Raw genomic sequence first — 72,089 nt, 5'->3', positions numbered from 1 at the left:
GTACTAATCAATTGGTACCTAGTACCTGATATTATTTTAAATAAGAATGATGCGATATTAAAAATAATAAGTGAGGTCCTGATATGGCTCAGAAGGTGAGGGCATGTGCTTTGAGACTACTGATCTGGATGTGATCACTAGAGGCACAAATGAAAGGTGGAAATGACTCTTGCAAATTATCCTTTGATCTCCACAACCTAAAGAAATAAGTGTTTAAAAAAGTCACATTGACTATGAAAATTCAAGAGTTAGAAAAAGTGATAGTTTTAGGATAATGAAGATAACTTCTATTTTATTCATCCTATTGAAATTAATGGTAGTATTGGTCAAATTTATGCTCTAACTCAAAAAGAGAGAGACAGGCAGAGTAATAGAGAGTCAGACAGATAGACACAGAGGAGTACCACACAGCAGAAAAAAATAACATCTTGTATCTTGCAGAAAAATGGATGGAGCTAGAAAGCATCATTTTGAGTGAGGTAATCCAGACCCAGAAAGACAATCATCACATGCACTCACTCATAAGTGGTTTTTAACATAACACAAAGAAAACCAGCCTACAATTCACAATCGCAGAGAACTTAAACAACAATGACGACCCTAAGAGAGACATACATAGATCTAATCTACATGGGAAGTAGAAAAAAACAAGGTCTCCTGAGTAAATTGGGAGTATAGGGACCTTGGAGGAGGGTTGAAAGCCAGGAGAGATGTTGGGAGGGGAGTAGAGAAAAATGTAGAGCTCAATAAAAATCAATAAAAAAGAAGAAAAAAGTAATAAACATTAAAATCGTTGCTATTGAAACAGCATTCTTCATTAGAAATCTCTATTTAACTTAAAATAATCCGGAGAGATGGACCTAGCTGAGGACACTCAGAAGCCAGTACTTCCAGAATCTAAAATTTTATTTTATTTTTTCCATTTTACTCAGGTCCGCTTTCTTCTTATAGTGAGCTCCTCTCAACTGGAACTAATGCGACCAGAATTCTGGTTGTTCCCTTTTCCTGTGAAATTTTCTATAACAGCCAGGAATAGGAAATACAGCTCTCCATAATGCAGTGGCTTTCAGGTTCTCATGACATCCTCATCCTTCTCAGAACTAAGTGGCTTCCTTAGTGAGAAGACCCAGATTTAAGAAATACTGAGTACCCAATAACCACACACCAGTGAGACCAAGATTGTGCACCTGTTCCCATTTTCTTAAAGTATTGATGTTATTGACTACTACAAAAATGTTATGCTTACTTTATACCCATGTGGGAAATCACTGTACCCTCTTGTTGTCTGAATCCAGACTGCATAATCTTATTCTGTACCTCACTTCTCCTCTGGCAGCATTAAGAGCCCAAGTAATGACTGTCAGCCAGAGAGAAGAAATTCAGATCTTCCTGTGTCCTTAGTAGAAACAGTCTTCTGCTGAGAAACAGGATCTCCAAATAAACAGAGTCAAAAAGTTCTGTAAAAAATGTCTATAGAAGGTTTGAACTGACTACTAAATGCTCTGGTAAGTGAAGTCATAGCATTTACCTTATGGTTCTCAGGCCCATGAATTCACTATACTTTCACAAAACAATAATACATTTATACCTGGTTATATACATATATATATATATATATATGTATATATAATTTGGAATATATATATTGTATATTCTATATATTATAGTCTCATAGTTGATATTTATATATGTAGTCTGTTCTTGATACTTTGATTAGGTCTATTTTGATATATGTACAGTCATACAGTTTATAATTTAGTATATATGATTAGAACTGCTAATCCCACTACTCTGGTTTAATACAAATATCAAATACCAGGTGTTGTGTTTATGTACCATATGGTTATAAATACCTTAATAGGATATGTTTAGTATTTTGTATGTATATGTGTGTGTATATACACACACACAAATATATATATTTATTTTCATATATATATGTATATATATACATATATATATATATATATGAAACATAAGCTGGAGAGATGGCTCAGTGGTTAAGAGCACTGCCTGTTCTTCTAGAGGTCCCAGGTTCAATTCCCAGCGCTCACATGGCAGCTCATGCCTGTCTTAATCCACTTCCAGGCTTCTGACACACTCACACAGACTTACATGCAGTCAAATCACCAATGGACATACATTAAAAATAAGTTATAAGAATAGGAAACATCCCCTTAATAGGTATTACTTTTTAAGTTAAGTTGTTTTTCCCACTAAAAAAAGCAAAGATGTCTTTCACCAATTGTCAAATTCTTTAGTCTGATTAGCCCTTTGGAGTTTGGAAATGTGATCTCCACACCACAGCCAGCTAAAGAACTCACAATGACCTGGGTTCTGTCCAGCCCTTCACTCATCACCTTCTTATGCCCACCTATAAGATGTTCCTGATTTCCAAGTAACAGTGATTTTTCTTGTAATACACAAAAAGTTTAGGTATTTTCAAAGTGCATATAAAAACTGAGATATTTATTAGAATTCTGATACTTATTAGAATAAACTATTTTGCAAGGCAGAAGAATCTTTATTATCTCTAAGCAAAGTTCTCATCCCTGCTTTAATAAAGAAGAGTTTTCAATCTTGGCAATACATTTTGAAGATATTGATTACATTTTAGTTTTTTTTTTTTTTTTGCTGTGATCAGGTAATTGACAAACAACAACTTAGAGGACTAAGGACTGCCAGCTTCCTGGCAGAGGTCCGAATGTTGGGAGTGACTCTGACTTTGGTATGGTCTTTTGCAGATGGTTGAATTTCCAAAGTACTCAAAGTCAAGAGACCCTGGCTAGGGAGCCAAGCCTAAGCTAAAACCTATAAATCTGGCCATATTCGACATACTACTAATAGCAGGGTCTCATCCCTTACAGGTTTCACAACCTCCCCAAAAGTAGTAACAGTTGGTTCAAATACATAGCTTGAGAGGGACATTTCATCTTCAAAACATAACAAAACCATAACAGCAAAAAATAAAAAGTAGAAAGAAAAGATGGAGAATTGGAGAGGAGGAAAAGGAAATGAATGAAGAGGATGAGGCGGCACAGAAAGTAGTATGTATTGGGTTGGTGGTGGCTGCTTCATTGTCCAGTCATTGGTTATGAGCTGTGTTTGGTATGACATGCATTTGCATAGACAGCCATACTACCTAAAGGCAATTTCAACTATGAGACTCAGATTTAATTAGTCAGCACTCAAACTTTTGTCAACTTGGGAAATTAATCTTCAATCGGGAAGTAGGGATGGAGGCATTGGTGATGAAATCATATCATCTTCTAAATATGCCACAAAAAAACTGTAAATTTCATTAAATTTTAAGGAATTGTTTGACCAATCATTTTTATCTCATGAAATGTTGCCCTTGAGATTGATGAATCATAGGTATGGATTACGCTGTTGTTCTATTAGAACAACATGTAATAATCTGTCTTTAACTCTTTTTGAGTCACATTATGTGTGCTTTTCCAACCATGCAACAACAAAAGTAAACCATGCATGCAGCTGAGCCAAACAAATAGATAAAGGCTTGAAGACGTAGCTCAACAGGAAAAGGTACCTGATGGCACACTTGACTCTTGAGTTTGACCCCTAGGCCTCACATGATGGGAGGAGATAAGTGATTCTTTCAAGTGGTTCTCTCCCTTTCACTGTGTTCAGAGATAATGCACACCTCCCTCCAACAGCAACACATATTCACTCACGCACACATATACAAAAATAAATGTAATTTAAATGACAAATAGTAAAAAATGTAAGCTTCCATCGTCTTGTAGTATGTTCTACCATACAAAAGTTAGTCAGAGATGGTTAATGTTAGAGTTGTAGGTAATGAGGAATTTTGTTATAACTATGTAGCATTTTATATGGCCCTGAAAAGGTGAGAGAGTAATTTATGTGAATATCAATCAAGAAAACAATAATAAAATAATTACAGACAATAAATAGCAAAGACAAAGACCTTAAGCTGCAGCAAGTCTGTATTTTCAAAAAGTAAAGCAGAGTAGAGAGGAGAGATGGCCCAGGAATAAGGAAGGGAAATAGGCTTTCCTTCATTTATGTTAAGACATTGGTATGAATTCAGCCTTTATTTTTAGTGAGTCAACTCGTTTTTAGTAGAGGGATAATAAGATCTGTCTTTATTTTAAAATCTGTCTTACCTTTGTGCTGAGGATAGACCTAAAAAATCGGAGGGTAGAAGGGAGCAGGTCTGTTTGCAGGCTAGTATAGTTACTTAGAAGAGACACACAGGTAAGATTTCGTCAGTAGCTGCAGAATTGGTAATGGGACATGAGATTCTTTATGTATTCTAAGTGGAAAGATGCCAGAATATTGTGACTGAAAGAATATGCCAGGCTTAATCCCAACTGTAAGGTGGAGGTTGAGCAGTTCAGTGGTGGAGAGACCACTTCCAGATACTGGGCGGATATTAGAGAGAGCAAGTTCGCAGTTAGGAGAAGATCGTAAGAGCAGTTTCTTGAGGTCATTCTTAGCTGGCTTTTAGAGAGCAGCTGAATACATGAACTTGGATTTCAAGGGAGCAATCACTTTCTGTGAAGGCATAGGTAGAGTTCAGGCTATACAAACGGACCAGAAGTGTAGCCGAGAAACAACGAGGATAAAACTTGAAAAGACACAAGATTAATTTTTTAAAAAAAGACTGAAATGTGTTTTACATGAGAGAATGTCAACTAGTTTTGATAAAACACAGAGAAAAAAATTTAATAATATAAGAATCCCAAATGTGAGGAAGAATTTACCTAAAAATCAATTCTCCAATTAACTATTAAATATTCTCTTGATACATAATATATAGTTAACCGTTAACTGTAGGGTAACTACTATAACTGGTAAATTAGTGAATTGGTTGTATGTGTTCAGGTTTATCAAGCAGTTGAACTCTTAGAAGATAGTAAGTAGATCATTTTATCAGTCCTGCCCATTTGGAAGCTAGAACATCCTTTCCTCATTTTTTCTTTAAAAAAAATCACACTGATTTATACACACAAAATTATGTGAGAAAATATATGGATCAGAGCATCTCCATTACATGCAAATGTAGAAATGCAAGATTTTTTGACATGTAGTATTCAAAATGGATGATGCCTTGCAAAATTCCAATTGTCTAATGCAACTAACTAGAATAAATGTTCATTTTGTATCAAGTAATTAAACACTATTCATGGTGGTGTGGGTGCTGCTGTCTTACAGAACTTGTGCTTCTGAATTTTTGCTTTCATCTCCCTCAGGTAGTCTGTCTCCCCTGGAGACTGATGGTCGATGCTACAATTAGGAGGGCAATGCTGGGAGTAATTTGTCCCAGATGTTAAATTGCAGGTTAGATGAGGAAAGCCTTTCTTTCTTCCGGCCACCCACTCTTCATTTTCTTGAAATAGGGACATGGCGCTGTGTGCCCTCTGCTGTAGGTATGCCAAATCTCTAGCCTGCTGCTCATCTGTTTTCAATGACTTCCATTTGTTGTTTTCAAGGATGACAGAATGGTACGTGCAGAGGGCTTTGCAGGTACCAAGAATGCAGTAATTCACTCTTGAAGTTTAACTGGCAAGAGGAAGCCCCCTGGGTCTGGCACAGGCATCTGGCTTCTCCCTTATAATAAATAACATTTGCTATTGATAGTCTAAGAGTAAAAGGATCTGATAACTGATTTGTTTCATAATAATGTAGAAAATGTAGAAGGACATTTACTTAATAATTATGACTGGACAATGGGGATATTTGGTCCTGTATTTCTGTCTAACTAATCTCCTATTTAAAAAAAAACTGTAAAAATAAAAATAGGGATCTGTTATTTTAACCCTTCACTAACCTATATGGTCTCAGAGGTAGGAAGTACAGAGGTTCCACACACATTTTTTCTCTTGATTATTTAAAACAATGAAGTCATCTTTACTTGGTCATTCACTTGGACCAATGGGTTGTGGTAGGGCATTCCTTCGGTTTATTTTTCTAAGTGAGTTCACTTCAGTGTTCAACAGGGACATGGGAAAGGATTTGGAGTGATAGCAAAGGAAAGCAAAGGAAACTCGGATTGCCAAGTAAACAGAGAAGGATAGACAGACTCGAAAATAAAGTTGGAGATTTAAGTTTTAGCTTTCACCCAATAGCTGAGATTCTATAAGCTAAGAAAATTTCATTTGAGTTATTAGCTGAAATTCTTCCACCTGGATAAACTACAGGTGATTATTTTAACTATTCTTATAGAAGTGCCTGGAGCTCTTATTAAACATAGGTCCAGGAATTACAATTAAAGGTATTTTTGTGTTTCCCATGGCATCAGAATGGAGGGCAAGTGCTTTTCATTCTGCATACAGATCTTTGAACAGTATTTGAACCCATGCAGAAATATTAGAAGTGGTAAATTTGTTTCCTCACCTTAGACAAGCTGTCAGCAAATATGTGTGTGTGTGTGTGTGTGCGTGTGTGTGTGTGTATAACATGTGAGTGTGTATCCTTAGTAAACAGTTTCCTTTAGGTCATTGATAATATGCCACATTATAATACTGAAGATGCAATTTAATATCATTAACCTTGAACTAACAAGATGTTTATCTTAGTCCTGTATCATCATTCTTATTATTTTTGTAATAACTTGAATATAATTTTGCTTGCAATAACTTGAATGAGTTTATCTATAATGGTTTCCACACAAAAGGTCAAGGAGAAAAACTAGGAAGAGGAATTAGAAGATGTTCTAGTTCCAGCACTTCCATGATGACTCACTACTCTCAGATGGAGCACAAACAACACAGAGTTCACTATTCCAAAAGTGATGACATTTCAAGATTGGTTTACACTGATATGCAATGCTAAACAATGAGGGATGCAGTGAGTTGTTGAACTGAAGTCACCAAGCAGCTGTGAAACTGAAATGATTAGGTTAAATGTGGATTAGCGTTGGGTACACATAAATCAAATTTCTATGCAGCTAGGGGGTTCAGAGGATCTATTCATAATACTAGAAAATCAAATTTATTTATTTGTTAAAGATATCTGCCTCCTCCCTGCCACTGCCTCCCATTTCCCTCCCCCTCCCCCAACCAAGTCCCCCTCCCTCATCAGCCCGAAGAGCAATCAGGGTACAACCACTTTGGAAAGCAGTGTGGCGGTTCAGGAAATGCGGGATCAACCTACCCCTGGACCCAGCAATACCACCCTTGGGAATATACCCAAGAGATGCCCTATCATACAACAAAAGTATATGCTCAACTATGTTCATAGCAGCATTGTTTGTAATAGCCAGAACCTGGAAACAACCTAGATGCCCTTCAGTGGAATAATGGATGAAGAAAGTATGGAATATATATATTAGAGTACTACTCAGCAGTAAAAAAAAATGACTTCTTGAATTTTGCATGCATATGGATGGAAATAGAAAACACTATCCTGAGTGAGGTAAGCCAGACCCAAAAAGAGGAACCTGAGATGTTCTCACTCATATTTTGTTTCTAGCCATAAATAAAGGACATTGAGCCTATAATTCGTGATCCTAGAGAAGCTAAATAAGAAGGTGAACCCAAAGAAAAACATATAGGCATCCTCCTGAATATTAACCTTCTTCAGGAGATGAAAGGAGACAGAGACAGAGACCCACATTGGAGCACCAGACTGAAATCTCAGGGTCCAAATCAGGAGCAGATGGAGAGAGAGCACGAGAAAGGAACTCAAGACCGCGAGGGGTGCACTCACACACTGAGACAATGGGGATGTTCTATCGGGAACTCACCAAGGCCTGCTGGCCTGGGTCTGAAAAACCATGGGATAAAACCGGACTCACTGAACATAGTGGACAATGAGGACTACTGAGAACTCAAGAACAATGGCACTGGGGTTTGATCCTACTTCACGTACTGGCTTTGTGGGAGCCTAGGCAGTTTGGATGCTCACCTTACTAGACCTGGATGGAGGTGGGTGGTCCTTGGACTTCCCACAGGGCAGGGAACCCTGGAAAATAAATTTTAAATAAATTCGCTTTCCTCAAGTTGTTCCTATGTTTGACTGTGGATTAACACTTGACTTGTTTGCATTAGTAGTATATTCTCTGCATTGTTGTTAGGGCTTCCATCTGTGTGGAAGGCCCAAGTTAAAGCTTGCTCTGCAACAATAAAATGCAAAGTGAAGAAAAGTAGTGCCCAAGCAGTTGTGAAAACACCTTAGAGACAGAGCTAGTTGTTGAACATACCTGAGGGAGCCAACAGAGAACAGACCATCTAGATACTTAACCTGAATTAGAGAGACATGGATTTTATATTAAGGGAGTTGTTTGTTATCAAATTTGTAATGTTTGAAACACAGCAGTAGATACGAAATTTTGTACCAAACATTATTGAATTCAAGCTGAAGACTGGATCCTTTACTGTAGTTCTGGAAATTTCACACAAACTGTACAACAATGTATAAGAGAGAATGGATGTTTACAACTTCTCGAGCAGGGCATAACTAGGGTTGATTTCCACTTTTGAAGATGGTAAGCACCATGCTTAAGGTGGACTTAAGCACCATTGACATATAAAAAAAAGTTCTTTCAATGCCTCTCAAAGCAAAGTGAATGCTATTTGCACATTGTTCTTATAAAATCTTTACTGTTGAAGGTGAATATCTGAATGATTAGCATCTCATAACTGTAAGATTAAGTATTTCTAGTACAATAGTACTACAGAGATATTTCCCAACATTGTGTTAGCCCAGTCAGTTCCCAGATACTTTCAAATGTTGTCAAGATAATGAAATGTCTGAGTGAAGAAAATTATTTGACTCTCTCTCTCTCTCTCTCTCTCTCTCTCTCTATATATATATATATATATATATGTGTGTGTGTGTGTGTGTGTGTGTGTGTGTGTGTGTGTGTGTGTGTGTTTGTACATACATATATACAAGGTATGATTACAGAGCACAAAGTAGTCTTGAGTTAGTATACAGCTAAGGCTGTCCTAAGTATCTGAAGCCTTATACCTGCATATCTCAAATAATATTGCAAGTTGTGCTACCATGTGCATATAGTTGTATTTTGATTTTTGAAGTTAAATTATTACATCCTTAATGCATTTCAAATAAGAAACTTGATGTTCTGTTGTGTTGAAACTTCACTCCAACCATAGTAACTGGCATATGGGAGGCACTGAACAAGCAGGGACTAATTTACTGAATTACTGAATAAGGTTAGCTGCCCATACAGTCATCTAAATCTGATTCAAGTACTACTTTCAGACTTGACTCAGGACAAAGACATTTCCTAAGTAACCAATATTAACTGTTTAAAGTGAATGCCTTCCCCTGTTTAAATGAGATTTTAAAATATTGATAATATACTGTTGTCTCTTGCTATACACATAGTTATTTTATCCAGTCTTCTCAATAGCAAAGTTGAGGCAGTGGTGTATTTATTAATCCCTACAGTTTAATGAAAACAGAATAGAAGCTATGTCAGATGACTCATCATATAACATCTTAACTAAATTTTAAAAATCCATATATTTTTTCTTGTCAAGTCCATTTAGGTAATTCTGTTTGCTGTTGCTAAGTCAAAAACACCGGCACAGGAAACCTTATAAAAAGCATGTGTTTAGATCATCATGATTTTAGACAGATGAAAAAGTCCTGTATAGAAGTAGTTTATCTCTGGCCAAAATTTCAGGTGATAATTAATAAAGAAGCAATATAAAGTGAAAATCAAGGTAGGAGGAGTGTTGGAATACAGTGTAAACTGATGGAGATGGAAGCTCTCTTTAGCTTGCATCTGTAAAAATTGTTGTGAAGTCAGTTGCAAGATAAGGTGTATGAGGGTATCAGTAGCAGGGAGGAGGCACATGTGGCAAAATCTGAATGCTGCATACCCTTCAAGTTTTCATCTAATATTCAGGCTCACCTAACAGACTCATTGTGTTTCTATTTTCCTAGCAAATATAGAAACACAAAACCAGAAATAGTATTCATCTGAATGTTTTTCACAACTATAACGAGTGTTCAAAGTATTAAGTAGGTAGATATACTACTAATTGAGAATTTTAGATCTATCATCAACTTTCTTCAAGTTGAAAGTCTGTTGTATAACATTTCATTTAGCCTATAAAATCAAACATAAAATTTAGGGAGACTAAGAAAGCATATTTAAGAAATAAATTCACAATTTGGCCAGAGTTGTATGTATAACATGATGAAAACAATGATTAGAATATAACAGATTTTATGTTTTACATAGAACACAGTTTGAAAAACATTCCTTCACTGATGACTTGGGGAAAGACTATGTTATTTCCACTTGATAAACTTAACCTAAATTATTTCCAACAGCAGTATCTAAGACATGTGTTAAATATAACAGCCATGACAATCTATTAACCTATATTTCTTAGTTATACATTACATTTTTAAATGAGTTGTATAGACACAGTACCTTAACAAAGAACAGAAATATACATATAACAAAATTGAACTTAAATTTGTATCAACAGACTAAGATCCGTATCAATATAAAATAGTCAACTTTATTACATTACATATTCTTCTTTAAATGTAAACAAAGATTTATAAACAATCATTTTGAGAATTAGGTTGTTGTTCTCTCCAAACTGCTTCCTGCTTTTTATTGAAGTATTTTTTGGGGTGTTCATGGTGACCTTTCATGGGGTCTTGGTCCATCAAACCACTTTAGTCTGGAATTAATCCACAGGTTCTCATCTTTTGTGGAAACAAAAGCAGTACCTCTTTTCCAAAGCAACAAATCCTTAGACCCAAATTTTGTAATCAAGATACCTTTACAATATATAGGCTTGTTTAACTTAGAAGCCCATACAATGAAATTTCTCTCTGTACTTAGCCCCTTCACAGTCAAAATTTTAAAGAAATTACAAAAATATACATAATCCATACTCTGTGTATATTCCATCTTTATGTGGTTTATTTTTCTTACTTTATTACTTTTTCTACAAGTTTTATATTTATTTTATTATCTTTAATTTTTCAATCTATGACTGTCTGTCTTTTATATTACATTTACTCTCTCTTTACTCTTTTTCTTCTCTCTCACAAGCCTGTGTACATTATTTAAACACACTGAGTCTCATTTAGAGGTCTTTTATGTCTGAAGCTGTCCTATTGGGTATTGAAATCCTTTTCTGTCCAGGAGCAATTCTTAAAATGCTAGCAGCAGCTAAGGCTGCTTTGTCTTTTGACTTTTCCCAGTCAAACATGGCAGAGATATGTTTGCTGTCTCTGAGAGCCATGCACATTGCCCCATTTCCAAGTATGTAGCAGGTCTATGTTGCCATTAAGCAAGTTGTAGCACTCTGCTCACAGAACCCATTTAAAAGTTCCTTAGTCAGACCTCCCGAAAGAGTCAGTCATTTGTGCTGGTGAATCAAGATGCCACCATTTTGAAACTGCACAGTTATTTTTTTCTGCTACCACTGAATCAGGAAGACCTCTCTTAAGAAAGCTGCAACATGCCGTCAACTGAAAAAAGAAAATGTGGCTAAACTGTGTGTGTGTGTGTGTGTGTGTGTGTGTGTGTGTGTGTGTGTCTAGAATTCCTTTCCAAGCTTTCTCAAGTTTTATGTGGATGTAGTCACTCATGTTTGTGCTCCAATCTGTTGTTGGAGGTCACTAGTTTGCTCCTGGCTGCCCAGACCTCAAATAATCACACAGAAACTGTATTATTTAAATCACTGCTTGGCCTATTAGTTCTAACTTTTTATTGGCTAGTTCTTATATCTTAAACTAATCAATCCCTGTTAATCTGTGTATCGCCATGTGACTGTGACTTATCAGGTAAAGTTTTGTTCCTTCATTTGTCTCTGGCAGGGCTACATGGTGTCTCATTGACCCTGCCTACTCTCTCTATATATATCTCTTCCAGCCTGGATATATTCTGTTAAGCCATTGGACTAAAACAGCTTCTTTATTCATTAACCAATAAAAGCAGCACATATACAGAAAAATTTCCCACACCATAGCCCTATAAGGTTTTGGTATTCAAAACTAGACTTGGAATCACTCATATTTGGTTAAAATGTAGAGGGCTCACTTAAGTAAATATTTGCAAGATTGATTTTGTTCATTTTTTTCCTTGTTTGAGTTTCTGATATTTGCCAGTCAGTATTTTCATCAGAAATTAAATCATGACAATGAATAGTATTTTGATATATCATATAATCTAGCAAGTTATTGTTGTAAGTAGTGAATACTACTTATGTAATAGTATTCCTAGCTTTCTAAATGAATCAAAAATAAGTTCCAGTCATTCCAGTGATTTATAAGATCTTGGAATTAAGCAGTAAAACTCTTAGAGTTTCTCTACAGGAATTGATTTTGGTGGTGGTTTTGTTCATGCATGGGAACAAGGTATCTACTATGAAGTCACTATGATAGAAAGCACATTTTTGGTTTTTGTTATAAATTTCCATTCAATAATTCCATCTAGTATCTAATGAGAAGAAGATAATGGCATGTATATGGATGGAGAGAGTTTAATTGCTTCCAATCATAATAAAGTTTATGCACCTCATCAAGAATTAGAAAAAATGCAGATCAAAATTCAATTCATGGTCCCATTGAGATGATGACTAAGGACTACTTATATTAGAGAACATACTTTAAAGGTTATGACTGGAAGAAACACATGGCAGAATATCTTGGTAAATGATAGTGTAGGATAGAAAATATGAAAAATTCTTCATAATATGAGGAAATGGCTAGTGTAGTTGATCAAATTTTTCTGATTTGGAGCTAACTGTTCAACCAAACAATGACATTTATATGTGAATTTTACAGTAAGTTTTCTATTTGTACAAAAATATATAACCCACTTTTTTTCTTGGACTAGCAATTGTTTACTAAACACAAATGCACTAAAGACTAAAATCTACTCATTTTAAAAATATAATATGCCATATTTTATTCTAGAGGGTTTATATTTAGGATATACATCAACCCACAAGATTTGAAATCTCTCAATAACGGGGTTTAGGTAATAACCATAGTTATGGATGAGTTTCAGAAGCCTAAGACAATGCCAAGTCTTTCAAGAAAAGACAAAGTAGACTCTGTTAAATTTAATATTTTAGTTTCTCAGAAGATGGCTCAGTAGTTCAAGCACCTGCTGTGCAATTTCAGGTTCCCAACATCCACATAAAACTTAGGCATTTCGCAGTCTTTTAATATCAGCACTGAGAAGACAGAGATAGGAGAATGTCTGACAGTTGCTGAACAGTCAGAATAGCCAAATTGTAAAGGTCCAGGATCAATAAGAGATTCTTTCTCAAAAAAATAAAAATATGAAAAAGAAAATATGAGTGATGACCAAGGAAGATAATAGATATCAACATTTAATATCCACATGTACACACACAAAGGGGAAAACACACACAATATATGCACATGCATATGTGCATGTAATACATATACATAAACATACACTACATAAAGAGTTAAGTGGACATTATTGATGAGCGGAATTTCTTTATATGGAACAAAAAAAAGAAAAAAATATTCTGATTGGTTTGTGTCAACTTGACAGAAGCCTGGAAGTATCTGAGAAAAGAGAATTACAATTGAGACATTAACTTCCTAAGATTGGTATATAACAAAGCTTTGGACATTTTCTTGATTGGTAATTGATATGGGAGAGCCTTTTCCACTGTGGGCAATGTTGTAATTGGAGGCTGTGATTTTGTTTCCTGGCCACCCAGTCCCAAATAATCACGCGAAAACTTATATTAGTTACAAACTCTTTGACCTATTATCTCAAGTTGATCATTAATTAGCTCTTACAAGTTAAATTAACCCATTTCTATTATTTTATATTTTACCATGAGGCTAGTGACTTGTTACCTCACATTTTGCTTCTCAGGCAGCTTCTCGCATCTCCCTCAACTCTGCCTTCTTTCTCTTTTTATCCTCTCTTGGATTTCTGGCCTTCCTGTATTCTGCACTGCCGTAGGACAAACCAGCTTCTATATTAACCAACAATAATAAGACATATTCACAGCATACAGAGGGTTATTCCATATCACAGTGCTATGCTTTTACAGTTGATCATGATTTGTATAATAAAGCAGAATGAGCAAGTCATGAGAAGCAAATCAGTAAGCAGTGTTTGTTCCTTTATATTTTTATTTTTTGATTTTTAGTTCCTGCCTAAAAAATCCTACCTTGTGTTCCTTTCCTTATGGACCTTCATCTTAAACTACATAGTGAGCATAAATAAATATTTTCCTCCCCATGTTGTGTAACAATAGTATACCAATAGAAACCCTAAGTAAGATATTAGATCGAATAAATGTATAAACACAAGCATGTAGGTACTTGTTTGTAGTACATGATTAAAGCAATGAAAATAATCTGATATAATTAAATTGATATGTGAAATTGGTGGAATATGAATGTAGAAAAATATAAGAGACCCATGATATGGTGTAAATCCAACAGCAAGGTAAAGGTTCAAACTTTGTCTGGTGGAAAATTGAGATTAGATAAAATTGGCTTGATGATACATGATAGCCAGGACTGCAAAGCAGGCCAAACCTGGAAGATGAAACACCCCCTTTCTAAACACCCATTGTAAGTATGAGTGTTTTTATGTACCTGTTTGCTTACATACTCACTTGCGAATACACTTGTGAAAGCAAGTATGTCTATACATGTATGCTTGGGTAGACACCAGAGTTTGATGTGAAATGTCTCCTCTTGTGTACTCCTTACTTTGCACTCACTGAAGGACAGTGATTTTCAGAATTTGCCTTTCTCTACTGACACACTGCCTGTCTCTTTTCATTGTTGTTGTCAGTACTAGTGATCTGAACTACTTTTCTCATCCTTACATGGCAAACATTACCAACTGAGGCATCTCCCCAGCTCTGAACACGTACATAAGTAGAAAATAGACATTTAGGTTTATTTGCTTGGGATGTTTGAGCAGGTAACACTATCTCAGCTAACAGAAACCATTGTCTGAGTACAGTCCTGTGACCTGGTATGTTTCATCTTTCTTTTCATAGTATCTGTATAACATAAGCTAAGAGTGCATGCACACCAAGTATATAGGAAATATGTATATATTATGATCAATATAAATTTTGGCTATCAATAATATCCAATACTGATTTTCAATGACCCTAATTTACAAATTATTCCAGTAATTATAATAATTCTTGCCCACTGCTATTAATGTAATTAGAAAAACATGCTCCCAGAAGAGTAGAACAATGATCCAAATTAGAGTCATTTGTTTGTTTGAATTTATGACAGGATTTATATTACTCTCTACAAATAGATATCAATAGTTAAAGATATTTTTGGAGCTTTTGGCATTTAATGTGTTATACAGATTTAAGGGTTTCAGAAAAATGGATGAGCGATATGAGCTGAAAAACTTCCCACTTGTGAAATATTTCTTAAAGCACAGCACACTCAGATTTAATACTTAGTTTTGCTTGTTTAAGCACATGGTAGAATGTGAACTCGTTTTTCTTTTGACAGGACAATGCTGATTGAATAATGCTGTCTCCATGGGGGCTAATGCCAAAGTGAAGAAAGGAAATGACAGACATGTCATCTTAGGGAGGACTATTTAAACAGTGCTTAGCTTGAATGTTTTTAAAGAAAAATATTTCATTTCTATTTTGACAGAAAATGATTTCCTTATCCTGAGTGAATTTATTTTTTTTCTTGATTAAGATATATTCTCTTCTCTGAAATTAAGATGCCTCTGAGCCAGTCCTGGTACCTGATGTGTTGCAGAAATACCCTGCATAAAAATGTTTCTTGATGTTCCATACGAGAATAATTGCAATTTTCCTATTAATAGTTGAATAGAGGCCTGAAATCCTGAGGTCAACATGGTTTCTAAGGCAGGCATTAGCCATTTCAAGGTCATTAAAAATGCAGAGGATATATGTCTTTGATTAATACAAATAACGAAAAAATCCTAAATGATGTTTAGCTCCTGCTGCTTACAGAGTAGTAAGTCACAAAATATGACTTTTTCTTTTCTTTTTTCACCCCTGGAGATGTTATAGAAATTTGCTTGGTGAAGATAGGAAAGGAAATGTAATTAAAGGCTAAATTTAGACTCATATTACATTTTAACCCAAAGGATATGTGTGGTTTGAACACTAGTCACCCAAGTACTTCCTAGTTTTAAGGCAGTGTGTGTTGTCGGTAAAAAAGATTATCCCATAGCAGAATTACACCTGGCAGAGTCAACTGTAGCAGGTAACCCGAAATCGGAGCCAGAGGGGTTATTAGCTGTGCTTTAACACTGGGCTGTGCTGGTGAGAGCTGCCCGATGTTCCACTTTGCAGCATCACTATTAGAGAAGTAAAACCGGAAAGATGTGGGATGAAAGCATAAAACTTGTGAGTCTATGTGGGAGTTTTAATGTCTGCCTTTGCATTTGAATTTGCATGCAAATGGATGGAAATAGAAAACACTATCCTGAGTGAGGTATCCCAGGCCCAAAAAGACGAACATGGGATGTACTCACTCATAATTGGTTTCTAGCCATAAATAGGGTTCACGGAGTCTACAATAGGCGAATCTAAAGAAGCTAAGTAAGAAGGTGAACCCAAGGAAAAACATATAGTTATCCTCTTGGATAAGGGAAGTAGACAAAATTGCCGGGGGGAAAAGTGGGATCTTGGGGGTGGGGTGGGATGGGGGTTAGGGGAGATGGGGAGAGAAAAGGTAGAAGGGAAGGAGGGTGGACTTGGGGAAACAGGAGGATCGGGTAAAGGAAGGTTGGATAGGGGAGCACGGAACCACAATTCTTAGTTAAGGGACCCACTTTAGGGTGGGCAGGAGACTTGACCCTAGAGGGGCTCCCAGGTGCCCAAGCTGAGGTCCCCAGTTAGTTCCCTGGGCAGCTGAGGATAGGGAACCTGAAATGACCCTACCCTAGAGCAATACTGACGAATATATTGCATACCATCCTAGAACTTGCATCTGGCGATGGATGGAGATAGAGACAGAGACCCACACTGGAGCACTGGACTGAGCTCCCAAGGTCCCAATGAGGAGCAGAAGGAGTGAGAACATGAGCAAAGATGTCGGGACCACGAGGAGTGCACCCACCCACTGAGACAGTGGAGATGATCTACTGCGAGCTCACCAAGGCCAGCTGGACTGTTACCAGAAAAAGCATGGGATAAAACTGGACTCTCGGAACATGGCGAACAATGAGGGCTGATGAGACGCCAAGGACAATGGCACGCGGTTTTGATCCTATGCAATGTGCTGGCTTGGTGGGAGCCTAGCCAGTCTGGATGTTCACCTTCCTAGATATGGATGGAGGGGGGAGGACCTAGGACTTACCACAGGGCAGGGAACCCTGACAGCTCTTTGGACTGGAAAGGGAGGGGGAGAGGAGTGGGGGGAAGGGGAGAGGGGTGGGAGGAGGGGGAGAAGAGTGGGAGGAGGGGGAGGGAAATGGGAGGCTGGTGGGAGGAGGTGGAAATTTGTTTTTTTTTTCTTTTCTCTATCCTCCTTTTATCAATAAAAAAATTAAAAAAAAAAAAAAAAAGAAAGCAACCCCTGGATTTCATTACATATACTTTTTATTATTTTTTCGGCATTTATTCCTTTACTTTTCCATCTGGTCCTCATAAGAAGAAGCTTTAGATCACAGATTCCATCAGGAAGGCCTGTTACAAATATCCACATTTACAATCGCAAAAGGGAGAAGCTCTAAACTTAGACTGATTTCAGGTACCTGTATTATAGGAAAATAATTACCTAAAGGAATGATTTTGGACATTGTCAGTAACAATGCGAAGAAAAATTTGTAACTGAATGAAAGATATATGAGTGCTCTGTTTAAAAAAAAAGTTTAAAAATTTGTTACATTATTGAAAAGATGGTTCAAATCCACATTTGTGGAGTGTACAATGCAGTTGTGCACACATACACGCAATTGTGGTCTGATTCTTTCAGACTTAACTACATTTTTCTCTTATTTATGAAATCTAAATGTAGCCTACCTTTCTATTTAGCTTACACAATTCCTGTTTGTGTCAGCTCTACTTCTCATTTTGTGAAGAACATGTCCTTCCCTGTTTTCATTGTTTTAAGTAAATGTGTTCTTATGAATTTTACTTAAAGCATCCCATTGGCTCTGCCAACGACATGTTGTTTCAGCAAAGAGCATGCTTCTTTCAAACAGCAAAGAAATTTAAAAGTTCATTCTGCTGTCTGTTGTGAGTATAACAAGCCACACGCTCTTTCTTATTAGTCAGGCCATTAGTCCGTCAGTGAGCTTTCACAGGTGATCTAAGTTATTAATCCTTATCCCACACAGTCAGACGAAGGCTTGGATTTATTCAAACGTATGTGCTTTCCTCAAATGCAACAGAGCCCTGAGAATAAGAATGGATATAAGGCGATGTGGAACATGAGATTGACAGTTTCATAAAGTTGTAGATCGCTTTCTGAGTAACCTGTCTATGATACCCAAGCACATTAGTTCATTCACCCTAAGAGCGTCAATTCTTAGTGTCCTCATTGTTGTCCAAGAGAGACTTACATAGATCTAATCTATATGGGAAGTAGAAAAAAAAACAAGATCTCCTGAGTAAATTGGGAGCATGGAGACTTTGGGGGAGGGCTGAAGAGGGGAGGGCTAAATGATGAGAGGAGAGGCAGGGAGGGGAGCAGAGAAAAATGTAGAGCTCAATAAAAATCAATTTAAAAAAATAAGAAAAAAGAACGTCAATTATGTAATTCAAGAAACTCTGTCAGGGTTGAGAAACAGTTTATTTAGTTAACCTGGTGTTGTTTTAAAGGGCAATACCCAGATGTGCTGGGTGTGTGATAACGAAAGAACTAATGAATCTGTCTATCCGTCAGAGCCTACCTATGAATACGTGAATGCTAAAAGTTGGATGCAGTGTGATGTTTCATATGTACCCAAGGCTCACGAACTTCCTAAGAAATAAGAAGTTTCAATTAATCTTTACTTTGGGTGCTGTTTATTTCATAGGCTGTGAAGACACAGATTCAAGCATATGCTGGGATCATTTCAAATCCCCCGTCTGTTATTTTTTTTTCTTCTGCTTCTTCTACGTTTAGACAACATTAAAGCAATTGCCTTTCCTGATGTAAGATGCATTTTGTTGTTCACCTGCTGCAGCCATCAGCGTTAATATAAACCACCCACACTGAAATCACAGATTGCCTGTCTTTTCCAGGTGCATGCACTTTCAAAAATCCCTTTTGTCTTTTTTTTAAGTAGACAAGACAGAAAATATGTGTGCTGGATAGTTTTATGCCAGGTTGACACAAACTAAAGTCATCTGAGAGGAGGCGATCTCAAATAAGAAAATGCCTACATAAATTCTACAAGATTAGGTGTTACACAGGCATGTAAGGTATTTTCTTTTTTTAAAAAATTGAGTTATACATTTTTCTCTAGTCCCCTCCCATTCTTCCTTATTTGCCTCTATGCTCTCCTGTGACACCCCCCCCCCCGACTCCAAATTTACTCAGAAGATCCTGTCTTTTTCACCTTCCTATGTAGATCCATTAAAGTCTCTCTTAGGGTCCTCTTTATTGTCTAAGTTCTCTGGAGTTGTGGACTGTAGGTTGTTTTCTGTTTCTTTGTTTGTTTGTTTTGCTTTATGTCTAAAAACAACTTATGAGTGAGTACATGTTATATTTATATTTCTGGGTCTGGGTTACCTCACTCAACATATTTTTTTTCTAGATCCATCCATTTGCCTGCAAATTTCAAGATGTAATTATCTTTTTTTTTTTTACTGCTGTGTAATACTCCATTGTATAAATGTACCACATTTTCTTTATCCATTCTTCAGTTGAGGGGCATATTGGATATTTCCAAATTCTGGATATTACAAATAATGCTGCTAAGAACAAAGTTGAGCACATGTCCTGTGGTATGATTGAGTGTCCTTTGGGTATATACCCAACATCAGAATTTCTGGATCTTGAGGAAGATTGTTTCCTAATTTTCTGAAAAAAAATGCCATGCATCCAAAGTTGCTTTACAAATTTGCACTCCCTCCAGCAACAGTTTTATGGAGAAAGGTACAGCTCATTGTAGGTGGTACTACCCCTGGATTGGTGGTCTTGGGCTCTATAAGAAAACAGGCTGAGCAAACCTTGGGAAGCACCCGTCCATGTCCTCTGCATCAGCTTCTGCCTCCAGGTTCCTGCCCAGTTAGAGGACCTGTCCCTAACTTCCTTTGACAATGGACAGTGGTATAGAGGTGGAAAACAAATAAACACTTTCCTGCCAAACTTGATTTTTGGTCATGGCTTTTTATCACAGTAATGGAGCACTAAGACTGTGTGTCTGAATAGATGTTGGAGAGATTATGACCTTGACTGAAGATTTGACTGTACATATTGCACATACTACAAGAACATTCTACCCTAGATAAGATGAAGTCACTAGGGTATTCTAAGAGTATTTTAAACAAAGTGGTGTTATTTTCTTATTTTGTCCACTAAATAGAAAGCATAAGAAACCATGGTATAAACACATTTTTTACATGCATTTTATTTTGTCTAGTGAAATGTTGGCATCCTCTAGTTCAGAATTCAGAATTCCTGAATTTTCTCTGAAAATTTCAATATTTTTTGAAGATTGCTCTTTAACAACTATGGATATTTTTCTGTAAATCTCATTTGTACTAGTGGGACAATATATGTAAATTACAGCATATTAAGGTGGTATGGAGATGTTCCTCATGGCTTAGAAATTACAATTTGATCAGGTCTCTTATCGTGTAGATCATAATAATTTTATGGTGCAATTAGATAATCTCAATTCACTGTCTAAGTTCAAGTGAAAGTATTATCTTTTATTAATATCCAGACTTCTCCATTAGAAAATCATGAGCATCCATAGATAGTTAACTATTTTAAAGTCATTATTGCTGAGGCTTATTCTTTTTCCTAACATTCATGAATGTGCTTAGAAAAATTATCATAATCAGAAACATTATTGTAAGTGCTTAATTTTTAACATAACATATTTAAAAAATAAAACTTGAAAAATTCTTGGGACAGAGAAGAGGGCCAAGAATTTTTCTTGATTTTATTTTTCTTGGGGATGATGCTAAATTCTTTCTTTTTTTTTTTTTGTTTGTTTTCAAGACAGGGTTTTGATGTGTAACAGCTTTGACTATGCTGGAAATTACTCTGTGGATCAGGTTGGATTTGAACTCAAGTCATAGAGATAAGTCTGCCTCTGCCTCTCAAGTGCTTGGATGTAAGGCATCTTATACAAAAGCTCAGTATATTTTAAACTATAGACTATCTAATTATTTGCCTATATACATTTTTATTCTAAAAGTTTTAATGATATCTCAGGCTTTATAATTTTTTCATTTCGTTGACTTTATTAATTTTAGTGCTTTAAGGTACAGTGTCAGTATACAGTTCTAATTTTAGGATTGATGAGATCATTTTACTTAAAATTTTAATCCTAAGTCATAACTATAAAATTTGTGTATTCTATTGGAGAAAATTGTTCAGGGAATATTACTGACCTGTAAATATAATAAAATAATAAAATTCGTAAGGAAATACAAGGATCTGGGAAAGATATATTGAGGTAATCCAGGACCAGAGAGGCAAATGCTATGTGTTCTTTTTCAGTTTTTAATGATAGGGTAAGAGATACATATATTTTACACACACACACACACACAAATATATAACCTCTCAAAAGAAGGGATTGTGTGTAAGAGATATGTAAATAAACACACTGATAATCTGGCAAAGGCATGACGTGGTTAGCATGACTCACAGGAGAAAGGGCCAGGGCAGCAATGTTTGGTCCTTTACATTTAACAGCTAAGAGTTGGGCGTAGCTTTTGGCTTTCACTTTTCCTCATGAAACATTTTCCTAGTATCTATCATCTGTTAATTAAGATGAGTGATTAATATGAAACTAAATTACGTAATCCATTCAAACTAAAACTGTAAAATTCATACCCATATTTGGGGGGATATATTTCTCCTTAGTTAAATCTCTCAGGAAATATTATCAAAGACACCACAGACACATCCAGAGGAATGTCTCATAGGGATGTTCAATTCCAGCCAATTTAACAATGACACATCTGGTGAGTCTTTCCTTTCCCATCTGACTTTTCCAGGAATGAATAAAAGAGTAGACCTGAGTGGAGACATATTTGTACAGTCTTTTATGATTAAAAAGAAAAACACTGGAGCGAGTTGGTGGCAAAGACAGGAGGTAGTGCTTATGCAGAGAGGGAAAAAGGAAGATAAGATACTTGACGCAGATAGGTCCCAAAGAAGCAAAAGAAGGAGGCACAAGAGAATGGGAGACATTTTTCCTCTGTCACTTTCAATCTATGATCTCTAGAATAGGCTGGAGACCCCAGAGGGAAAGCCCCTTGCATTCAAACAAAGTAGAAAAGAGCTAAAAGTAAGGTCCTAGTATTGGGAAAGATTTTGGTTTCAGTTGCCTGGAATTGTAAAACACTTTCTTGACTATACAAACATCTTATTCTTTAACAATAAAAACAAAAATAATGACTTGGAACTCAGTAAAGATGATTCATATGGAACGATGTCAGCTCTCCTATTAGATGGCTTTAAGGTCAGCATGAATCAGACAAACCTGTGAGCAGTGTAATAAGAACAAGGTGCTCCACCCTGTTTCTCAGTTATTTTCTTCTCCTCCCCAGTCTCTTGAGCCAAGTATTTTCCACATCTCATCTGCTGCTGATAAGCAAGCCTAAGCCAGCCTTTCCATAGAATTCTTGAACATTTTTCTTATTTTCTTACTACCTCTTATATCTTATAAATTCTTATAACTTCCTTCCTTTGTCTCTCAAGCAGAGGACTTACATGAAGGGTGTCAGAGATGAACAAGCATATTGTGCCTGGCAGTGGCGCAACTTAACCCCATCTAGGATTCTTGAGAAGTCATGACTCATTGGTCTTTATCCCTGATTTTCAACAGCAGAAGCACTGCTTGGGAACCTCAGCAATGTGGGTTTTAATATTTTCCTTCAGGCAAATTTAACTTTTGAAATCTGTAATTTTAGGGTACAGACTGGGAAACTATGGCTGTTGTGTGAAATCCTGTTCACTGTGTGTTTTGGTATAAATCTTGTAATTTAATGCAACTATATATATGTAATAGTATATATATATATATATAACATATATAATATATTATATATAATGATTTACAAAGGTCTAACTAATAACTAACTTTTTAAAAGTAAATGAAAATATTATTCCAATATTGAGAGTAGTTTAGTTAGAACACAAATCCACCCTTTGTTTATTGTCACAGTTGTTTCTATAAAACTCATTGTTCATGGTCATTGTCACTTGAGCATGCTTCCTCAAATACTTAACTAATTTAATCTCTAGTCCACAGTGAACACCAGTCTTTCTGTTATAAACTGTGATCTCATGGAGTTAATGTATGACAAGTACAAGGATGTTACATTTCCTTATGATATCTTTCCATGCACAGGCATTGTTCTCCTGGTTTGAATGTCTAGTGATATTTCTCCCCAGCAAGATGCCTTCTATTCAGCAATAGAGGCCTCACAGGGATGCTTCAGAGCAAGGATCATGGCATATCAAAGGAATCACCTCATATGAGATTTGGAGTCATGAACTAGCAATATCTCATCTGAGTTTAGCTGAGGGTATCAAACTGCTGTACAAACAACTGTCTATGTAAATGATAAAATCATATGTTCTCAGGGCAAATGCCACAAGATTCTAACTAGTAGCTTACAGCTGATCACAGATAATCTGTTTACAGCCTAGCTAATTGTGGTTCTGGTGGCCTGAAAGACACGTTTTTGAGAACCACTCTTTTGCAGTAACCCTGTAAGGAAATCATTGCTGGTATTAAAGAGGAAGTTGGTGATAATTTAAATAATTATTCTTGAATTGAATTCTCTCAACTGTTACTAAACAGAGTTAAACTACCTTTTTGTCTAAGGGATGTGATTTAGGGTCAGAAAACAAGAATAGTTGGGTTACTAAGTGATCCAAAGCACCTGGATCTTTAATACTCTGGAACCAATTTTATAAATATGTCTTCATGAGGTCAAAGAGATCAACAGTAAGAATATTTAATTTTGATTAGTTATATAAAATTTCTTTTATGTTAAGCCTTTTTAACAATACCTTTTTTTTCTTTACATTCAAAAATCACATTCAGTATTTCTCTGTAAGGAGAAATCAGTTTCACGGCACAGTCCTCTTCCTTGTAACTAACAACTCTTTTATTTTTATTTTATAGCTTATTTCTTTAAATTTGTTAGAACATGGACTTTTTCTAGACTTCATGCTTAAAATCTATTGATTTGGAATGTGAATTAGAAATATAAAACAATAACCTAAAAGTAAATATATTCATTATACCACTATTTCTAATTTTACTTACTTTTCTCCTAATATTAGCAAACATTTAACAAATAGTATAGTCAAAAAATTTATATTCAATAAACCTAGATAGCCTAATTGCACAAAATGAATATTCGTGAAAGCATTATTTTTTAATTAGAAATATTCAGATGGTGTTCTGAATGTGAACAACCTGAGATACAAACAGTATTTAGGTTTTCTTCTTCCTCCCTCCCTTCCTCACTCTCCTTTCTCCTTCTTTCTTGTCTGACTTTTTCACATGGCAATTACATACAACATCTGAGTTAATGTTTGAGTTCTAGACAATGATCTCTAAGCAGAGGTTTTGGAGGTAATTTTCCCCAGCAAAACTGAACCTCACGATGGCTCAAAAAGCCCAAGTCTTGGGAAAAATGAACCTGATTTTGTAAAGAAGGGTCTCCTCATCCTTCTACAGCTATGAAACTTTCTAATATTTCACAATCCTATTCTGGGGTCACCCGTAAACCATCGCAGATGAGAAGGCAATGAACCCAACCGGAAAGGTGGGGCATCGTTATCTCTCTGAGGCTAGTTTTCACTAAGGGCAGATCTTTACTATTTAAACATTCATTCATTCATTCATTCATTCATTCATTCATTCATTCATGTATTTATTTTTTTGTGTGCGTGTTTGTTTCATGCATGTGTTTGTACAGATTTCCAATGTACATTATTGGCCTTCTGGGAATGTACACCCACTTTCTGTGTCTATGCCCTAACCAAAGATTAGTCTTCTCCTTAAATATCAAGTTCATATATTCTGTCTCTTTTTCAGGAAAACATTAATATTGGCTTTCTAGTTTTTCATTTCTAGTATGAACACATTACTATTTTTTAAAATGATAAGTCCAAGGAATTAAGAGATCATTGCCACAACAGAGAGATAGCTCAGTTGTGTGATCCCTGGTGATTTGAGCTTAATACCAGAAGGGAAGGTGGAAAAAGAAAATCTATTTTAAAAATTTGTCCTCTGACCCACAAATGCAAGCAATGGCATTTATTTTCATACCCCCTTCCAAATACACATCACATGAACACATACATATAATATATACACAATAATCATCATCAACATAATTACAAAAATGTAAAACATTTTGTTTAACAGGAGCTCATCACAGATGAAGTATATTGTACATTTAGTTGTATGTTTTGGTGCCTTTAATTATCAGTTTGTGTCCTGTTACCTTTTCTTCAATATGGTGTGAAAAAGGCTGAGAATGTCTAGGAAAATACGATATACCTAAGTCAACTACTGCTTTAGATTATTGAAACAAAATATTTGCACATTTATATCAAATCTTACATGTTAATAGAAACCATAGAAGACTGTTCATGTTCAAATCAGTATGCAGCCAATGTTTCGTTTCTATGGATCTACTTCTATTGTTTTGGGCTTTCTGTTGTGATCTCAGACAATCCCTGGCTCCTTTGTTTTATTTTGTGAATTTAGTCCTCCAGACTCTTATCAATCTACATTCTGATGCCTACTTTATTGCTTCCTGTTATTTTGTTGTAAAAAAGCATAGGCCGAGTTTCTTCTTTCTCAACTCTCTGTCTGTACCTTTCATCTTATCCCTCATAAAAATGACTTAGATTCATTTGAAGAGCATCTGTTTTGACCCCATGATAGCACGGAACATTAAACTTCCAATACCTGGAAATCACTGGGCCAGAACCTTAAACCAGGCTCTGTATCCCAGTCACCCCATATCTTCCCACAACCTTGTAGGTAGAAGGAATGCCAAGAGGTCAAGTTAATGTTCTTACAGATTTATAACAGTCATTTTAAAAAGGCAAAAACAAAACAAAACCAAATAAAGCTAATAAACATTAATGAGTGAGTCCAAACTAGTGGAAAAAACAGGTTTTTAAATAAGATCTTAGATAGCATGGAGTTTTCTACATACTCAAAGATACTGAAACCTCAAAATTAAAATTCCTAAGACAATAAAGTAATTTGTAACTCCACAATATTAGATATTTGTTTTTTCTGTCTAGAGGCTGTGTTCTTTCTATCTTACCACCTTCTATGTTTATTTCTTATAATAATAATTAAAGAAATATTTTATAGCATGGAATATTGTTTGGGTGTCAGTTATGCCAAGCTCAGCAGGCCTTGTGGAATCCTGTCCAAGACACTGAAAATTGATCTCCTGACACACACACTTGGAATTTTTAGTTATATTAGAATAAACAAAACCAAATTCACCAATTTAAACATTTTTGTAAGTCTTTTTTTTCTTCATCATATTTTGATAATATTTAATATTAAAACAGTTTTCATGCCATAGTCTCTATTTTCTAAATTTCTAGTTTTTCTCATACTTCCTCTTAGTTCTTTTCTGGGTAATTTTGTTTCTAAACAGAAAAATATCCTCTCAGTTATTACAGATGTAAGTCCATTGCCAAAGCACAAGGTTCAATCCCCCTTTCTCCTACCTTCTAAATGTGTTTTTAAAGCTTTAGCCCCTCAGAACCTACAGGAGATTAATATTTGGAATAAAAGAACAAAAAAACATTGTGAAAAATAGTTGTAAATAAAAATCAGTGTGAAAATTTGTGTGATAAGAGATCTATGGCATGTTAAAGATTTTCCATTGTGTAGGATACTCAGGGCTTGTCCCAAAATCCGACTAAACTATTGCTTTCCAAGAAGTCAGTTCCTTTAATGAACAGTTGATCTTATAGTCAGGGTTAGTAATGGGCATAAATAAAATGACAAACTCATACCTAACCAGGAAGCAAAAGATATTCTTTCAAAAAGGATTTGAATTTTCAAGATGACCAGCTTATTTTTTTTGACCATTTCAATTCACTAATTTTAGAATAAATAATGAGGAAAAATAACAAAAATATCCCCTTTCCTCAAGAATTTTAGATTTTATTTGTTAGGCTGGAATGTGTAAATAAGAGTTACAAACCAAACAAAAATCCATTGTTATTGTGGAGGAATTATCTATAAACATTTAATACAGTTAATTGCAGAATTAAATTGTTTATAATATTAAAGTTCTTTTTCTTTTTAGAGAAATTAATTATTTCCTTAGTTTGGACAGTATCCTGATAAAAAAATTCAATAATTTATCCATACTTTTTCAATACCCTTAAATAAACAATCTGACCAGTTTTTCCTAAGTACTAATAGCACATACTTTGTATGCACCACCCACATCACTGCTAGATGCAACACACATGTGCCGTCCCCTCTTCCTCTTTCTTGTCCTCCCTTTCTCTCTTCTCTGGTCTCCTGTTTTCCACTTTCCTTCTGAGTTCTCATCTCTTTTTCCTTCTTCTCTAATGTATTGAAACTAAATAACAAGAAAGTATTGCAGTTTTGGATGAAATTAAAGCCATCTGCACTCTGATGAATACCACTTATCTCCTATACCTATAAATCAAATGGTAAATATGATGGCCCTCTTCTCTACCCCTATGTTATAACTTACCATCCCATTGTGTAGGATGGGCAGATATCATCATTGTGTTCTTTTGCAAGTACTGGTGATACCTATTAAATATTTCCTGAACAAGAAATTCCAAGTTGAGACCAACCTTTGTTTTTTTCTTGCAAAAAAAAAAAATGCTTTCCTGAGGAATTTTCCAATGGATTTAAGATAATTTAAAAATATATATATAGTTTAAAGAGGTATTTTATGTTGTGAAATTACAGTTAAGTTAAAATAATAATATCTTGGAAAATATTTCTGTCTTAATATTCTCCTAGTATAAAAAGAGTTAATTATGTGTACTAGTCTTAAAACTGGTTAAAGCAAGGACAAATCAGGTGAAAAAAATCCTATAGGCCACAATAATCTTTCATTTTTAGTCATAGATGACCAAGTAAATGATGAAGAAACAATCTTTTCTTGGAATGGATTATGTAAGAAATTTTCCCCTTTGTCCTGCCTAGCTCAAAAAAAAAAAAAAAAAAAGAAAAACCTTTGTTCTGCATGTTCTGTGGCTATTGGTGTGTCTGATTATAGATCACACCATCATTCTATTTACTCTTTTCACATGGGCAATATATTTCTTTCATTGAGCAACATTCTGAAACTTGGAAATCTAACCTGTGTTTTAGTCTTGGGAAAAGAACATTCATATGGTAAAATCCTTCTCAGTTGGACTTGGTATCCATTCAACTCTTATATAGTTGATTTCAGGCCAGGTTTAATTATGTACTCAGTCTCAACTCAAATAGGATTGTGGGATACAAAACATGTTCTCATTTTTTTTCTTGCACTAGAATGATAGATTTTTTGACTTAGAAAATGTTTATTTTTTATGATGCTAAGAAGCAATCTTTAAATGCAATTCTATTGGAAAATTTCGATTTATTATATTTTTGTTACAGACCTTGCTTATTCTTGCAATCTAGGCACATATTTTCAAGTCACAGAATTCTGCCAGAGATCTGGGGGAGTGAGAGGATACATTTTAGTTCTTTTTATCATGAAGCAAAGGAAGATCAGACACCTTACATGAACGGTTTATGATCAGAAAAATAACCAGGCACTCCAACCTCTGAATTTACCTTTTTTTTTTCCTCCATAAAACTGTAGGTGCCTTAAACACATTTTCCAGGGAAGTATTTTTACACATTTTCAATTGCTTGTCGAGTCATCGTCTATCACATTACTCATGTCCTTTGCTGGAGGAAATTCCCTCTTACAAATGCTGTATCACCGGGAAGTATGTATATTTATGTAACCCTGGTGGTTCCATTTCTTCTTAGACAAACTCAGTCGCATTATTTCCTGAGCTGATTTCCATTGTATCCATTAATATTAATTTCACATTTACAAAAGGCAAAATGTATGTAAGTCTCCCAGGTCTTTTCCTCAGCATCTTTATAGCTAACTTCCTTAGCTTTGATTTAGGGGCTTACTAGAGTTTTCAAGTTCCCTGGAAAATTCAGTGTTTGGTTGAATGCTTGTGGGGAAACAGGCTTTTTTTTTTTTTTCATATTGCCATGCATTTTTTTTCTCTCTATATGCCCCAGGATAAAATTGTAGCAAAGATTCCTACCTCTAGCTTAAAGAACATGTTTTCAAATACGTGAGCAGGAAAGTTGAACATTCCAAAGACCAAAGACCCTCAATATTGTTTGCTTTATTTGAATGACCCAGAAAGGTTATGCAGATCTCTTGTCTTATATAAGCCTAAGGTGGCCCCTGGGGATAGCTAAAAGCTCAAGCATTCTGGCCTGCTTGTCAAAACCTAAACTGAGCTCCGACACTTGCCATCTAGCTGATATGGTGGGACCTCACAGGTTAATCAGTTTATAACCAAAACTCTAGAAGACACAGATTGAAATGTTTGGACTTTATAATGGCTCAAGTCCTGTGTCTGCTTATTGGGAACTCTTCAAGATATTAACGAGTGGAGTCACCGTGAAATAATATTTAAGTCCACTTCTTCCATGGCAGTTCAGTCATACAGCATGTGTTTATATATACATGAATGATATGCTGACCTTTAAATACATTTGAATGTTTGCCATGCCTAAATAATTCATAAAATAAAAAAGTCTGAATCTAGGTTAAATAATACAAGTGCTGGATTTCTGTTCTCTTTTCTGAAACTTTCAAGTAAGACTACTTTGGTAAACATCTACTTAAGATATTATTCTGAATGTTTTCACTTAATTCATATGTGAGTTAAATAGGACATTTTCTAGGAGAAAGAAAGTTACATGTCTCCCTGCCTTAATTACTGTCTAAATATTCCATCATTTAGGATCCCACATAAGGTTCTGTGGGTACACAAATATGACATTTCCTTAAATATTTAAGTGTGAAGGGTGCATGCTGTCATTTCACCATTTTTTTTTTAGGCATCCTGCCTTTAAGGTATTAGGCTGGCTTCATAGTCTTCTGTAAGTTTGTGATCTCAATAGTAAAGGAATCCATCTGAATCCCTTTTCATTATTTACAAGAGGTTGATCACGCTAAGAGGCTCAGAACTATTTGGCAAATGTTCTATGTCTCATGGTTTTATGCAAGACAGCAGAAAACCAATTATTATGGAATTTTGTTTTAAAAAATGTGAAGTTCTCACTTGATTCAGGAATGGGTGGAGAAACCGAGGATGTGTCTGTGCTTTCTCTTCTGGTTTTTGGTGGAGCTCATTTTCTCAGAGGAAACTCATTTTTAGATACTGACAAAAACACATATATTGATAAGATTATAGGTATAAAATGATTTTTTAATTTAATTGTGTTAGCATACAGAGTAATGGGATTGATTATGATGTTTTCATAAATGTATATCATTATACTTTATGTTATTTCCAGATTCTCATTCTCTGCCATCTTTGGGCCCTCTTCTTGGCCCTTCATGCTACAAACTGTCCCCCTTGTGGTTTCATGTTGCTCTTGGCAATCATTATTTCATTTTTCAACTGTCATGGTATCAGAATACAAACTGAGTTCTGGAGATTCCTAACAATCAGAAGAGAAAGTGTTAGAAAATGTGGTTAGAGAAGAAGACAGTGAAGATGTGAGAGAAAGACACTACTTACACACTGACAAGTGTCTCTCTGCTTAGCACTATAAATTTAGAGAAATCCCACTACCATGCCAGCCTTCAGTCCCTTTTATGCAAAGACAGTCTGGGTGGCCAGATTAAAGAAGACTCTAAATGGGGTCTTGGACAAGAAATCAATGGGGAAATGTCAGTTTTGACATCAAGAGTTTGATTGCACTTCAACAAAATAAACAGGTCTTAGAAATTAGGCTAGGAATCAATAGCTCCCTTTCTTACATTTCTCCACTTGCAGTGTGTATCATAGGCATTAAGTACTCATCAGATTTTTGCAATTTGTCATTGCAGAAGAATATGTCTAGTGGTAAGTAAATTCATTTATATATACAGGAAGGAAATTGGTAACTATTAAAAGAGTAAAATTGAAAGCTTTCCATGTTGAGGATTAGAATTTAATTGATCAAACCACAATTGTATTAATCCAAAAGAAGGAACCTACCATTTTAGTTGGCTAACAGTGTGTATCCTTTAACCTGACAAGTAACACAATTGGAGCATACAGCAACGAAAGGATTGTCTTAAACTGGTTTCTATCCTTATTCCTTTCTAGTGCATCCCAGTAGGAGAAAGTGAAAACTGACCTCTCCAGGTGGCTACTCCTTATTTCAAACCAAACCAGCTTGCCCTGGCCCTGATTAAGATATTCAAGAAAGAACTTTCTTTACCAAGACAGAAACAGTTCTCTGACACCCCAAATTTAATGATCCATCAAATAATACATGAATGTTTTAAAACATCTATCGCATTTTCACAGCCTTTGGAGAACACCTTTTCTCTTGTGCTTAGGCGGCTCTCCTGTGTGTTTAAGAAAAATTCGTCTTTTATATAGTCAGAAGTAGTGAGATATTAATAAAAAATGAAAATTTCTTCCAAACGCAATTATTTTACCTCTTGGTCTATCTTACACACAATGCACACATTCACACACACACACACACACACACACACACACACACACACACAGAGAGAGAGAGAGAGAGAGAGAGAGAGAGAGAGAGAGAGAGAGAATACTTCTAGACATACCAACCATTAGCACTGTTCCACAATTGCAGTCACTACTGTATCTGACCCCTCATTCATGAAAGCTCCTGCTGCTTAGCCTTAAGCTATTGGGCTCCTGTCATTTCCCACTGAGCACACCGGGGTGGATTTGGGTGTCTTGCCCTCATTTACAATCTGAACAAAAGAAACCAAAGCCAAGAAAGCAGCTGGCACCATAAAAACAGTAAAAACTCTAGCTGGCATCTCTGGTTACCACTGACTAGCCAAATATCCACAGGCATTGGTGCCAATGTAGATTTCTGGGACAAAACAACAAAATAGATTTTAGTCAATAAACATCTATTTGACAAGAAGTCAGACAAATCCATCCATACCAAGTGACAGGTACCTCTACAGAGTTCCAAACCAATGAGTACATTATGGACAAGATGAAAATTTGTCTAAGCTAGATTCTCACATGGCGCATGTTACTGAAGGTCTTCATTTGCCAAATATAGTTATATGCTAGGTGTCAGTGCTATATTAATATTCAACAACCAGTTGACAAGATACACCATGGGCACTTAAAAAAACAAACTAGTGCCATTTCTCTGAAGTGGTATAGCTTACATTTTTTTTATACAACACAATGAAATAAATACACTTTATATTATAATCTTAAAATATGTAGACTCAAACAAATTGTAATATAAATTCATAGACAATATTAATCTATACTAACTATAGTAAACTCAATTTTATACTCCTTTCCAACTTTATTCATACTATATTCATTTTATAGTTTTGATGATTTAAAGTATGGAAATGTCTTTTGAAATAGATTACAATCCATTAGGAAATCCTGATAATGATTTCAAAGGTATTAGTACTGTGATTGAAATTTTCTTATCCTTCAGTTTTTATTTTATTTCTCAATAGTGGTATGGGGAACAGCTATACCTTTAAGCCTCACCCCAAACATAGTTCAAGAAAATAAACCTCACTTAATTAAACATACATCAATCAAGTCCCTATCAAACATGTGATTCTGTGAAGAGTATTCTTACTTCTAAAGACACAGCCAGAAATATTAAACCATAACACTCATTATTTCTCAAGTACGGACCCCTCTATTTAAAGAATAAAGTCAAGCGTGCAATTTTTCAGAAGTTTTTTCTAAAACTTCTAAAGTTGATCTAGTTTAAGAATTAAGCAAAGATATCCATGTGCGATACTGAAACCCAACATTCTCACCTCAAAATATTCTTTTTTTCTCTCTAAGATAAAATTTCTACTGTTGCATCCCTTGTACTTGGGTAGAGCATAGGTTTGAATGCCATGAGGAGTATGGAGTTTATGTGGAGAGTGAAGTCTTCCTCCATGTCTATATTAACACTGGGAAAGCCTTCCTTCCTAGAGCCTGAAAGAAGCTTCTGAACTGGACTCAGACAATACACCACCGAATTGTCCACCCTCCTAAGCAGCTCAAAACTGAGCCGAGCACTAAAATGGTAGTGAGGACCATTCCTGAGACAAAACAGGTCACATTTTTTTAAAACCTTCTTGTTTGTTTTACTACCTATGATACCAAAAAGGCTTAAAACCAAGGAAGAGCCCATCAGAGCAGGAGCTTCATGCTTTAGAAGAAAGAGAATGTGATGACTTCAGTTTCTTCAGGATCTGGTTGGGCTCAACAATGAAATTGCCTTTGGGACCACCCAGTTAGTAGAGACAAGTCATTTCTCTAAAAATAAATAAATAAATAAATAAATAAATAAAAAATAAGGCAGACAACAACAGAAAAATAGTCTGGGGAACATTATGACGTTCAAACTGTTTCAAATTTTCTGAAGGATTTAGTCATGTCTATCTGGCCAGTTTTCTCTGCAGCAACAACACTTTTCTCATCAATGATTGTGCAATTCTAAGAAAGCCAACGACACACCCTTCTGTGGTTCATATAGTCTATACATGAAATAAATGCACTAGTCTCTTAGGCTCTTATTTTATGGCTGACTTATCGGTACAGAGCTCGTGATAAAGTACATGGAACTTCTAACTCACTTAAACCGTCTACTCTTACCAGCCATTGACCAGCTCTCCCCTTGTGTTAAGACTGGTGCTCACTTTTAACAAGCCTCAAAACATCTGCCTTATGAAGACAGTATTTGTTATTAGTAGGGAGTAAAACTAAGTTGTGGCCAGGTGGGCAACAGGGAAGAGTCAGTTCTCTCCTTTCATCATGTTTTCATTGTTGTTTGTTCTGAAACAAACAGCTACTGCACCCAGGAGGTTGAGCTAGAACCAGAATGAGGCAGGAGGGCATCTGAAGCAATGGGTGGAAATGATCTCAGCCAGTGGAGCAGAAGGAGGGGCCACAGCTACCGGAAGGGCTTCACGTGTCATCAACAACTTTGGTTCAAGTTTATGGTTTGATATTGGGGGAGATGAAGCAGATGGAACTTTAGCAAGTATTATCTCAAGGAAATAATAATAGAAAGATTATGTAAGCATTCACCTAAAATTTCATTTTTCCAACAGTCGCTTCTCATGTAGATCTGATTTCTTGAGCAGTTTGTCTTTGTATTTTTCCTTTTCAGTTTGCACTCTGGCTTCCTTTCAATATTCTCCCTTCAGCAGGCAGAAGAGGGAGGACCTCCCACTTCTATGGTTGACAGACCTTTAGCTCGTCTGTTAGAACAGTCTGTTTGTTCCCCAAATGTCTAGTCACCCAAGACAAATGCCCTTATGTTACTTCCTTTTTTTCTTGCAAAATTAGGAAGATAGATTTAAAAATTATTTCACTTTTTCTAAAACAAATTTATATGAGCAACAGAGTAGGTTTTCAAAGATAAGGGACAGAAACTAGGTAAGGTGGGTTAACTCAGGAGCATTTGAGGATGAGAGTGAGATTCTGAAATCTGAAAAGTAATTGTCCTTTCTGTTTCATATTTCATGTTGTGTACTTCCAATTGGGTTTATTATTTCACTTCTTATTTTTTTTTAACTTAAACACATGGGATCAGAAAGGTTGAAGATAGTTGGGGCTGTCATTCATTTCCTGATTTAATCACAAAACTTGTGTGATTATAAAACAGATTATAAAAAACAAATTATAAAACAGATTGTATTTTGTTGCAAGAATGACAATTGTATTACCCAATTTTGGTGATCCATCAAACACATTTTATGTAACTAACAGTTTACAATAAAAATTGTTTGTTGTTGTTTTTTTTAAATTGGCACCTAATAACACAGATTCATGATTTTTATTCACACAGGTATTATTAAAGCCCAATAATATAATGAATATTTTGTAGCTGAAATATAACTTGCTGGCCAAATAACTATCATACCAAGCACTATATATGACAAAAAGAAAACATTGTACATGAAAATGTATTTTGGAATTTTACACTAAATAACAATTAGTCTTTAACTGTGTCATTTCCTTTCTGGTGTCCCCACAAGTCTCTGTTATCTCTATGATCCAATCTAGTTTTTATTTTCCAATTTATGTTTTTACAAACAGTGGCTATCTTTGCTTTATCTCTATCATGAAAACTATTATAAGAAGAGGTATTCAGTATAACTATTGAGAAAGATCCAAATGAACTTTCTTAAATTATTCACAATCCTGAAAAGTAATTGGAGACTAAGTGGTTGGTCAAACATATTCTCCCTCATATTGTGACATGTTATTCAACTTTATTGGAACCACACTGCTAAAACAAAGCAAAAGTTTGATGTGGGAGTGTCATATATCAATCTGTTGATTTTATTGGTTAAGCAATAATGAAACTGCTAGGCCCATTTGATAGGTTAAAACTTAGGTGGGAGGAGTAAATAGAACAGAAGGCTGGGAGAAAGAAGCTGAGTCAGGGAGTCGCCATGATTCTTCTACCCCAGGCAGATGCAGGTTAAGATCATTCCTGGTAAGCCAGCTCGTGGGCTACAGCAGATTATTAGAAATGGGCTAGTCCAGGTGCGAGAGCTAGCCTAGAAGAGGCTAGATAGAAATGGGCCAAGTGGTGTTTAAAAGAATACAGTTTCCGTGTAATTATTTCGGGTAAAGCTAGCCGTGGGGGCGGCCAGGTGCCAGGGACGCAGCCCGCCGCTCTTATTTCAACAAAAGTTCAAAAAATCCAGAATAGAACTTTCAAATAAAAATCATAAAGAATGTAAAGAATGTGTGTCATACCAATTGAGGGGTCCATGCCTCTGATATCTCATCTAATCTTTAGAATATTTTGCTATAACAAGGAAACAGTTTTGCACTCCATTCTTTTAGTTCAGTAGACTTCTCTTAGTCACTTGCCTTAAATGACTTTAAACTTGAAAAAGTTGTCAAAGAGACCTCTTTGCCCAAAAAAAATATTTGGGAGTATGATGAGTTCTTTTCCTGATTCCTTGAGAGTCATTTCAGTTAATTAGGAAGTTTAGAAACTTACATTCTAAAATAAGACTTTTATCTATCCTTTTCTAGCCTTGAAGTGTAGGTAGATACTACTGGAGAAGAAATCTTTTTGTATTATCCTGCTTTAGCCTGCTACATACTTATGTCAACTGGTATTACTATACTATTTTTCAAATTCTATTGTTTTTAGTTCTTGGAGAGTTTCATACAATGTGTTTTGATTATATGTACCCCCAATACTTCCCAGATTAATCCCATTTTACTATCCACCCAACTTTGTTTTGGTCCCTCAAGACCAACGTGCTACTCAAATCCTCTTAGATGTCTTCTTCTGTAGAAAGATTGGCTTACTAAGGGTTATATACTTAGACAAAATTGTCTCTTTCTCTCCTAGCAGCTAATATTGCCTTAACTCTACCAGTATGGATAGGGTTTTGTGCCTGCCTCACCTCTTCATTCTCGTAATCCCAGAGAACCTAGTCAACAATGAGGACCCCAAGAGAGAAATACATAGAACTAATCTGCATAGGAAGTAGAAAAAGACAAGATCTCCTGAGTAAATTGGGAGCATAGGGACCTTGAGAGACTGATAAAGGGGAGGAGAGAGGCAGGGAAGGGAGTAAAGAAAAATGTAGAGATCAATAAAAATTAAAAGAAAAAAGTGATTTCCCTCAACTTTGGATCCTAGATGGATACATTCTTTGTTAACCATCTTAAAAACTATTTTTCCTGAAAAAAAAATGTTCATACTTTGGAATTTGATCATGAGTTTTCTCTTCCCCAACTTCCCCAGATCCTCCTCATTTCCATTTGCTTTTTTTCTCCCATTAAAAAAAAAAAACAAAGCACATAGTACACACAGACACACACACACAGACACACATACACACACATACAGAGACACACACATACACACACACACAGAGACACACACACAGACACACATACACACACACAGAGACAAACACACAGACACACATACACACAGAGACACACACAGACACACATATACACACATACACACATACACACACACAGACACACACACACACACACACACACACAGAGAGAGAGAGAGAGAGAGAGAGAGAGAGAGAAAGAGAGAGACACTGAGCAAAACCAAAAGAACAGAAACAATAGTATACAAGGAAAAGACCAGTAAGACAAAAAAATCTTTTAACATTGTCTATGAAGAAGACACAATGTGAGAAAAAGTAAGAAAATAAACTAACCTCTCTACATGCCTTAAGTTGTAAATATAACTGTATTTACATGTTTCAAAATGGGGAGAACTATCTATTAGGGATCTTGACTGTATCAGTCATTTTGAAGATGAGTAACATCGTACTTGTGAAATTTTTGACTAGAATTTATTTAATGTACTTACTAATGTACCTCAAACACAATGTTTTAGAAGTGTATTAATGATTACAGTTTCTCAACTTTTCACTATTTCTTAGCTGTTAGCCTTTCTGTAGTTTGATTATGTAAATACTTCAAAGAAAGAATGACACTGCTATCTTGATTTGGGATGTTCTTCAGTATATGTGTCGCTTTTGTTGGTTGATGGATAAAGCTGCTTTGGCCAATGGCTTAGCAATGTACCTACTGGGAAATCAGAACAGAGATGTACCAAGAGTGTAGGTGGAGTCAAGGAAATGCCATGTAGCTGTCAAAGGAGAAAGATGCTAGAAACTTACTGGTAAGCCACAGCCTCATGGTGATACACAGTTCAATAGGAATGGCTTAATTTAAGATGTAAGTTAGTTAATAAGAAGCCTGAGCTAGTAGGCCAAAGGCTGTTGTAATTAATACAGGTTTTATGTGATTAGTCAGGTATGGGTGACGAGGAAATGAAATAGCAGCCTCCATTTACAGTTCCTGACCTGTAAACAGGTAGGCCATTTATGCCTGGGAAAATGTGTATATGGTTAGAAAGTTCTGTTATGAATGTTCAGAAAGGCAAGCTGACCATGCCTTTTAGACTCTTGGTGCCCTAAACCTTTTGTGATTAATCTAGAAGTCCTTAACTTAATTATGTCAGTTAACCTACCTCTCAGCATTCTCTGTCTGTCTGTTGGAGCCCTATGTCATGGAATAATGGTTATGGAATACTCTTTTATAAGTATAATTATTTATTATAAATACTGCATTACAGATATATTATAAATACTATTCTCATTATAAGTACTATTATTGTAGCCACATGTTAGATATTCTATACCTATTTCAAATTCATATATTGGTAATTCCTCTCATGTGCTTAAATTGACAATGTATGCATGGGTAGATAGATTAATTTAGGGTACATCTGAAGTTAAAATCAACTAAAAGAAAAGAATTATTAAAAATTGAACTTTACACATAGAGTACATTGTTAAAGTTACCCATCTATTTATCTGTCTACCTGTATTCAAATACCAGTTAAACAGAAGTAAAAAAATCTGAAATTAGCATATTTTGCAACTCCACATTACTAGCATACTGGATCCATTCTTGTTTTGTTTTTTTCTTTGTTTGTTTGTTTTTATGCTTTTGTTTTGTTGAGAAAGGGTTTCTCTGTAGCTTTGGATCCTGTCCCGAAACCAGCTTTAGTAGAACAGGCTGGCCTTGAACTCACAGAGAACCACCTGCCTCCCGAGGAGTGCTGGGATTAAACGCATGTGCCATCACTGCTTGGCTGGACCCCATTCTTAAGGTGGGATGTTGGCTTGTGGTAAATCGTTGAATTCTCGTTGCTATGTCTGTTCCAATAGTGTTAGCTTCACAAAGGTGAAATGTGGATGGCATAAAGGATACGTGAAAGAAAATGGAAAATAAAGAAAATCAAAGAAAGGAACAAAGGAAGTCAGTGAAAATGAGCAAGCGGTTCAGCTGGAGTTTGTGAGCAGGAGAGACTTTGAGAAGAATAATTTCTTTAACTGCTCCTCCTACTCAACCTCTTTCATATTTCAGAGTGCTTTAAAACAGAGCCTTTAGCCAGCAGGCTAGTTTCCTGCAGTTAGGCTGCTCCAACACCCCCATACAATCCATTGGACCATGAAAGTTATAAGTTCCACTCTGCCCCCAAACCCTCCTATCCCACCCACCTGCAACCTCAGTGAAACTCTGAAACACAGCCTGCTACTTCACAGAAAGGACCAATAGGTGAGTGACCACCCACCTGGTAGGGCACCCCACTCTCTAGGCCCTCCATCCTGGGGCAAAACTTCAGATCCCTTACCCACCTGCCTTGATTGATCTAGCCAGCCAGAAGGCAAGTTTCCTGCAGGTGGGCTGCTCCAAAACCGCCATCCCATCCATCAAACCATGAAAGCTACAAGTCTCACTCTGTCCTCAAACTCTCCTATTCATCCCACCCGAAACCTAGGTGGAACTCTAAAACAAAACCTGCTACTACACAGAGAGGACCAAGAGGTGAGTGACCACACATCCAGGAGGACACCCCACTCTCTAGGCCCTCCAAATTAAAGCAAAACACTTGGTTCCTCCTCTACCTGCCTCAGCTTCTCTAGCCAGTCAGTAAGCGAGTCTCCTGCAGGTAGGCTGCTCCAACACCTCCATCTCATCCATCAGATTCTGAAAGCTATATATCCCACTCCATCTGCAAACCCTCCTATCCCAACTCCCCCCCACCCCTGCAACCTCAGAGGAACACAAGCTGCAACTACATAGAGAGGACTAAGAGAAGATCTCTGAAGCACAAGCTGTGACTGCACAGAGTGAACCAAGAGAGCAGACCAAGATAGTAGGCCAAGAGAGAGGACGAAAAGAGACCTCAGTGACTCCCTGAGACACAGAGAGTAACAGTACAGAGCAGATCAAGAATAGTTGCCAAAGACACAAACAGCCACTGCACGGATTGGATTAAGAGGTAAAGACACTGCTGTCACCAATTAAAGGAAGAGGTGGGTAGGTTCCAATGCAAGAATTCATCCAACAACCTAAAAAGCAACATGTTAACACCAGAACCCAGTGGTGATGCAACAGGAAGACTTGATCATCATAACCCAGAAGAAGCACAAGAAAACGATTTTAAATATAACTTCATGATAATTATAATGAAGAACTTTGAAGAGAAAATGAAAATTTTCCTTAAAGAAATGGAGGGAAAAAAACAAACAAAAATCAGTAATAAAAACGCAAAACATACAGAATAAAGAAAGACTATTAAGAGCAGCAAGGGAAAGAGGACAAGTAACACATAAAAACAAACCTATCAGAATTATACTGAGTTCTCAATGGAAAGCATGAAAGCCAGAAGGTCCCAGACAAATGTGCTGCAGATATTAAGAGACCACAGATGCAAGCCCAGACTATTATACCTAGCAAAGCTTTTAATCACCATCAATGGAGCAAACAAATTCCTAACACAATTCTTCACAGACATTGAAAAAACAATAATCAACTTCATATGGAAAAGAAAATATGCAAGATAGCCAGAACAATTCTGTAAAATAAAGGAACTTCCAGAGGCACCTCCATCCCTGATATCAAGTTTTATTACAGAGCTACAGTAATGAAAAGACCTTGGTATTGGTGTAAAAACAGACAGGTTGACCAATGGAATTGAAGACCCAGATATTAGTCCACACACCTATGAACACCTTATTTTTGGCAAAGAAGCTAAAATTATACAATGGAAAAGAGAAAGCATTTCTGACAAATGGTCCTGGCATAACTGAATGTCAACATGCAGAAGAATAAAATAGATCCATATCTATCCTCATGAACAGACCTCAAGTACAAATGGATAAAAAGGCCTCAATATAAACCAGACCACACTGAATCTGAAAGTGGGGAGCAGACTTCAATGGTTTTTCAGAAAATTGAGAGTCAACCTACCTCAGGACCCAGCAATACCACTCTTGGGCATATACCCAAAGGTGTTCAATAATACTATAAAGATAATACTACCAAAAAAAAGATAATACTACCACATTTGTTCAACTATGTTTATAGCAGCACTATTTGTAATAGCCAGAACCTGGAAACAACTTAGATGCCCCTCAATGGAGGAATGGATAAAGAAAAACTGATAAAAAAATTTGATATCTTGAAATTTGCATGCAAAAGAATGGAACTAAAAAAAAAAACATCCTGAGTGTGGTGTCCCAGAATAAGAAAGAGGAACACGGTATGTACTTACTCCTATGTGGAAACTAGTTGTAAAGCAATGGCTATTGAGCCTATAGCTTATGATCCTAAAGAAGGTAAGTAACAAGGTGAATCCTAAGAAATACATGCATAGATCCACTTGGAAAAGGGAAATAAACAAGATCACCTGAGGAGGAGGAGTACTTGAGGAACAAGGTAGTCAAGATGGAGGAAGGACAGAGATGAGAACAAGGAAAGAGATATTTTGATTGAGGGAGCCATTATGGAGCTAATATTCAGAATCCTTACACTAGAATAATTTCCAGGAATCTACAAGGATGACCTCAGCTAAGACCCTAAGCAATAGAGGAGAGGGTGCCTGAACTGGCCTTTTCCTGTAGTCAGATTGGTGAATATTTTAAAAGTCACCATAGAATCTTCATCCAGCAACTGATGGAAACTGAGGCAGAGACACACAGGGGAGCATGAGGCTGAGCTCCCAAAATCCAGTTGCAAAGTGGGAGGAGTGATAATATGAGCAAAGAGGTCAAGACCACAATAAAGACAACCACTGTTTACCTGTGCTAATAGGAGCTCACCAACTTCAAATGTATAGGGAAGGAAAAAGCAAAGGGCCTAACTAGTCCCTCTGAAAGTGGGTGAAAGTTGTTTGGCGGGGGCAGACTGCAGGGCCACTGGCAGTGGCAACAGGATTTATTCCTACTGCTTCTACTAGCTTTTTGGGAGCCTATTCTCTTTTGATAGCTATCTTGCTCAGCCTAGATATAGTAGGGAGGGCCTTGGACCTTTCTCAAAGCAATCTGCCTTACCCTCTCTGAGGAGTGGATGAATGGTGGTCTGGGAGGAAGGTAGAGGAAATTGGAGGAAGAGAGGAAGTGGGAACCGGGATTGGTATATAAAATGAAAAAAAAATTATAGTAAATAAATTTAAATTTAAAAAGCGTCTTTTGGTTCTAGTTTCTAGCCAGTGTTAATAAAAAATAGAGTAAAAATGTAAATGGTGCTCATCATATTTTGTTAGGTGTGATCTCATTCTCCACTTCTAAAAAACAAAATAAAACTAAACAAACATTTTTTTTTCTTTATCAAGCCTTGAGAAACAGTAGTTTATATGTTACTTTCTAAGGAATTTTCTTTTCTTTCTTTCTTTTCTTTACTTTGCTCTCATCTTCTCTTCATTTGGTGACTCTATTCAAACTGAAATATGGAAACAAAGTAGGAAATAGTTTCATTTGTTACTAGAGATAATTACTATCTTCTTTTTGAGGTAGAAGTTTAAAGTAGAAAACCATTAAACATATACTTCCTTTTATTTCCATAGAGAATCAAGGATATTATCTCTGGCTTAAAGGATATATTGACTAAAGAAAAATATGAGCATTGTGTTTTAGGTTCAGAATACCATGCATGGTCATTGGTCCCTTTTAGTGTCACTGAAAACAAAATATTATTTGGCAGAGTACTGCAGAAAATGAGGGAAAACTACAGAGCTTTCCAGGGGAAAAAATTCTAAAAGAAAAGTAAATAAAATGAACAAAATTATCATGGTATTCCTAAATAGACTGTCAACAAGAAATATACCATTGTTCCTAGTGCATTCTGGGGCTCATCATAGCTGATAAAGATGGGACCAAGACACTATAAAAATATGCTGGACAATATTAATTTCTTAAATTTTTGTCTTGATCAAACTGTACCAAATTGCTTTAAAATAAGAAACAACATTATCTCCTTCAATTTAAACAGGATCACTCTTCCATCTTGAAATAGGCAATGATTGCAAGAGGGAGAACAGATACACAAATCTCAGTAATATGGAGAAAAACAATGTGCACACTTCAGACTAAAAGCAGTGAGAAATTGTTGAACTTAATATTAACACTTACAGTACTACTGCAGAATGAGTGAGAAATGAGAAGGATAATATTAAGGAAAAATACATAAAAATTCACTTGAGAAATGGAGAACAAATGAAATCTCCTTTATATAGATGAAAAATTGACTCAGAAAGAAGAAATTTAGGATAGACGAATAGATACCTGGAGTGTGATTTATTCATGTGAGATTTCATATATTTTTATCACATTCATACTGGATATGTTAAATGAAGAATGACTGGATTTCAACTAGTAAAATTTTCAGTATATACAGAATACCGAGAAGTATAAGATCAAATTAAATCATTGGGAAAAATATCAACAAAGTTTAAAAGGTTGAGTAATCGAGTCACAGAAAGCTCAAATCTTTTAGAGACTGAGCACAGGGGAATGAAACAATATAAACAATGAAGCATAATGACCTCAGTAGGGTGTTGTGTGCTAGAAGTATGTGTGGGTGGCTGTATAAAATGAAGGCAGCTATTGTAATTGATATGTGTCAAAATATAACAAAGATTTGACCATTGAGTTGAGTAATATGGAGAGCCTACGTTACCTCCACAGGACTTGGCTTACATGAGTAATAGTTCGAATTAATCTACAATCTGGAGGCATTTTACATTAATTTTCTAATAGATTCTAAGCATGCAGATCAGTCTCTGCCATATGGGATAAGTTCAATAAATATTTGCTAGAATGTTATTTTAATTTTAAAAATGTCATAATGGGGAATTTTTAGAAGAAATGAAATTGCGGAAGAGACTGAAATCCATTATAGTATGTACTCTATTGTCTAAGCAAGTATTTAAAATAAACTGCATACATACAATGTATCTATACTTATTTTTTTCATTTACTAAATAAAAGTGATAGATTATATAAAAGATAGCCTATAGTTAATAGTATGCCTTAGAATTTTATAAACTAATGATATGCAAAATCCTTGAATGGGTTTAAGAGAATATTAAGTTTGTATTTATTCATTAAAAATAATAGAGTTTCACAATTTAAAAGTTTTCAATCAGTAAGTTAAATTATGGTTGTATAGTAGCTCATTTGTTTATAGATTTTTACTGCCTGTACACTTAAGAGAAAATGCCTAATAGAGAAATATATCTTCTATTTTATAGCAATTCTAGAAAAGGAAGAGAGTTGAAGGGGAGGGGAGAGTCAGGGAGGGGAGCAGAGAAAAATGTAGAGCTTAATAAAAATCAATAAAAATAAATAATTCTAGAAAAATGAACAGGAAAGCAAATGACCTTTACTTAAAATGGTTAAATCTTGCTAACTTAAAAAAATCACTAAAAATCAAATGAAAAAAAGAAAGCATATTTGACAAATGGTGCTGGCATAATGGATATCAACATGTAGAAGAATGAAAATAGATCCATATCTATCACCATGCACAAAACTCAAGTCCAAGTGGATCAAAAACCTCAACATAAAGCCAACCACAATGAACCTAATAGAGGAGAAAGTGGGAAGTACGCTTGAATGTATTGGCACAGGAGACCACTTCCTAAATATAACCCTGGTAGCAGAGACACTGAGAAAAATAATTAATAAATGGTACCTCCTGAAATTGAAAAGATTCTGTAAAGCAAAGGACATGGTCAACAAGACAAAACGACAGCCTATAGTATAGGAAAAGATCTTCACTAATCTTACATCAAACAAAGGTCTGATCGCCAAAATATACAAAAAACTTAAGAAATTGGTCATCAAAAGAACAAATATTACAATAAAAAATGGAGTACAGATCTAAACAGAGAACTTTATACAAAGGAATCTCAAATGGCTGAAAGATGCTTAAGGAAATGCTCAACATCTTTAGTCATCAGAGAAATGCAAATCAAAACAACTCTGAGATTCCATCTTACACCTGTAAGAATCGCTAAGATCAAAATCACTGATGACAACTTATGCTGGAGAGGTTGTGGGGTAAAGGGAACACTCCTGCATTGCTGGTGGGAATGCAAGCTGCTACAGCCATGTTGGATGTCAGTGTGGTGATTTCTCAGAAAATTAAGAAACAACCTTTCTCAAGACCCAGGAATACCACTTTGGTGTATAAATCCAAAGGATATTCAATCGTGCCATAAGGACATGTGCTCAACTATGTTCATAGCAGCTTTGTTTGTCATAGCTAGAACCTGGAAACAACCTGAATGCCCCTCAACAAATGAATGGATAAGTAAAATGCGGTACATTTACACAATGGAGTACTACACAGCAGAAAATAATAATGACATCTTGAATTTTGCAGGCAAATAGATGGAGCTAGAAAACATCATTTTGAGTGAGGTAACCTAGACCCAGAAAGAAAAATTATCACATGTACTTACTCATAAGTGTTTTTTAAATATACAGCAAAGAAAACCAGCCTACAAATCCCAATCCCAGAGAACCTAGACAACAATAGGACCCTAAGAGAGACAAACATAGAACGAATCTACATGGGAAGTAGAAAAAGACAAGATCTCCTGAGTAAATTGGGAGCATGGGGACCTTGGGAGAGAGTTGAAAGGGAGGAGAGATGCAGGGAGGGGAGCAGAGAAAAATGAAGAGCTCAATAAAAATCAATAAAAAAAAGTTGAACAAAAAGAAAAAAAACATCAAAAATTTTGAACCCATGTTTTTTCAACTGCATCCTATACTGCAAATCTCCCATATCTACACATACACACACTCCCTTCCCACCCAACACTGGGAGTCCTTTGTTGTGTTGAGGTTTTCATTGTCTTTAGCAGTTATTAGTTACTCCAAAGCAATAGGCTTTGGAGACATGTTAGCTTTTCAATAATGTAGCCCTTAGTTAACTCAACGAAGTTCTGGTGGAATACCACACATTCAAATTATTTGGGCAGAAAATAAACTGTTTTGAAGAGCAAGCTGTGTCAGTTGGGTATGCATGTATTTAATAATTGTGAAGGGCCTAAGCATATAATAAATATACTTCATGAAACTAAAGACAGAATATATAGAAAGTATCCTGTATGACCTGACTTTTATCTTACTATTAAAACTTTTATTTCCTTAGTGGAGAAAATATACCCAGTCCAAACTTTTCACAATTCCAATGTCCTTTTACACAAGAATATGTGATAGAGTCCCACGTGATGATCTATTATTTGTGTTTTCCTAAATAAATCTTGACTAAAGACCAGAGGCAAACATAAAGTCACTAGAGGTCAGGTCAGGTTACACATACCTTTAATACCAGGATTGGGGAGACAGAGGCAGATGGATCTTTGTGAGTCCAAGGCCACCCCAGGGTTTCTACACAAGATCAGTGCAGAAACAACTCCACAGAGTGGTGGCCTACATCTTTAATCTCAGCACAAGAGCAAATATAAAACGAGAGAGAAGAAAGAGTCTTAGACTGGTTAGTTTGTGATATTTTAGCCTTGGCAGAGGTAAAATTTCTCTAGTGGTTTGGCTGCTTTGCTTTTCTGGTTTTCAGGCTGAACCCCAATTTCTTTCGCTGTGTTTTTATTATTCGTGTTGCAATCATGGGTATTAAATGAAAGTAGAAACCATGGACAGATATCTGTTGCAAATCCCAACTCATTCTTTTTTGCTTTTTCTATTAGCAGATCTATACATATCATCTGGGAATAATGATGGCCTCTAAGACAATAGGCGAGACCTGAAGTCTGGTGGAGTAAGCACATCTGTAGTAAAAGAAGCGGTGGGCTGCGTCTGCCACCCGACAAGCTTTACACCCAAAATAATTACATGGAAACTGTATTCATTTAAACATTGCCTGGACCATTAGTTATAGTCTCTTATTGGCTAACTCTCAAATCTTGACTAACCCATATCTAATAATCTGTATGCCACCACGAGGTCATGGCTTACTGGCATGAGTCTAGTCAGCATCCTTTTCGGGAAGGGGAATCATGTTGTCTGCCGGACCCTGCTTCTTTCTCCCAGCATTCTGTTCAGTCTACTCCACCCACCTATGTTCTGACCTATCAGGCCAAGCGGTTTTTTTTATTAATTAACCAATGAAAGCAACACACAGAAAAAAGACCCCCCTAAATCTCTCATCATCATGACTGCATTCCAGTATCTACTGGGGATTGGCTACCCTTTAATCTTGATATCATGGTAGCATCCCTTACACTTATTGGTGATCACGTATTTAGGTTAAAAGCTAACTCTGTCTTCAGTGATGTAACATCCAGTGTGGAAGATATGGGTAGATTTGTAATTACATTACAAGGTTGAAAGATGAACCAAAGAAGGCAGAATAACATGGAATACTACAGAAGTGAATAATTATGTCATGTGGGCACAGTGAGCCTTTAATTTACCTGTTGTTTGAAACTAGCCCAGCATGGGTAGTCATTAACCTGAAGAAGACATAAATGTGAATTCTAGGCAGAGAAAATAACATAACACAAAAGAACTGCATTTCAAAACAGCAACCTTGTTACAGTTTTTTTCTTTTTCTTTTTTTTTTTTTGGTGTGTCTGGGATGAGAGATCTTTTGGCCTGAGTTATGGTAGCTGGGCTTAGTTTGAAGACAGTGGGAAATCACTAGAAAATTGCAAGCAGGATCTGACATTATCAATTTGTGTTTCACATAGTGCTGGCAGCAGCGTGCAGTACGAAGCATAAGTGCCGTCTCTCTTTCCTCCACATCAACCAAAAGGATATTGAATAAAATCCAAATATGCGGAAACTAAGGGATAAATACTGTCATCAAGTATATGAAACATTTATGAGAAGGATGCTCAGCAGTTGTTCTGAGTGTCTGTGACAGACCAAACACAATCGCATAAAAAGCAAGAGGAGTTGAGTTGGACCTTTAGTGGAATATCTCAATTGACGACTGCCCTTCATAGGAATATGACCAGAATGGACAGTATGGGCAATTTAAAAAAATTCTTCCACTAGCCAAGAGAACTAAAAATACGGATTTTCAGGTAGTCATGTCTCTGATATTCATGGACACATTAAAGTATAGTTTCGATATGTTCCTACTTCACTGACTTTTGATTCTTACAATGAAGAATTGAATTGTTCTATGAGCCACCATCACAACCAGCATGTTCAAGTCCTTTGATCAGAGGCAAATCAAGTGCCAATCATTGTCATTTGTGGCCACATGCTAATGTTTCAGTATTGCAGTAAGTCACACAGCAGGGCTGATTTAAAATTTGTATTGAAGTATTTTATTTTTCTTCCTGCCTAACTTCTTGAGATAACGCCTAGCCCAGGGAGCTCAAGATAGAAGAGGGAACACTATTCAGGTCAGGCTACTCACAAACTCAAAGTATTTAATGTTTCCTGTGAACATTAACCTAACTCATTAACAATTATTTTATCTCAAAGAATAAAAAAAAAGGTGGTGTAGTCCACTTGTTGGTTTCTCGCCGCTTAGTCCAGAGATAATCACACAGAGACTGAATTAATTAAATCACTGCTTGGCCCATTAGATCTAGCTTCTTATTGACTAACTCTTACAACTCAATTTAACCCCTTTCTTTTAATCTATGTATTGCCACATGGTTATGACTTACTGGCAAGATTTTAACCAGCATCTGTCTCTGGCAGGGGTACATGGCTTTTCTCTGACTCCACCTCCTTCCTCCCAGCATTCTAATTATTTTTCATCAGGAAATCCTGTGCCACTCTTTAAAAAACACTATTTTCATCAGTATTGCTATAGGATAGGGTCATTTCAGGTTCCCTATCCTCAGCTGCCCGAGGGACTAACTGGGGACATCACCAAGGGCTCCTGGGAGCCACTCTAGGGTCAAGTCTCTTGCTAACCCTAAGGTGGCTCCCTTAACTAAGAATTGTGCTTCCGTGCTCCCCTGTCCAACCTTCCTTTATCCCAATCCTCCTGTTTCCCCAAGTCCCCTCCTCCTTCCTTTATCACTTTTCTCTCCCCATCTCCCCTTACCCCCATCCAACTCCACCCCCAAGACCCCAATTTTCTCCCCAGCAATTTTTTCTACTTCCCATAGCCAAGAGGATAACTATATGTTTTTCCTTGGGTTCACCTTCTTATTTAGCTTCTTTAGGTTCACCAATTGTAGTCTCCGTGACCTTATTTATGGCTAGAAACAAATTATGAGTGAGTACATCCCATGTTCATCTTTTTGAGTCTGGGATACCTCACTCAGGATAGTGTTTTCTATTTCCATCCATTTGCATGCAAAATTCGAGAAGTCATTGTTTTTTACTGCAGCGTAGTACTCTAATGTGTATATATTCCACACTTTCTTCATCCATTCTTCCATTGAAGGGTATCTAGGTTGTTTCCAGAATCTGGCTATTACAAATAATACTGCTATGAACATAGTTGAACAAATGCTTTTGTCATAAGATAGGGCATCTCTTGGGTATATTCCCAAGAGTGGTATTGCTGGCTCCAGGGGTAGGTTGATCCCGAATTTCCTGAGAAACAGAAACACTGATTTCCACAGTAGTTGCACAAGATTGCATTCCCACCCTATCCTATAGCAATACTGACGAATATCTTGCATATCACCATAGAAACTTCATCTAGTGATGGATGGAGATAGAGACAGAGACCCACACTGGAGCACTGGACTGAGCTCCCAAGGTCCCAATGAGGAGCAGAAGGAGGGAGAACATGAGCAAGGAAGTCAGGACCACGAGGGGTGCACCCACCCACTGAGACAATGGGGCTGATCTATTGGGAGCTCACCAAGGCCAGCTGGACTGTGACTGAAAAAGCATGGGATAAAACCGGACTCTCTGAACATGGCGAACAATGAGGGCTGATGAGAAGCCAAGAACAATGGCATGGGGTTTTGACCCTACTTCATGTTCTGGCTTTGTGGGAGCCTAGCCAGTTTGGATGTTCACCTTCCTAGACATGGACGGAGGGGGGCGGACCTTGGACTTTCCACAGGGCAGGGAACCCTGACTGCTCTATGGACTGGAGAGGGAGGGGGAAAGGAGTTTGGGGGTGGGGGAGAAGGGTGGGAGGAGGGGGAGGGAAATGGGAGGCTGGGAGGAGGCGGATACATTTTTTTCCTTTTCTCAATTAAAAAAACAAAACAAACAACAACAACAACAAAAAAAAACACTATTTTCCTCATTTGCCCAAGTGGGTCTAGAACTCCTGGATATAAGTAATCTTCCTGCTTTAGGCTTCAAAGCAACAACACCCCTCATTATTTGCCTAGGAACTCTATTGGAATACGTATAGCTGCAAGTCATTTACAAAATATTATTAAAAGAATTGTATTTATTAATTTTAAACAATATTTGCTAATAGAAGCAAAAGGATCTTTAGATATGACCTGGAAGCTGACATGGTCATAGCAGTACACTGTATTTACTCCATTTGCTTGTGACACTGTTCCAAACTTGAGTAGCCCATGAGCTCATGGGAAAGGTTTCTTTTCATTGTCTCACTTCTAGTAAGGGATCATAGATCCTGTGAACTGTTATCTTTGCTATCTATTAATGAGAAAAATGTGGTGCTCTAGTTTTAAAATAGCATATTTTAAAAAATACTAATTTATTATGATTTTAATTCATATTATGAAAGTTACAATGTGACTTACTTATCAATATTTAGGAAATATTTTCAATAGTCTAAGCAGCTTTGTCACATGCTCAAGGACTTTGACATGTGAGTTCAATGCATTCTAGAACTTAAGCCCACGTCATTTTCTCTGTTGGACAGTTTTTTTTTTCACCAAACAAAACATTTCTGGTTCCTTCATAGACAAGAGGAATGCTGTCTAGCCATCTTCCTTCCCCATTCCCTTTAACTACACTGTTAAAATTCCCAGAAGTTGGGGCTGGGGAGATGGCTCAGCGGTTAAGAGCACTGACTGCTCCTTCAGAGGTCCCGAGTTCAATTCCCAGCAACCACGTGGGGTCTCACAATCACTTATAATGAGATAAGGCCTACAGGCAGGATACTGTATAAATAAATAAATAAATTGAAAAACATCCACAGAAGTTTGGTGTAGGCATCTAGCTTGATGTCTCCCATTCCACCAGCCGAACATTGTTATTTATGTATTTATGATTGTGTTCAAAGTCAAAATTATTCAGGGTAAAATCTCTCATTAATCTGATATATAAAGAGAGATTTATTCTGTAAGTTCTAGTGCTGGATAAATGTTTGAATTTAAATATGTTATTGAATGGATTGATTGATTAATGTAGAACTAAAGGAATATTAGAATTAAGCTGTGTCTTATTGATTTTTACTATATTCTGTTTTTATATTAGCTTGAGGCTAAGGTATAGATTGAATAATAAAAAAACATTAAAGTGAAGTGAATATAACAGACCTATAGTAGCCATTTTCTGTTTGTATAAGCCCAATCATCTATGTTAAAATTAAAAGCACAATCTATGCCATTGAAAACATTTGCAAAATGGCAGAAATAAATTATTTAAAGATATAACTTTCATTAACTGTTGTTTGTTTACCTTTATGTTATTTCTTTTAGTTTATCCATTTTTGTATGGTAGCATTAAAATTGGCAGTTATCAGCTATATGCTAGAGGTTTTATATTCTTATTCAACAAATACTTCAGTACTCTTTTCACCCATGTGGAACTTCAGAATAGTGGCAGAGATACCATTAATCAAATGATCACAGCTAATCATATAAAGAAGTTATATCTGTAGTGGAAATTTTTATTTTAAAGTAAATATATATCATGGAATATTTGACCTATTGTGAGAAGATAAACCAAGATTTATAAAGTAATTTTCATAATTAATATATGAAGAAGTGGCAAAAGATAACAAGAAAATCTTAAACAAGCATATTCGGGTGGGGGCACATACTATATGATAATCAGAAGCATTTGGAATTCAACAAACTAATGAAAGCCTGGGCTGTAGACCTTTGTCTGTAGTCCTAGTACAGGGGAGACCAAAATGGAAGGATCAGGTCAACCGCTTATTGTTGGCCTTAGAACTCAGTGTGATGGAAACTTGGGTTGTGTGACATATTGTCTTAAAAGCATAAATAAATAAAATAAAGAATAGAATAAAATAAACAAGAAGAGAATGAAAGCGTGTATGGGGCCCCCACGTTTTGCTTGGTTTCTGGAAATGGGTTTCTAAAATGGAATTGAGTGAAGACATATCTAATAGTCAGTATCCATGCTGAAAAACACATATGGCAATTTTGCTGTTATGAATACATTACAGTGTAGCAGCATATATGTGGACATGTGATCAGTGTGTGTCGTATGATGCTGCAATGGTTACAGCGTCAGTTGGTGATGGGGTCATCACCATGGTGATTAGATAATCATCATACCAAGCATCAGTTTGTCCTGTTATGCTGTGATGACTCTAGTGTCTTCAGGTGAGAGGAATTTCTTAATCCATTATTTTCATTCTCACCACCGTCACATACATAACCATTTTTCATTAAGATATCACCATGTACATCATGTCTGTGAATGAAAGTATTATGCTTAGGGTCAGATAACTCTGCATCACACTGTCTGAAGGTACAACATGGCATAGTCAACTTCCTCTTTATTATAGTATCTTGCACTTAGAATAATTATACATACATAGAAACAAAGAAATAAAAAAACAAGTCAAAGTTTGCTCTAAGGAATATGCAAAACTATCCACCTTCCTTTTCTTTATGACAATTCCTATGGCACTGGGAAGGGCAGAGGAGGCATGTGACACACTAAGCTTCATCTACCATGAGTGATATATTAGAACATATGTCACTGACATTTTAGGTTTCGTTTCTACAGAAAGGATGCCATCACCTGATCAGTTTTAAACCAGTTTCTTACCCCTATTTTACCCCACCGTGAACACCAAATAAGGTGTCAAACTTTGATCACACTCACTTTCCTGCCATATATTTTCAAATGGGGTGTTGAAGGGTAACTATAACCTGCAGGTCTCCAGAATGGTCCAGGCACTGGGCTGTGTGCCAGAGAGATACAGGAGGGGATATGACAATTCCCTTGATTTCAAGAAGCTTCTTTAAAATATGGGATGACAAAGATTAAATAAGTTGTTTTTAATAAAGATGATTTTAAGCAAGAAAAATGCAAGGAATAAATAACATATGGTAAAGACAGGGAGTTACTGCTTTAAGGGATGACTTCCTTGTTTTTACTGCCAAAGGTCAATTAGCAATGTCTTCAAATGCTTCAACTGAAAGACCACAACTTCAGAGCTACATTTTAGCAGCTCAATATGATCCTCAAATTATTTTCTACTTGGCGTTTGTCCTATAGCTCTCTGTACAAGATATATAAGAAGCATGAAAATCTAAATCGTGCCACAAAATAATATTAACCCCTCTTGGCATAAATTTGAACGGAATTTCAAATGAGGAAGAAGCACACTTTTTTAAACATTAAATTTAAGTTAGATTATACGGTTGGCTCCTGATCCCTTTCAGTATGGCTTTCAGAGTCACCTGATCCCCTTACTATCCCAGAGTTTTCTCTAAGGAAATATGCTTCTGCTGGATAAACTTCACAGTGAGTCTGGATTAAACAACAAGTGATATTAATTCTGAAGTCTAGCTGAAACTGAAACTTCATAGGAAGGGGAAAATATAGTCAAAGAAGAGAAAGTTTAGAGAAAGACAAAACGGGTAGAGGCGGAAGAAGTAACAGAAGAGTAAATGAGAAAAATGACTGCACATGATCAAGAAGGAGCTGGGACAGGGTACAGGCAGATGACTTCCTCTCTGTCTAGCAACTTCCGTGGCAGGTTCTTGTTCTCTGCACAGCGACCCAAAGTCTCCAGGACTTAGTCTCTCTGCTCCTCTGTCATGCTGCCATGCTCCATGCAAAGTGTTGGGTGGAGCTGAGTTCTTTTATGACTAACATATTAAGCTCGGGACTTTTGCCATCAAAGCCATACATAAGAGAGAATTAAATTTAGAACACGTTTCATACAATACCCACTCATTCTCCATTGCTGAGTGATTGACTCAAGCGAGTACATGAATCATAAGCAGTGCCTATATTAACATCATGATTTACTATACTTTTAAAGACCAAGTATTAGTGTCAGGATTTTATCAAAGCCTTATGTATATTATGTTCACTTCCATAAGAGGTGAAAATATAATAAACCAAAGAAACTGTTTTAAATTATTATTCTTTGAAAATTTCTGGTTATAAATCAGTTGTATTCACCCCTTTCCCTCAACTCCTGCTATATCTACATCCTTTTCTCTTCTAATCTATTTTGTGTCTTCTTTTAAGCTCATTTGTGCGATGTATGTACCTTTGGGTGTGCAGCCAGCCACTGTGACATGAATGTCCTACCAAATGGGACACCCTTAAAGAAAACTAATTCCATTTCCAGAAACTATCAACTCTCATGCCCACCTTCCCTCCCAAAAATCTCCCTCTGAGATGTTATATGGCTGGAACTTACACAAGCCTGTATATGCTGTGCCAACAACTTTGAGTACAAAGAAACTGTAAAATACAGTTGTGTCTGTAAAACATGGCTTGGTTCTCATCATGCCTCACCATTGACTCTTACAACATTCTTTCCCTTTTTCCTCAATAATTCCCAAGACTCACTAGAAGGTGTGTGTGATATAGATCTCACTTACTGCTGAGATTTCTGTAGTCTCATATTCTCTGCAATTTAACCAGTTGTATGTTTCTATTTTGATTAACATTTTCTGCAAAAAGACAATTCTTAGGATGAGGCTTGAAAGATCCACTAAACTCTGGTTATAACAATAAGTCATAAAGAAATGGTTTAACACTCCACCAAAACAGCATATTAATAGTAATAAATTCTAAATTAAGGCTTGTCTAGCTACAGGGTCACTGTCCTAATAACAGTCATATATGTATTCTATTGTATGAAGTAGCTCTTAAATCAAGTCAAATGTGGTTGGAGTCACTATTGCAATGGTGGACATGTCCTGACAGGCCTGTCAATATTGTAGTTCATAGGTTTCACATCTGGATGAGGCTGATGATTACTTTTCTGTTCTGGCAGCAGGCGTAGCCCTATGAACTCTTGCCAACAGTAATGGCATTTTCAGGTCAGTACCACCTTGATTTCACCATTTGCTTTACTCAGGTATGTGGTGTCTTCAGAAATAGGGATCTTCCTTGTCAATTTCTGGAGAGTAACCAGGAATAATGGTGATAGACAGCAACTCCAAAGAAGACTCATTCCAGGCATTAGCAGCTATATGTGCAACAAAGAAATACTATACAGAATGAACAAAAGTCTCAAAAACAAATCATCTACAAAAAAAATAACTTAATTAAAAACTGGGGCATAGAATTAAACAAAGAAACAGAAAGCCTTATTTTCAATGTGACCTGGCAGTTATCACCCTTCTCTTTAAATCCTTGTTTATGTCTTCTTACCAAACTATTCTCCAGCGCATTAGCTTGTGCACAGGAAATCTGCTTTGGGTCAGTATTCTGTAGAATTATATAGTGGAAGAGCAAATTGGCATATATATCTGGACCTTAACTTACTCAGTTATGAAATGAAGATAATAAAAGCACCCACTCTAATGGATTATCAATAACACTAAATGAAGTTATTTATATACAGAATTTAGTTTAGATTATATAACTCTCAATAAAGCCACGTCTCTCGATATTTCTGGATTTCACAGATAATACTGTAGGAAGACTACAACAGACCTATAATAATGCTTAAGTTAGGCTGAGTAATTATTAACTGTTAATTATGGGATAAAAATTTTTATTTCTATAATATATTTGTAACATATGTGGTATCATATATGGATTTCTATGAACATATAACAACATGAACAGATGTGTGGATATGGAGATAAGGGCAACATTATTAATAGATATAGAGAAAGTTCTGAAGGGAAATGTAGTAGAAAACTCAGAGAAGCAAGAGTAGTTATTAGTAGCCACTGTTGTTGTCTAAATTGGGAAATATTCCTTTGATTTGCCAGCAAGGAGAAGTCCTCAGTAACTTGAGGAAGTGTATTGTCATTGAGGGATAAAGTGATGATATATTTTTATTACTTTTATAAGTAAATGGGAAAGTATGTCTCAAAGACAGTAAAACAAAATTATTGCAGAAGTTTGGTTATAAAGAAAAGCTGAAAGATAATGCATATTTGGGGGAATATTTGAGGCAAATAGCAACATAGTCTATGTTTTTCCCCATTTCAATATCTGTCTTTTCCATTTCTAGAGTTTTGGAAGTTGCTTACAATGTACTTCCGGTTTTCTAAGGTAATATCATATCCTTCTGGAGTCTTTGATAGAATTGAAGAATAGACAGTTATAGTTATAGTTTTCCTTAGTTATGATAAAGTAGATATAAATATTGTAACTGTAATTCTTGCTTGATACCTGTTTTATTATATGTAATTTTACTATGTCAAAATTAAAACCTTCCTTTTTATTTAAACAGAAAAGGGGAGATGATGTGGGATTTCCGTCTGTACCATCGATTAATAAAGAAACTGCTGTGGACCTATAGCAAAGCAGAACTTAAGTAGGCAGGGAAAGTAAGGATGAAGGCAGGGAGCAATGAGGCAGAGTCAGGGAGAAGCCATGGAGCTGCAGGAGACAAATGCACTGAAACTTTGCTGGTAGGCCACAGCCTCATGGTGATACACAGACTAATCAAAATAGGTAAAATTACAATATAAGTGTTAGCCAATAAGAAATTAGAGCTAATGGGCTAAGCAGTGTTTTAATTAATACAGTATCTGTGTGGTTATTTCGGGGTTAAGTAGCCAGGAACTAACTAGCGACCTCCATACTACAAAACATATCATGGCAGGCAACAGAATAGTCCTCTAAGGAAGACCACACTCTAGCTACTACATCAAGATATGTAGGACCTGTGGGATAAAGTGGTTCAGCAGACGTAATTGTGAAAGTCAAGCACCATGAAATAGGAGAACAATTCTGAATTACTGATGTCAGAGGACTCTAGATGTATAGATTTTGACAGCTGACAACTTTTCTAGTTGTGTTCAGAGATAATAAGATAAATACAAGTTTTTTTTTGATTCAATTTTAAGGGACTGTTCTTGGATGGAAGGAATGCAGTTGACTACAGAAGCTTGTAAGGGTACAAAATAGATTGTGAGACAGCCTTCTGTGATATTGATGCTGGATGATAGATTAGTGTCGTGTATTTTATATCTCAACCAACAGAGTAGAAATATGAGGAATAGGTACTGTTTCAAACCACTAAATCTTGAGTAATACACTATGTTGGCCTGTAAAAACTAGCCTGAACTATATCTTGTCTTGTTGGTTCATCCTATCCCTGTAGTTAGGTGGTTTCTTTAGACTAAGCTCTAGATAATCTATTTGAAGACGAAGTCAGAATATTGTCACTCAAAGCAATTTTTTTCTTCTTTAGCTGCCTACTTGATTTCCAGGTGTTGAGGTTTCAGTGGTCTCATCCCAGTCTGCACAGTGGCCCAACATTGTTAGAAAGATATGTGTGGACTTCACTCATTTGAAATCTGTCACAGTAAGAAATCAATGTGTGATGTATTATATGGCCAATAGTTCTGATTTCTGGGTTCATAAGAATGTCAAATATCATTACTTCTGCTGAATAACATAGTATGTTTTAATGGTTTCTGAGACTGAACACACTCAAATACTAATAATTATTATAATATTCAAAATAAACCAGGAACATAGAAGAGAAAGAAAGACACACAGAAAAAGAGAGATAGAGACAGGGATATAGAAAATCAGAGAAGGAGAATACAGTGAACATGGAACCTACAAAGAAAAGTAAATCACTCTAGGAGCTAAAATTATGTTACATGTAAAGGGGAAAAAGGGAAAGGTATGGAGGAAATTTAGAAATATTTTACCCTGCTGACAAAATCTAATCCTTTTGTTATCAAGAGGGAGAGCAGCTTGGACTCTAGGGAATGTATCACCTAGGTTCCCATAGCTAGGGTTTAATTTCCCAAGTTTGGCCCCATCAGTAGAAGGGCGGAAGGAGGGAAGGAAGTGGGAGGGAGGGAGGCATAAAACAGTGTGTTTCCTACTCCCTGTCTCCCTTTTACTTTGTCTAAATTCTGTCAATGAACTAGGCCTATAATTATTTATTAATTTGGTGAGTCAAAGAAGCTTTTTCTTACATAACAAAAAACTCAATTCTTTAAAAAGTTTTTCTCAGAGATTATGCATGTCAATGTAGCTCATCAAAGCAATTTTCAATGTTTCATAGTAATAAGACTATGGAAATTGTATAGTATCCCTGCATTTTTATAAATACAAACCTTTCACATGGTCAGAGGCAGGAATATGATGGACTTTAGGATAGATCTGTGCATTGTTCAATCCCAGCACTTGGGAGGCAGAGGCAGGCAGATCTCTGTTAGTTCGAGACCAGCCTGGTCTACAAGAGCTAGTTCCAGGACAGGCTCCAAAACCACAGAGAAACCCTGTCTCGAAAAACCAAAAAAAAAAAAAAAAGAAAAAAGAAAATAAACATAATAACTAAATTTTATTTAACTTCACATTGTCTTCTGTACTGTAATTATAGAAGCATATATATATATACATATATATACAGAAGTATATATACATACTAATCCTATATATTTATACATATGTATATATACTTCTGTCTCCTTAATCTTTACCTATTATTTTAACTTTCATCTATTATTGCTGAATATAAATATTGGTGATATATATTTCCATTAAAACAATAGAAAAATGACTGTAGAGACATCAAATAACTGTTCCTTACAATTAGTAGAAAAGCATGAAGCAGACTTTAGGTCTTTTAAATTTTAGAAGAATTTATATTTGTGACATTCTACTTTCTTGAAAAGAAATTGTCAAATTTTTACATGTCACCTTTTGTTTCTAATCTTCTAACTGATAATTAACAAGAAGTTAACATACTTTCTTCTTAAAATTTCATTAGCTATTCTGAAAACTCAGTAACATTTTCTTCTAAGAGTTTCTTTTTTTTTTTTGCATGTGCTATTACTGTCAGGAGAATGCAATCACGTTTTGACTTTTTATGATCTTGTTCAATCCCTGTCTGAGGGTAAAATATTGAACTTGTAATGCTGCACATATGTTATGTAAATTATAGTAGCATTTTGTATTGCTTTGACCTTTACAGCACTCTATAATTTGATTGGGTGGCTAGTCAACTTTGCAGTGTTTACAGTCTTGCCCTTACTTGGATGGACATGATAAGATATTCCAATTCAACCAATCAAAAATAGAATACAGAAAAGGTCAACACAGTGTAATGTTTTCTTAAGCTACTGTCTTCTTTCCACTAACCAAACAATGCATTCCTAAAAACACAGAGAAATCATTTCAAATAATGTGTATCTGAGTGTCTTAACAAAACATAATGAATTGTTTGATTTGCTTAAGTTCACATCAACTTTCCTGTGTTCAAACTTCATTGTCCTAGGTGGGATGCTTTGATTGTTATTAAGGATAAATTAACATAGACTTACATTTAATAAAATAAATGACTTACATTTATATTATTCTCTAGCCCTCTAAGCCATAATGTCACATGGTGCTCATTACTCACTCTATGGTTCATATATATATATATATATATATATATATATATATATATATATATGATGTGGGAGTGTCATATATTAATCTGTTGATTTCATTGGTTAAGTAATAAAGAAACTGCTAGGCCCATTGGATAGGCCCACCCTTAGGTGGGAGGAGTAGACAGAACAGAATGCCAGGAGGAAGAGGAAGTAAGGTCAGACTCCACAGCTCTCCTCTCCGGAGCAGACGCAAGAGAGACGCCATGCTACCTGCTCCAGGGAAGACGCACGCTATGAAGCTATCCTAAGCCAGGATGGACTTAGGCTAGAATCTTCCCGGTAAGCGCACCTAGGGGCGCTACACAGATGATTAGAAATGGGCCAGAGCAGTGTTTAAAAGAATACAGTGTCTGTGTAATTATTTGGGGCATAAGCTAGCCGGGCAGGCCAGGCAGCTTGGGGTGTTGGGAACGCAGCCCCCGTCGCCACTATTACTACAAATGACGCCCAGATGTGTGGCTAACTGAGTCCACAGAAAGCCTGAGAAAGCTTGGAAAAGAATAGAGTAAAGCGTGTTTCTTGTGGCAATTTCTCGGGTCTACTCTGCTTGCTAGAGGCAAGCAAGCACCTCATCTAAGAGAGGCTTCCTGACTCAGCTTTAGCTGCAAAAGCCTGCAGCTCATTAAGAGGTCCTGCCACGAAACACTTAAACGGTGTTGACGAAAAGCTGAACGCATGCTTTTCGGTTTTCAGCCGTAGCAGGAAAAAAGCTGCGCTGTTTAAAAATGCCGGCTTTCTGGGCCATCCTGCCAGGGCAAACTCTGACTGTTTTTGGCAGGAGGGCCGGCTACCGAGAGAGGACTTGAGTGTTGTCTGTTGTAGCTCGCTGGCTGGCAGGGAACTTGAAACGCCAGTTGTGGCTATAAACATGGCTACAGCCAGTACCTCAGCCTTGAGGCTGGAAAGCTAAGGATCCAGCCGGCAAAGCCACGCCTTTAGTCCTACTAATATTGCTCAGTAATTTAAAGGCTCTTGTGGTCAGAAAAAGAGAGATATACAGTAAAGAGAGCGTCAAAGACTAAGCAAAATTTTAAATGATTTACTGTGTGTTAAAAATATATGCAAGCTGAAAGTTGAAGTTCTTAAAGCAAAAAACAAAAAAAAAAAGGAAGACAGTTGTTGTGTGTACACACCTTTAATCCCAACACTTGGGAGGCAGAGGGAGATAGACCTCTGTGACTTGAAGGTGTGGTAGCACACGCCTTTAATCCCAGTGCCTAGAAGGCAGAGACGAACAGATCTCTGTGAGTTCAAGGTGTAGTAGCAAACACCTTTAATCCCAATGCCTGGGAGGCAGAGACAGGCGGATCTCTGAGAGTTCAAAGACAGCCTGGTCTACAGGGTTATTCCAGGTCAAAGATATATGCTCAAAAAGCAAAAAAGTTAACCTAGGAATGTCACAGCTTAGATTCTTAAGCGCCTAGTGATTTAAAGGTTTAAATCAAAAGTGCTCCTGGATAGTAAAAAATTGCAGATTCACGATAGGACAAATTCAGACATAAAAGATCACACTGTTGGATGAATGTACGTAGGCTTGGGAGAGAGAAGAAAAAGAATATAAAGAATAAAGTTAATGGTTTAAAAATAAAAAAGTAAAAGAAAAGTCTTTAAAGAGACAGAGTACAGAGAGTTATAGATATAAATAAAAATAAGCCGCGTAAAGATGGAAAATTCACAGAGAGTCTGGATTATGTACATTGTGTTTTCTTTAAAATTTTTGACTGTGAAGGAGCTAAGTACAGAGAGACATTTCATTACATGGGCTGCCAAGCTAAACCAGAATGGATATAAGGGTATTACGATTTCAGAATTTGGGTCTAAGGATATGATGCTTTGGAGAGAGTCTTCTTTTGTTTTCACAGAGGATGAGACTCTATGGATTTCTTCTATTCCGATTTGGTATGATGGACCACGTCCTCCTGAAGGGTTGCTGTGAACATCTTCAGAAAATTGCCTTGCTCAACTGCCAACTGAGATAAACCTGGCACACAGGTTACACCCTAAAATCATTAACGACGCCCCCATTCAGCAGGAAGCAGTTTGGAGAGAAAAAACTGCGCCCATGTTCCCAAAATATTGTTTATAAATGTTCTTTTACATTTAAAGGGGGAAATGATATAGGTATGAATAATTTGCATTGATAGAGATTTAAGGTCAATTTTGTTATATGTATAAATGTTTCTGATGTAACTTTTACTTGATAACTGTTTTGTTATATGTAATTTTACTATGTTAAAGTTAAAGCCTTTCTTTTTTTGTTTAAACAGAAAAAGGGGAAGTGATGTGGGAGTGTCATATATTAATCTGTTGATTTCATTGGTTAAGTAATAAAGAAACTGCTAGGCCCATTGGATAGGCCCACCCTTAGGTGGGAGGAGTAGACAGAACAGAATGCCAGGAGGAAGAGGAAGTAAGGTCAGACTCCACAGCTCTCCTCTCTGGAGCAGACGCAAGAGAGACGCCATGCTACCTGCTCCAGGGAAGACGCACGCTATGAAGCTATCCTAAGCCAGGATGGACTTAGGCTAGAATCTTCCCGGTAAGCGCACCTAGGGGCGCTACACAGATGATTAGAAATGGGCCAGAGCAGTGTTTAAAAGAATACAGTGTCTGTGTAATTATTTGGGGCATAAGCTAGCCGGGCAGGCCAGGCGGCTGGGGTGTTTGGGGACGCAGCCCCGCTGCCGCCTCCTTATTACTACATATATATATATATATATATATATATAATTTTCAAACTATGTTAGAATTAATTTATTTTCTTTCCTTTGCTGCAGGACAGTAGTTCCTCACACCCTTCCTTCTGGTCTTTTTGGATGCTTATCTTGTACTTTTAAGTCTCTCAAGGCTCATTTTTTCCCTGGGAATTTGTATTCAGGATGAGGTGTTTTCCATCATTATCCATAGACAATGTCCTTCAAATGTGTGTATCAAGCACTCTATTCTCAATTCTAATATAGCTGTTTACATCTTGGGGTAGTGTTCTAGAAGCAAGCCCGCTTCATCATATCAAAAACAGACCAAAACTATCCGTATTCAATTCGTTCTTTGCCCAATGCTGTGCACAGTGAATGGTTAGCTACCCAAATATATTAGAGGTCATTGTTGATATTTGATTGCTATCATTCCCAACCATTTTAAACACTGTTGTCATGTATCACCTTTCACTTTTATCACTATGATTACCTATTCCAAAATACTAAAAATATTGTTTCTGGGTCCCTGAACACTCATCTGGTACTGTACTTTCAGTCTCTGTCAAAGAGAGTTAAAGTTTTACTTTGAAATTAAAAATCAACAATGTTATTTCATCTTCCATCTTTCCTTTATGACACTACATGCCTCTTCCAGTACAACCAATAGCATCATGTCTATAATTATTTGCATAAATTATAATAGGTGTCTCAACACAAACTACCTTTATTACCCTTCATGTTTCAACTCTGCATTCTACTTCCTAACTTCCTTTGTGGTTGCAAAGATAGTTGACTAAGGATCTTATTCTGGCTACAGTTATAATAGTATAACTATGAACAGCATTTTGAGATTCTGCAAAAAGAGTTACCAGCTATGAAGAAACTATGCATATACCTAATCTTCCTGAGATCTATTTGGAAATATCAGTAATCTAACAAAGGAATAAAACTATTTCAGGAGTATATGAGAAATATTACATTTAGTGCTGTGTTTTTTCATTTTTAACAATTTCTCATAAAATAGTAGAGGATATTTTAAGTTAATTTTTATTTTGAATGTGTGTGTATGTGTGTCTGTCTGTCTGTGTGTACATGCACACATGTACAAGGATATCTCAGAGACAACAACAGATCTCTGGAATTGTGGTTATGGGAAGTGATGTGGGCTTCTCACGTTGGTGATGGGAACTAAATTTCACTTCTCTGGAAGACTAGCAAGCACTCGTAGATGTGGAACCACCTCCCAGCACACATGATGGATTTCAGGAGGAATAAACTTAGCTAAGCTTCTTTCTTCTAAAGTCTCTATAAAATATTCGATATCATTAGTTTCCAGAGTAAATCATTTCTTAAACTCTTTAAGCATTCATTTGTTGATTACTATAGAGAACATTTTTATACATGTGTACAGCAGGGTCTTTTGGGAATATTATGCTAAGTTCAGGAGTATATGTGACAAACAGGAACAAATAATATGTCTAGCTGTGTGAATCTCAGACACAACAAATGAGAAACTACAAAAAAATATAGAGTGCCAAATATCACCAAGAAGAGCATAATTGTGCTGTGAGCAACTTTAATAGGAAACCTGGTTGATCAAGAGAGAAGCTTCATAAAAGACAAGATATTTGAGGGTGGAATCTGACTGACATTGAGTCAGCTAGTGAAAAATATATCATGTGTGTCAGCAGCTTCCAATCTCATGTAGAGAAACTCAAACTCCTGGCGATAGTTTTGAAAGTCTTTTGTGAGACTGTTTCTTATACATGTGCTTACTGAGCTTCCCTCATTATTCAGTTATCAGCTGACATACACCCTCTCCAACTAGTTTAGGAGACCAAGTTTTGATCACCACACTTTTTAGCTTTTCTAAAACTTTAGTGTTGTCTGAAATATCTGTTTGTTTGTTTGTTTTCAAATTCATCATTTGTGTCTCAGGAGAATACAAAATACCTGAGTGAATTGCCCTTTCTGTTTTTTTCTTACTGCATCTGACCAGAGTCTGGTGCATTCATAAGTAACTTACATGATACTTTATATTTAATATGCTCCACTACATTAGAAATATATATAAAATATATTTTCATTTTATTGTATAATTTTCTACATGACCCTAAAACACTCTAAAGTAAAAAAAAATGGTATTATATGCTTTTAATGTTAAACCTTTTCCTAAGTCTTCACTAATCATTGGTAAGTAGATATTCAAATATAAGTGAGTTAAATTCTATTTATAGTTTAAGTATTTTGTTGTTGTTCAAAGTAGGTCTATTAGAATCTACTTCTTTTCTGGAAGTATTTGTCATTTTTCCTTTGATCAACACAGTCACTGGTATCCTTACAAAGCAAAGGTGTCTCCTCATCTAATGTTGTGGGCAAGATTGGCAGTTCTTTAGTCAAAACTGCTTGATGAGACAGCAGAAAGGGCATAAAAATATTATTAGACATTATATAGAAATAACTCTCTCTCTCTCTCTCTCTCTCTCTCTCTCTCTCTCTCTCTCTCTCTCTCTTCTATAATGCCAGTAAAAAAAAAAAAAACCTTAGTTTTGTGTGCCTGAGGACAAAACATAAATTTGTTAGTTTCTTGCTTGCTGACGCACTCAGCACTACAAATCTGACTAAACACATTGGCTATATTAGGCTATATATTTTAATAGAAAGCCACCAATTCTGAACCAAAGAAATCAATGCTCACAGACAGCATTTAGCACTTAAAGATTTATGGGATATATATTGCTCTGATAGACTACCAAAATGCTTTTGTAAAGACAGAATTTTAGCTCTTTAAAGCCTCTTCAGATTTCACTTACGATAAATTAGTTGAACATCAGGGATTTCCCATTAGAACCCTTATACAAATTCCACAATCAAAAAAAAAAGATTTTTGAGGTCATATGGTTCACACCCCCACACACACAAACATTCTGCTAAACATATGCTGGAATCCTGGGAGTTGGGAGCCCGTGTTACATCATCTGAACACCTTTCAACCACTTCTCTCAAGATGCTGGGCAATCAAAGGGCTTTACAGTGTTGGGACATGATAAAAATAAAGCTGCCAAAGTAGGTGGGTTGTGGAAATTGAAGAAAATAGAAAATATCTCCACTTCTGAACACTTTATGCACTGTATGAATACACATGCTAGAAAACCATGGGAACTCGCGCATTAAATGGTCTATTCTGGGCGGTGAGGTAGTGAACATTTTCGGTGATGCACTTTTGTTATTGCAGAATCGCAGTCTCTTTCTGACGTCTTCAGCTTCTTATATAAATGTCTGGGTGGGGTGTATTAGACAGAAATAGTATCACAACTAAATGCAAACATGAATTTTCCTAACACAAAACCAAATTATTCAGACAAAAAGAATCAACTATGTAGAAAATAAAATGAGAGAGAGAGATGAGCTATAATTTATAAAAAACTGAAAGCTAGGAAACTTTTTTGGAAGTAAGTTTTGTTCAAATTGTACTATGAGCCTAAGTGCACATGTCCAATCATTATCCAGATGATGTATAATGTAGCATCCATATATATATATATCAGTTTTTATGTACCCATAGAAACCCACCGTGAAAACAGAAAAACACGATACTTATTTCTGGTACATAGCTTCTAAACAGTATTTTTTGAGTCTTTATTTTAGTAAGCTACTGATAAAATAATTCTGAAAAATAAGATTATTATGGTAGAACAGAAACAATGCTATCAAGAGAACTAAACAGTAGTTTACTTAGATTTTGATGCCACTCCCTGAACACATGATAATTCTCTAATTCCATGGCTGAACAAGTAACCATTTTAATTACACTGTGAAGCAGGCAACATTGTGTCCATGGTAACAAGTATAAAAAGAACTTTGAAAAAAAAAAGGGAAAAAAAAGAGGAGAAAAAATGTGATAACTGAAAATGTGTTTAAATCATGATAAAAGGATTTAAGCAGATGTTATTTTTTCAAAGTGTTATTTTAAAAAAGAATTTTAAAGGGCTCTTGATATGAGAAAAAATCATTTTTGGATGTGTCTTTATGGAAGATTTCTCACCCCTAAATTCTGTAGCTCATGATTGCCATGGGTGATTTTGTTGCCTGTTAAAGGAAATGGGTACGAGAGCAGAGATATGTGAAAGGGAAGTGAAGGGGCCTAAGGCCGAGGCATCAAGGAGAGTGATGCAAATCTTCAACAGTGTCTTTAATAGATTGCATGTCCATTTTCATTAAAGATTGTATTCAGAAAATAAAAACCGCATGTTTGAAATTTGGTTCCTAAATGACTGAAGACAGCTGCACATACTGCTTAGAAAATCAGGTAAAGAAAGGGGCGTGAGACAGCCTGGCCTTCAATGAAAGATGTGTATCCTTTTCATAGCTTTAATAAAAAAGATATTTTTCCACAATAAATCTCTGATATACAATTGCACATAACTTTATAACTGTACATAACATTTCACATCCACACACATATTTAGATGAAGAAGAGATTGTCCTTTTGCAATTCAGGTTCTGGAAATCAGATCAAAGCCACCAGAAACAATTCTCCAAGTGTTAAGAGGTCTATCTTTTTCCCGCTCTGCTCTTGGTTTTCTGTCAATAATTACCTTCTCCAGGAACAGTGAGTCTGTCACTTTGAAATGGGCAGCAATTCCCTAAAGTTAACTACCCCTCAGAGGGTCAGGTTTGTTCCACAGAACTAAGTGTAAGATAAAGTTAACAGGAAATCCAGAGAGGGTATCGGGAAGGAGCTTGCAGAACGAGAGCTTATTTGGGTTGCATGCCCTCTGACTTTTAAATACCTCCTGGTTGAAAGTTGGAGCGCCTACATACAGAAAACAAATAAATAGGGGACTGAAGTTAGACTTGGAGACGTTAACTCTCATCTTGGCTTGCCTCAAATTTGAAGGACCCTAAAATCACTGTGTACAAGATAATTTTCAGATCTTTGAATCTTGACAAATAAAGTGGTTATTTTAGAAAATACTAGCCAAGGGAGGAGAACTCTGAGGATCTGGAGAAAACGTAGTAAAAGAGGTTCAGTGACTATTCAAATTGGTGGTCGCATCTGAGTTTGTATTTGTTATAGAGGATAAGGAGTTAAATGACATAAAGTAATTCTGAATCTAGCCCATTGAACAGAGAATTACATTTCATAGCTCATGTAAAAGGATGTAGCAACTACATAGTCATTTCTAATTCTACAGACATACATGCACAAACGTTTACACACATCTAAAGACACAATCAGATAAATACCTGTATATATCCTTACACAGAAGAGGGATAAGTGGTTGTTCAATAGCTTGCCTGAATCTTATTTTGGAGATCAATTTCATTTTCTGCTACTATTCCACACATGAATATTCCTACTTGACATACCCAAAGCTTCTTTTCACACTACCTCTTTGGCTTAGAAACAAAAGCACATGTGTTTTTCAATGCTTTAGAAATAAAGGGAGACTCTCAAAGTGTAAGATTAATGGGATGTAATATTAATACTATCAAACAGGAGTTTGATTTGATTCAGAAGTTTGCAAGTAAACCTGGGAATGGTGGTGTACACCTTAATCCCAGGACCTGGGAATCAGCTGAGGTAGGAGCTCTGTGGCTTCCTGGCCAATCTGGTCTAAATTGAGAGTTTCAGGTCTAAATTAAGCTATAGAGTGAGAACTTGTTTCAAAACAAACAAAAACAGGACAATAAAACAACAACAGCGAAAGAAACAAAAAGAAAGCAAATGAATAAACAAGAACCCAGAAATTTGAGGATCTCAAAGAGGAAACTCCTTGAAAAGGAATGCTGGTTACATTGTGGCACACTTAACAGGCCAAATAGGTCACCTTCAACCCCACTAAATGAAGACATGACTTAGTGGATGTATGAAACATGGGTACAGCTTTGAGAGGGTACAGTAAACTGCCTTCATTCAAGTCAATGTTTCAGAGAGGCAAGAAAGTGGCCTTTCCTCACCATGCCTCTCAGACCACCCACAAAGGACAAAAACTCTGAGCAGAAACACTTCATTTTAAAGATATATTCTTTTCTCTTGAAAAATGCAAATATTCTTGCAAAATCTTTAAGGCTGGCTCAGTACTCTAAAAAATCCCCAAATCTGGCTTGAGTAGCAGGACTGCGTAGAGATAACCGAGGGAAAAAAAAATGGTGGCGTTACAGACACCTCACAAAACCCTAGACCTTTGCAATGTGGTAGCTAAAGCTCAAACTTGAGGGATCATTATTAATTTTTTGACATTCCCAAGGCAATCTTAGTAATCACTACTTAAATCTTTATCGGCCTTTCCCCCTTCTCAGTGTAAATGGATTAATTAGAGAACATTAGGCTAGCATAGAAAGAAGTGTAAATTTGGAGTGTCAGGATTTGAGCTGAAATCTCAGCTTCCCTCTTTAATCTCTGCTAAGGCCCTGGATAAAGTGTACTAGTTAGTGTCCATGGCTTCAATATTTTCATATTATAATATAGGCCCTAATATTATTCAAAATATTATTTCTATTGTCAGAAGAAATAAAGGATGTTTTGACGGACTGCCTGCTGTATAGTTGTTAAATTTTCCTTCTTAGGACAGTTTCAATCATAATGACACAGTTCTTCACTGGTAAAGAAGATGGGCTGATTCAAAAGGGGTAAAGCCGAATAAATAGAAGGCCTTCTATGTTATATTGCAAATCCTCTTCTGGTTCTTTGACTTCAGGAAGCAATGAGATACATTCTCATCCAGAGGTGACTTCCTTCATCTCCAGGACCAAGTTGGCATCACATGCACCTGATGTGAGAGTAAGCAGATGTTGTCCCATTAAATTCACATTGGTCAAGTGGAGCAGATCTCTCTTGTTCACATCTGCTATTGGAACATACTGCATTCAGAAACTGAGTTTGGTCAGAAAGGAGAAAAATCAAACGGAACCAAAAGCAAAATACTCAATTCATAGACATAAGAGTAAGATCTTAGAAAATACTTTTAAGAAATAATTTCTGGAGGAGGCCATCCTACATGCCTACAATCCCAGGACTAGGAAGGCTCAGGCAGAAGGACTATAGGTTTTAGAGGCTGGTCCTCAGGCCCTCTGCATTTGGGCCACAGTTGTATAGTTTGGTCTGTCTGAGGGACCCCTAGCAGTGAGCCCAGGATCCATCCCTGCTGCCTGAGCTGGCTTTCTGGAAGCCCATTCCCTATGGTGGGATGCCTTGTTCAACCTCAATGCAAGGGGGGTGGGTCTTGACCCTGCCTCAGTTTAATGTGCCAGGCTTTGTTGACTTCCCAAGGAGTGTATGGGGGATCGGTTGCTTGGAGGTGGGCAGCAGAGGGAGGGCAGAGAGCAGGAACCGTGGTTTGTATGTAAAATGAATAAAACATTAAAAATTATAAAATGGGGGAAACATAGGACCAGAGCCAGATCTCTTGCTGCACTTGTGGGTTTTACTTCTGAAAAAAATAAAATAAAATAAAGGCTGGTCTGGGCAACAAAGTAACATTGTGCATCAAGAATGAGGAACAGAAGGAGGGAGAAGATGAGCAAGGAAGTCAGGACCAAGAGGGGTGCACCCACCCACTGAGACAGTGGGGCTGATCTATTGGTAGCTCACCAAGGCCAGCTGGACTGTGACTGAAAAAGCAGGGGATAAAACCGGACTCTCTGAATATGGCGGACAATGAGGGCTGCTGAGAAGCCAAGGACAATGGCACTGGGTTTTGATCCTACTTCATGTTCTGGCTTCATGGGAGCCTAGCCAGTTTGGATGTTCACCTTCCTAGACCAGGACGGAGGAGGGAGGACTTTGGACTTTCCACAGGGCAGGGAACCCTGACTGCTCTTCAGACTTGAGAGGGAGGGGGAGAGGAGTGGGGGGGGGGATGGGAGGCTGGGAGGAGGCGGAAATTGTTTTTTTTCTCAATAAAAAAAAAAAGAAAAAAAAAAGAAAGAAACAAACACAAGTTAAAAAGGCAGCAGTGTTTTTTTTTTTTAAATCAAAATCTAACACTAAAGCAATCTCAAAATAAAATGTTTAAAAAAATGCTATTTGAATATTCAGGTAGATGTTTCATATTTTTAATGAAAAGATAATAATTAATTATTGTTTCTATAATTTTTATTTTTGTGATTGTAATTCAGTTACCATTCTCTCTTGCTTTTGTCCCTCCAAACCTTCCCTATTTTTTAAGAAAGTTGTCAACTCTTGTTTTTCTGTCATATAAACATAATATTGTAAACTGTTAGAACATTGATTTATTTTCGGTATAATTAATTGAATTTTTCTGAGCGTTTGACATGATTCAGCCTAGAAATCACTAATTATTTATAGTAGACTAAATGGCCATCTCATGAAGATTCACTTAACAGCTCCTTTTTAAGGATGTTTTTCTTTGTGCATAAGAAATATTTACCAGTTTCTAATTTCAAAATCTCAGTTTCATGCTGACATTGTAAGGCGTCATCAAGGGGCTGGATAAATGAGTAAAATTCTTGTTAATTATTATTTATTGTTCTTGGGGGATATATTAGTCAGTAAAATGTTTTCAAGTGCAAACAAAATGAGTAAGGTAGATAGCATTCCAGAGAAATGCTACCTGACACTGTTCTTTATCCTACATAAACACACACACATACACACACATACACACACACACACACATACACATGCACACACACACGTGCACACACACATACACACATACACACAGATAATTACACATGCACACACGCACATGCACATGCACAAGCACATGTACATTTTAAAAACTTCATGCTTTCCCTTGAATGGAAACTATTCTATGTTGTTAATAAGTATTCACAAGAATATCACCACTCAGTTCAATGTCCTAATGCAAGGCTGGCACTTTCACGTGGTCTTGTTTTTTATTGTGGATTTTCTGCTATATCTTATACTATTTATATACCTGCATACCGTAAAAGAAATTTAATCAACCAAGCAATGTTGACAATGACCTTTAGAAAATATCTCCTAAACATATTATTAAAACATAAAAATCTATATCACCCGGACTAAGCTGCACTACATATAATTTCCAATATTTAAGATTTTAAACAACAGATCATAGCAAACTCCCATTATGTATAATAAATAGTAAGCTATGTGACAGAAGACAGCCAGCAGGAAGCATTGCATTTTTTTCACATAAAATGTGAAGAAAAACTCATGGCTTATATTTAAATGCATAAGCAAATAAACGCACTATAGGTCAAATAAGTTTTAAATAAAGTCTATATTTTGGGTTGTTTTGTATGGTGCTGTACTATATCATAATGCCTCCCAATTTCAAATTTAAAAAAAAAAATCTACTAGTTGCTCATTAAAGTATTGTAGGTGCGTTTTTGTATTGTACTCTTGATGGCCTAGAAAGACTTCTGAATGTCAACTCTGATGTGTTGTGGCATGTTTGCAGTATAGATCTTACAAAAATGATGGAATAATGAGACATACAAGATGATGAGTCCATTTTACGTAC

This window comes from Microtus pennsylvanicus, chromosome 9 (genome assembly GCF_037038515.1).
Source record: "Microtus pennsylvanicus isolate mMicPen1 chromosome 9, mMicPen1.hap1, whole genome shotgun sequence".
NCBI lineage: Eukaryota > Metazoa > Chordata > Mammalia > Rodentia > Cricetidae > Microtus > Microtus pennsylvanicus.
This window is presented reverse-complemented; position numbering follows the sequence as displayed.